This window comes from Xyrauchen texanus, chromosome 10 (assembly GCF_025860055.1).
Source record: "Xyrauchen texanus isolate HMW12.3.18 chromosome 10, RBS_HiC_50CHRs, whole genome shotgun sequence".
NCBI lineage: Eukaryota > Metazoa > Chordata > Actinopteri > Cypriniformes > Catostomidae > Xyrauchen > Xyrauchen texanus.
In genome coordinates, this window is record NC_068285.1 from 14227951 (window position 1) to 14300039 (window position 72089).

A 72089-nucleotide genomic window follows, 5' to 3' on the forward strand; every position below is an offset into this window, starting at 1 on the left:
AAGTGAAACCTGAATTGACCCTTCTAAGCAGTACATTTCCATGACTTGCTAAATCATATGTGATCAATGGATGAGGATTTAATAAGAGAATAAGAAGAGTTTTATTCATTTTTCGAGCTGAGTATTACCAGAAATATTTATGTTCACTATTTAAGATTTTCTAATTTTCATGACTTTTCCAGGCCTGGAATTCATTTTTTTTCAGGGAACTGAACCCTGGTCATCACACTAAAATATGAAATCTTACTGTGTTTGTTTGGAAAAGCACACATAGTAAAATCTGACACAAACAGGTTAAACAGTAAATCAGTGAACCTGATATTTATTCACAATCAAATATTACAACTTTGCCCAATTATGGTTATTTTTATGTACAGGTGTACCAGATCTCTAAAATATTTATTGTGTACTTAAAGAAAAGTATTTACAAAAATTGTTTGCTTATTATGCACTAGTACAACATTTTGGCACAGACTTTTAGACTTTCATCATGATCATTTTTGTTTTTTTTTGTTGACTGTGTTATCATCATTAAAGAGCCTCTCTCTCAGTTTATAGTAACTTCCCTTCCTATCCATTAGTTCATCATGAGTGCCCTGCTCCACAACCTGCCCGCTGTCAATCAACACTATCTGATCCGCCTTCTCAATGGTCTTCAGCCTATGAGCAATCACAAGCAGAGTCTGGGTGGGGCAACTGGCCAGGGCTTGCTGAACCTGTGGAAAAAATGATATATTTTGTAAGAAATCTTTTGATAGTTACACTTAAAATCTGAAGGCACATGTACATATGTACATTTTTGTGCCTGTATTTATACGAATAGTTATATTTTACCATTTGTTCACTTTCAGTGTCCAGGGAGCTGGTCACTTCATCCAGTATGAGGACCTGAGGTTGTCTTATCAGAGCTCTGGCGATGGCAATACGCTGTTTCTCACCCCTGACAGCAGATTACCACGCTCTCCCACATCTGACACATGAAACAGGATTTGGTGAATGTGTGTGTACTTGTTGGACTCGTGGGATTTTTTTCTTTGACTTTACATGCTTAAATCTAGATGCTTCCCTTCTACATTATATGGAGTAAATACATTTTTTTAAAGAAAACAGTAAAAATGGAAAATATCAGTAATGTTTAAATGACTTAAATTCTGTTTTTTTTACAAATCCATGCTGAAAAGTCCTGCTTAATTTTCAGAGAAGCTAAAAGCAGTTTATATACCTACCTGTATCATAGCCATTTTCCAGTTTGCTGATGAAGGCATGGGCGTTGGCTTTACTGGCAGCTTCCTTTACTCTCTCCATTGAACAGCCCACCAGACCATAGGTGATATTGTCCCGTACAGTACCAGAGAAAAGTACAGGCTCCTGACCCACCATTGCTATCTGAAACAGATATTATTCAGATGTTATTTTGTTCAGTCCTGGCTGGAATTTGTGGTGATGGGGTGTGGCCAAGTGACGTCTGTGGAGAGCAAGGCCAGTAGAGGTAGAGCGGTAAGGATTGACACCTGTGGGAAATTATCTCTAACAGCTATTTGTGTTTGCAGTGAGAGCTGGAGAGAGATTAAATGTTAGTCCAGGGGAGAGAGAGAGCGACGCACAAAGCTGTTTGTCTATGTGTTAATTGATGAAAAACATTATTTTTGTGTGTATATTGAAAAATGTGGAGAATAAACGACCCAAGAGTACTGTTAACCTGGCCCCCACTTCCTACAAGTGCAAGAGATTTATCACGGAAGTATTTTGTTCTATTTGTCAATAATATGTTATAAATGTAGTCACCTTGCTGTGTATGTAGTTGTGCTGATAGTTCTGTAGTGGTTGTCCGTCAAGCAGGATCTGTCCCTGCTGAGGCTGGTAGAATCTCTCCAGCAAACTCACACAGGTGCTCTTCCCCCCACCTGACATTCCCACCAGAGCAGTCATCTGACCTGGCTTCAACTCAAGAGAGAAGTTCTAAAAACAGAAGAAAAGGAAAGGTAAATTCAGTAAATTATTTAACTTCATAAATACCTTATTTATTAAAATTTGAGATATATGTCTGAGAGGCTTGTCAATGTTTACAAAGGTCAAGAGAGATAAAGTTAGTCGTGTCCCTCAGTCTAAGCTCTGTACCTTTAACACATTGTGGTTGGGTCTTCTGGGATAGGAGAAGGTGAGGTCCAGAAAGTTGATATGTCCCTTGAGATCATCGGGCTGCAGGTTGCCATCAGTACTGACTTCAGGCTTTCGGTCTAGGTACTCAAACACCTTACCAGCCGCACCCACTGAGTTCAGCATGTCTCCAAAGATATAGATCAAAGTCTGAATTGAGATAGAGATTTTGAAGCTATTAAAATATCACAGTGCAGCTTCTAATAAGTTAAGCAATTTTTTTTATTTAAATGTAGTTGTGAGGGCTGCGGCTTTATGTGATACATTTTTCCCAACCCTTTACAGTATATTACCAGTGAAATAATTTTTTTTAAAAGTAGATTTATGTATTTACGTATTTAAAAATTTGGTAGGTGGATAGTATGAGCATTGCCACAATTTTGGTTATGTTTTTACCATCTAAATTAATACCAAAAACATAAAACAAGTCCTGCATATTGTAGGGCCCTATGAGTGGAGTTTGCAGAATCCAGTTACAAAAATAGAATTAACTTTAAAACATGGAATGTTATGGAATATCACATAACTGGGATAAAAATATATTTTTACTTTCAAAACCATACAGAAACTGAAAGGGCTTCACTTAGGCTCTGTTCCAAAACTTTGTGAGCTGCCTCGCTGTCTTCTGCCTACAAAGGTTACATGGCAGCATCCTAACTGAAATGAAGATTTGGAACACTCTTCATAGGCAGCAAATCCATGCAATTCTGGCTATCGCAAATCATCTTTCCTACTTCTTGGATCACGTGCGACCACTCTCAAGCTAATACAATTATTTCAAATAAAACAATATGACAAAAATATATTAATACTATAGTTATTTAATTTGTATGTAATATTCAATGTAAATTTTTGACTGCATCTCCGCGGTAAAGTGCTCAACAAGCCACATGATAAGATGCACAGATTGACGGTCTCAGACGTGGCCGCAACTGAGATTCATCCTCCACCACCCGGATTGAGGCAAATCACTATGCCACCACGAGGACTTAGAGCCCATTGGGAACTGGGCATTCCAAATTGGAGAGAAAACTGAATTAAACAGTCAAATCTGGAATTTTGAAACATAAAATGGAAAACATGGAAACTGTGAAAATAAAATAGAATTTGAAAGAAAAAAGCATAACAAACACCATAACAATCTAAACCTAATGTTAATTTTCTCTACTCAAACAAGCCGAAACTCTTGTTGACTAATTGTTTTTATTTTATGCTTTATGTCATAGACACAAACATGTCATGATGTCAAAAATGTCATAGTCATAAACATAACACTTTTGTGTACTTTTGGTTAGAAAACATCTGCAGAAAGAGGAAAATAGGATTGGACATTTGTGGTCTCTCTCTGGCTCTTGCCGATATCAAAGCACAATAAGCCTACATATCATTTACTAACAAACAATATACAGTATAAGCTTTTTGAATCAAGTGGATAGACAGAAAATAAAAAATAAACAAAGTAATACCCTAATGTTCCTCCCAAGGTTTGACTGATAGAGAATGAAGGAGACAAGATTTCCTGTGCTCATCTGTCCATATTGGATAAAGAGCCTCCCATAGTACAACATGGCCACCTTCATCCCCAATTCTGTCATCTGCGAAACCAAACAAACACCAGCAATGAGAAAAGATCAATATCCATGCATATCCAGATCCACATCCATACACAACATGTAGAGATGTTTTTCTTAAAATGTACTTTGAAGAAAAAACATAAATATTTTGCACAATAACCCCATACTAACCCGTCTAACTAGCAGGTAAACTGCCCTGACTGTGTCCCGTCGGGACTTTAGATTATGAGTGTTCATCAAGCGGACATAATAGCGTCTGGCTTCCCCCGGTTCGGTCCTGAAGCTCTTTACAGTCCTGATGCCTGAAACGGCCTCCCCAGCAGTTTCATTAGCATGTGCCATGGAGTCCTGAACTTCTTTTGACAGCCTCTAAAAAGGTCATAAAAACATACACACTACTAAACAATGACAATATTGATTGACACCAATACCAATTATTATTTCAAAATCATTGTAGAGCGGAGGAGGGCAGGGCCGGAACAACGCATGCCCGGTCCCAAATCAGCATGATGGAGGCACATGAGCGAAAAAGGCGGCAGAGGCTTTTTATTTTATAAATTAAATGTATTTAATAAAAAGACACACAAACACATACAGGGCAGCTGCCTGTAATTCTCTCTCACTCGAACTGTCGCCCTCGGCCGCCTTTATCCCTCACGCACCCCCATCAGGCTGATTGGGGACTGAGCGTGAGTTGTTCCAGCCCGGCCCTGCCCTCCTCCGCTCTACACTCATATTTCTATTTCTTGCTTTCGTCAGAGAGTCTAGGGTTCCCCGTCTGTCGCTCACTTCAACGTTGTGTCAGAGAAGCGACATTAGGGGTCTCTCTTGAGGGCCGAATACACCTCTGATCTATGAAAAAAGGCCAATAAGAAATTGGCAGACAGAATTTGCATGTTCCGCCCCCAGACATACGGGTATAAAGGCGGGGAAATGCATCGTTTCATTAAGACATTTTCTTCGGCGCCAATGGTCGTGTATGCAGCAAGCTGCAAGTCACACACTGTTCCTCCCATCTCTGAGTGCGATTGCTGTTGGATCTACAGCGCATATCAGCGGATTTCTCCTTCTCTGCATGGCAGTGCAGTTTGCCCCTGGGCGCTTCGACAGCGCAGTTAAAAGAGATATTTTCTCTAAAAGAGTTATTTTCTCTAAAAGAGCAAATACACAGCTGGCGTTGAACGTCCTTTTCAGGACGCGTCTTTTTAAAAACGTCTTTCCGCCTCTGTGTAATTTCTGGATGCGGTTGATTTCTCTCAACTTCTGACGGTCATAAAAGCTGCCTCGCGTGTCTGGGCTGCGATCACACGCAGGCAGCATTTTATGAATGGTTCATGGTCTCAGTGCGAGAACATAGCCGTGGCGGCATTGCGGTCACTTTTCGAGAGAAAGCCACTTCAGCCACCCCCAGCACCTCGCCTCCTTCCTACGGGATTGGGGCAGGCGCCACGGGCGATGAAGGATATTTGGGGATAATGACGGGCTCAGTTTCGCCGGGTAAATCCCCGCAAATCACCCGCCTCCCCGGCACGCTTGCTTGTTTCCGTCCGAGCTCGGGATAAGTGCGGCTCGTTTCGCGGCCGTCCGGCATTCTCCCTCGGAATTGGATGACGACATCGCCTCTGCATCGGAGAGCGGCACAGCCGCGTCTGATACCGATGACTCGCCTGGGCCGCCAACTTTGGGTCTGCTCGCCCAGTCTGAGGCTGACGCGCAGAGGTCCGCTATGCTTTCCCGGGCCGCCATGAGCGCGAGGCTGGACCGGAGACCTTCGTCCCCCCCTCACAGCTACTCAATTGGTTCCTCGGGCATGTGCGCCGCTCACAGCCCACAGCTCACAGCTCACTCTGCTGCCACACCTCAACAGTCCCGGCCCACTGGATGCAGACCTCTCGTCTCCAGCCCCACGACTGGGTGTACGGAGCAAGGTAAGTGTAAGTGCTTCGAGTCTTCTCTCAGCACCAGAGCCTCGGGACGCACCTTTGCCTCCTGACGCCGCATTACCTGCTCCACCCTGCTGCGAAGCCCCGCCGGGTACGTCAAAAATAATCGTCCCCTTAGTGCCCCTAGCACGAAGCTTGGATGCGTGGCTTTCACTTCCCAATCATCACGCTGGCTGGCCAGGACCATCCGACTCAGTTACGCAATTCAGTTTGCCAGGCCTCCGCCTACAGCCCTTACTTCATCATACCCAAGAAAGGCGGCGGCTTACGACTGATCTTGGACTTGCGAGTTTTCAACCGGGCCTTGCACAAACTCCAATTCAAAATGCTCAAGCAAGACACATCCTAACTTACGTCTGGCATCTAGATTTGTTCGCAGTGGCAGACTTGAAGGACGCGTACTTCCACGTCTCTATTTGGCCTCGACCCTTTCTACGGCTCGTGTTCGACGGCCAGGCGTATCATTACAAGGTCCCCCCCTTCAGCATGTCCCTGTCCATGTCTTTACAAAGGTCATGGAGGCAGCCCTTGCCCCGCTTCGGGAAGCAGGCATTCGCATACTCAACTACCTCGATGATTAGCTCTTCCTGGCCCGCTCCCAAGAGTTACTATGTGCCCACAGGGACCAGGTGCTCAGGCACCTCAGCCGTTTAGGGCTTCAGGTCAACTGGGAAAAGAGCAAGCTCGCCCCGGTTCAAAGCATCTCTTCTCTCTGCATGGAGTTAGACTCAGTCTCAATGTCAGCGCGCCTCGCCAATGAGCGCACGCAGTGCTGAAATGCCAAACCGCCTTCAGGCTGGGCTCGGCGGTCCTTTTAAAACTTTTCCAGAAGCTCCTGGGGCATATGGCATCCTCACGCACCATGTGATCATCACCCCCGCCTGCCGCCTGCCGCCAAATGTTCAAACCCTGGACAGACCTCTGCTGAGGAGCCCCCTTGCAGCAGGTGTCCCGATGCGTTCTGGTCACAACCGACGCCTCCAAATTGGGTTGGGGCACCGGTGCGCTGGCTCATCAACTGCCTAGAGTTGCTGACTGTATTCTTTGCCCTGCTGAGGTTTCTCCCGCTAATTCAGGGCAAACACGTCTTAATCAGATCAGACAGCACCACTGCTGTAGCATACATAAATCGCCATGGCGGCGTACGCTCCCGCTACATGTCACAACTCGCCCGTCGTCTCCTCCTTTGGAGCCAGTCACATCCCGGGCAACCTCAATGCGGTGGCGGATGCGCTATCACGACAACGCTTGCCCAGTAGAGAGTGGAGGCTTCACCCCCAGTCGATCCAGCTGATTTGGGAACGGTTCGGGTAAGTTCCCAAATGCGTAAGTATTTGCGTAAGTACGCATTTCCCCCAGTGAGCCTTCTTGCACAGGTGCTGTGCAAGGTCAGGGAGGACGAGGAACAAGTCACTCTAGTGGCCCCCTATTGGCCCACTCGGACATGGTTCTCGGATCTCGTACTCCTCGCGACAGCCCCTCCCTGGCGAATTCCCCGGAGGAAAGACCTTCTTTCTCAGGGACGGGGCACGCTCTGGCATCCGCACCCAGACCTCTGGAACCTCCACGTCTGGCCCCTAGATGGGATGTGGAAGATCTAGTTGGTCTACCACCTGCCGTCGTAGACACGATCAACCAAGCCGGAGCCCCTTCTACCTGGCAACTTTACGCCCTTAAGTGGCGCTTGTTCGCGAATTGGTGCTCTTCCCGGGCTGAAGACACACAGAGGTGCACAGTTAGGTCAGTGCTCTCATCCCTGCAGGAGAGGTTGGAGGGGAGGCTGTCCCCCTCCACCTTGAAGGTGTATGTAGCCGCTATCGCGGCCCACCACAACGCAGTAGATGGCAAGCCTTTGGGTAAGCACGGCTTTGTTATCAGTTTCCGTAGGTTTCTTCAACACAACGTCTCGTTCCCTCCATCAGGGAACGGAGGTTACATCCGTAACCTAGACGTTCTCTGACCTCAAGCCCAGTCCTGTGCTTGAGCCTCTCAGTTATGGACAGCATGCCAAATCCGTTTACCTTGATGTACTCCAGGTCTATATGAACCAGTGAACTCGTGAACCCTAGATTAGGAACTATTGGTATACAACCAGGGTTGGGAAGTAATGGAAAATATATGTAACGGGATTACGTATTTCAAATACAAAATATAAGTAACTGTATTCCACTTCAGTTACAGTTTAAATAATTGGTAATTAGAATACAGTTACATTCAAAAAGTATTTTGATTATTGAAGAGATTACTTTGCATTTTAATGTCAGTTATTTAATTTAATATTTAGTCCTTTCAGATGGAAAACATTTATACATATAAATGATGTGATCCAAAGTGCATTTGAACAGCGGTGAAACACTTTATGATGTGTTCATACGAGCAGACAGAGAAGTAAGTTTTGAGCACAAGAAATAGAAATATTGTGTAAATTGTCAGTTTATGCTAAGCTAAAATGCTATTTCCAGCCATTTTACATGCACATGTTACCAGACACAATCGTCTTTTTTATTAAGAAAATTCACGTTAGATAATAATTTCTTTTTTCTAGTAAGACCTTTGATATTAGGGCAAAAATCATATTCTTGATAAAAATGTTTGATTTGTTTTCCTGAAAAAATATCTAAAAATCTTTAAAACAAGATCAATTTGATTTATCTTGTTTTAGAAACAACACTGCATAAGATATTTAGGTTTTTCAGAGAATGTATTTTTAACATGTGTATTTTGTCTTACTGTACTGGCAGAGTTTTTATAATCAAAACAAGTGATTTGTTTTTTACCAGTCCTGAAGTAATCCAAACTATTTAGAATATGTTACTGACCTTGAATAATCTAACGGAATACATTACAAATTACATTTTACAGCATGAATTCTGTAATCTGCAGTGGAATACATTTCAAAAGTAACCCTCCCAACCCTGTATACATCATGGTAGCATTTTATTGCTTCATACCTGATAATGTGTGTCATATATGTTCTGCAGTAAGCCCGTCAGTGGTGTTTCCATCAACATCAGAAGTGTAAGCTTCCAAGACAGGCTCACCATCAGATAAAGCATGCCCAGGGTCTTTATCGTGGTCCGCAGAAGAACATTAACATTCAGTGCCACAGCCCGGGCCATCAGAGTGGTGTCTGTGGACAGTCTAGATGTGATATCACCTGAAAGACAGAACATTAAAGACAATGGCATCTCATAGACAAAGACTGGCACACAAACATGAGGTCTGATGTTTGAATACACAGGACTACCTGTCTTGATGGTCTCAAAGAAGCAAATGTCCTGTCTGACAATGGACCCAAACAGTTGCAACTTGACTCTGCTAGTGAATCTATTGATGGCGCACATGAAGAGGCCTCCACGACAACCTGCGCTGAAAGAACTAGGCAAAAATAGCATACATTAGGATATTGAATGGACATTTTTGTAATATAGCACATGTGTTTTGCTGCACCAACCTTCCCAATGAGAATAATCCCATGAGAATGATAGCAAATCTAAAGTTATCCCACTGGTACTTGGAACCTAAAATGTCAATCACTTCTCCCGTGTACAGTGGGATGAACATCTCACCTGAAACACATAAGAAGGCAACATCTGACTTTACAATGCAGGTTTACAAACACTGTTGATTTTATAAGTAAATATAATGGACTACTCACAGAGCACAGCAAAGGCCAGAAAGACAAAAGCTCCACACAATAATATGTAGTCAGGTTTGTAGAAACGGATGACCCTCATGAAGAGAAGTCTAGCCTTCTGTTTGCTCTCTTTGCCGTTACCCTTTCCATTCGTGTCAGGCAAAGTGATTTCCCATAACAGACTAGCCAAAGCAGCAGCCACGGTACCGACAAGCCACATATTGAATTTATCTAGCCGATAGTTGCCAAATATTGTCGAGCGTCCGGTTTCGTACACCGAACCGATTACACAGTGGACTGCAATCCATCGCCTTATCAACGGATGTGCGGCATCTTTACAGTAAAGGGATCCAGTGTACAGCAGTGTGCATCGCAGTCCAGATTCAGCCCATTGGCGTAATAGATTAAGGTCAAAATGACTTGGACGAGACTTAAACAAAGTTCCCCCGAGGTCCAGAATGTAAACGATGATTATGTCCACACATAATATACACGCGAACGCCAAAACTTTCCGCATGTTGGATGTATAAATCAGTTACCGCCGTAATGCGAAATAACCCACACGCATATCCTATAGGCTGCTAATAAAAAAAGAAATCATATGATATTTTTGGTTGTTATTTTTATTATTACGCGTTCTCCCGTCTTTCGCCTTTTTTTAGACGAAATCCTCTTAAATCTCTCCTATTTTAGCGCAGGGTTAGTTAAGGACACTGACATTGTTTTTCTTTCGCTTTCGATTTCGCGGGATTAGGGGGTTTTCCTTCCAAAAATATAACAAATATAACTGCCGCGTTTTACAACATTGCCCTGTGCAACGTTCTAATCGGAACGTTCAATCAATCAATTCCAAATATTTTCAAATTTAGATGGTCACTCAGCCTGGTAGCTTGACTGGTTTTAAAGGGGTTTTTGACACTTAAGCTTGTCAGTGTGACCATCTTGGGCTGGTTTTAGATTTTCATTTTTTTTTTCTCTAGCAGGTCTATAGTTCCTATTTATTAATGGAATAATTATAATACTTATATAAAACGGAGGTTTCAGTGAGACTCACAATGGGAGTGAATGGGGCACATTTTTGGGCTGTCGCTGAGAAACACGGAGTTTGAGCTCCCTCCAAAGATTCTCTATTGGGTTTAGGTCTGGAGACTGGCTAGGCCACGCCAGAACCTTGATATGCTTCTTACAGAGCCACTCCTTGGTTATCCTGGCTGTGTGCTTGGTCATTGTCATGTTGGAAGACCCAGCCTCGACCCATCTTCAATGCTCTAACTGAGGGAAGGAGGTTGTTCCCCAAAATCTCGCAATACATGGCCCGGTCATCCTCTCCTTAATGCAGTGCAGTCGCCCTGTCCCATGTGCAGAAAAACACCCCCAAAGCATGATGCTACCACCCCCATGCTTCACAGTAGGGATGGTGTTCTTGGGATGGTATTCTTCTTCCTCCAAACACGGTTAGTGGAATTATGACCAAAAAGTTCTATTTTGGTCTCATCTGACCACATGACTTTCTCCCATGACTCCTCTGGATCATCCAAATGGTCATTGGCAAACTTAAGACGGGCCTTGACATGTGCTGGTTTAAGCAGGGGAACCTTCCGTGCCATGCATGATTTCAAACCATGGCGTCTTAGTGTATTACCAACAGTAACCTTGGAAGCGGTGGTCCCAGCTCTTTTCAGGTCATTGACCAGCTCCTCCCGTGTAGTTCGGGCTAATTTCTCACCTTTCTTAGGATCATTGAGACCCCACGAGGTGAGATCTTGCATGGAGCCCCAGTCCGAGGGAGATTGACAGTCATGTTTAGCTTCTTCCATTTTCTAATGATTGCTCCAACAGTGGACCTTTTTTACCAAGCTGCTTGGCAATTTCCCGTAGCCCTTTCCAGCCTTGTGGAGGTGTACAATTTTGTCTCTAGTGTCTTTGGACAGCTCTTTGGTCTTGGCCATGTTAGTAGTTGGATTCTTACTGATTGTATGGGGTGGACAGGTGTCTTTATGCAGCTAACGACCTCAAACAGGTGCATCTAATTTAGGATAATAAATGGAGTGGAGGTGGACATTTTAAAGGCAGACTAACAGGTCTTTGAGGGTCAGAATTCTAGCTGATAGACAGGTGTTCAAATACTTATTTGCAACTGTATCATACAAATAAATAGTTAAAAAATCATATATTGTGATTTCTGGATTTTTTTTAGATTATGTCTCTCACAGTGGACATGCACCTCACGATGACAATTTCAGACCCCTCCATGATTTCTAAGTGGGAGAACTTGCAAAATAGCAGGGTGTTCAAATACTTATTTTCCTCACTGTATATATATACATACACACACACACACACATTGGTGGCCAAAAGTTTGGAATAATGTACAGATTTTGCTGTTTCGGAGGGAAATTGGTACTTGAATTCACCAAAGTGGGATCACAAAGCACAATCACTATTTGAGAAAAAAAAAAAGTCATTTTTGATCAAATCTAGATAGGCCCCCATTTCCAGCAGCATCACTCCAACACCTCATCCTTGAGTAATCATGCTTAATTGCTAATTTGGTACTAGAAATTCACTTGCAATTATATCAAACACAGTTGAAAGCTATTTGATTCGTTAAATGAAGCTTAACATTGTCTTTGTGCTTGTTTTTGAGTTGCCACAGTATGCAATAGACTGGCATGTCTTAAGGTCAATATTAGGTCAAAAATGGCTAAAAAAGAAACAGCTCTCTAGAAACTCATCAGTCAATCATTGTTTTGAGGAATAAAGGCTATACAATGCTTGAAATAAGATTTCATACAAAGGTGAACACTACGGTCTTCAAAGACAAAGGACTCTAACAAGGACAGAAAGAGATGTGGAAGACCAGATGTACAACTAAAGAAGAGGATAAGTACATCAGAGTCTCTAGTTTGAGAAATAGACGCCTCACATGTCCTCCGCTGACAGCTTCATTGAATTCTACCCGCTCAACACCAGTTTCATGAACAACAGTAAAGAGAAGACTCAGGGCTGCAGGACTTATGGGAAGAATTGCAAAGGAAAAGCCACTTTTGAAACAGAAAAACAAAAAGAAAAGGTTAGAGTGGCAAAGAAACAGACATTGGACAACAGATAATTGGAAAAGAGTGTTATGGATCTGAACCCCATTGATCTTTTTTGGGATCAGCTAGACTGTAAGGTGTGTGAGAAGTGCCCGACAAGACAGACACATCTATGGCAAGTGCTACAGGAAGTGTGGGGTGATATGTCACCTGAGTATCTGGAAAACTGACCGCTAAAATTACAAGAATCTGTTAAGCTGTCATTGCTGCACGTGGAGGATTTTTTTTTTTTAATGATAAATCTTTGTAGTAAGAAGTTCTGAATTAAAAAAAAAAATTGTAATAGTAATTACAATGTATTAATGTCCTGACTATATATTGTGATCAGTTGAATGCCACTTTGGTGAAAAAAACTGCCAATTTCTTTCCATATGAGCAAAATCTGTACATTATTCCAAACTTTTGGCCACCAGTTTATGTACCGTATGTGTATATTCTGTATATATATTACAACCTTTTTTTATATTTTTAATCTAGGTAAATACCTCATAGCAAAAATGTATGCTTTGTTGTAATCTTTGTTTAATAGTATTTTGTGTGGCAATTAAACAACTCTAATAATTATATTATTTATTATAAAACTTTGTGAAATTGAATATAGCACTTCACATAGGGGTATTTGTGTGCACAACTGATACAATCAAATTTTCACAATTTTAATTGGTAAGTTAACATGCAACATATTTTATTTAACAACAATGTCCTTTGTTTTATTCGTCAAAAAATTTGGGCAGTTCATTTCATAAGACACATTTCTCTTCTGTTCCATCTTGGTCAATGGTGACAACATATGCAACACCTCCACTTGAGCCATCTCGACCCATTGCTAGAGTCAGTGCTAGAAAAGAGAGAGACAGGTTTAACATCTTACAGTTAGAGATTAAGAGAGTGGGCAAATAATCCTTTAGAGTTATCTGAAATCCTGTCAATCTGGTCGAAATTCAGTGTTGATCTTCATCCATTTTACAGTCATTTATTAAACAGTTTTAATCAATAATAAAATATGAGAAGCAACACTTCTATGGGTTGTCCAATTACATAATCTAATGGGTCCATCTCTTACCAAAGAAGAGATCCAAAATGAACAAGAAGACATTTTGCATTTTATAATGGTGAAGTCAAAGCTTTGACCTGAGCTGAAATGTTGAAATAGTATCAATCAGAATTATGACTATAAAAGTCTGAAAAAGTTTGATATTAAGCAACATTTGCCAAGTCACAGCTGTTAAATAAGGTGCCACCTTGTTTACTAAATGAGGATGCAAGATTATTAAAATAAAACTCATAAGGTGTCTCTTATGACAATGTATGCACTGTTATATTACATTGAAGACAACTCTTACCATTCAAGACAAACTCTTGGCTTTCTCTCTTTGTCATGTGTTTAAGGTACTCTGCATCCACAAAGCCATTAATGTAAAAACTCCCAGAGCCACCAATAGCAAAAGGCTGCCTCGAGAGCAAACCATTAAGTGTTGCATACACCTGTTTGGATATGGGAGAAATGGCCATGTATACAATATAATTATTATAATATTTTACATGTGTAGGACTTTTTTGACTATTGACTAAATTATTTTATACTATACAGTTTATTAACTAAATACTGTATCTGCACTCAAACAAAATACTATCACAATATATTTATTACCTGTCCTCCTCCTTTCCTGTCCCACCCTGCAACAATAAGATGTGCTGATAGTTCCTCTTTGTATTTGTATGAAATATTCTTCACCAGAGTAGCAGCAGAGCATACCAGAGGGTCATTTTCCACCTCAATACTGTACAGGTACATTATTTTGCTTTATTATACAACATATTTTTGCAATAATGGAAAATTATCTCCATATACAATATATATATATTGCCTTTTGACAATCAAATTGTCACATGGCCTAATAGACTCACAGGACTACTAGTGATACCTGTGCACATCCAGTTGGTAGTTGACAATCTCAGCAATGGTTTGAGCATCAGCTGCTGATCCAGACAAAGCACAGTAGATCTTATCATGGAGGGGAGAGAGTTTGTTCATCACCCGATTCACCACTGTCTCCCTGAGAACAATATTCCAGAGAAGCAGCATTTCAGCGTGTGTTTTGTAGAACAGTACAAAGTTGTCCTACTATTCGGGTGTTTTACATTTTCAGTGCATTTAACTGCTAATTGATCGAATCTGTTGCATCTGTATGTAAACTACAGCATTATTTTCTCTTACCCTGCAGACACACGCGAATCAGAGCCAAGAACAACTCCACCATCAAAAGTAACAGCGATGATGGTCGTCTAAAATGGCAAAAATATCCAAACTATTCATTGAAAAAAAAGGAGGTCTGGTTATATTCATAAAGGATTATTCCAGGTTCAATAGAAGTTAAGCTCAACCGACAGCATCCATCCATCCATCCATCCATCCATCCATCTTCAACCGCTTATCCGAAGTCGGGTCGCGGGGGCAGCTGCTCCAGCAGGGGGCCCCAAACTTCCCTATCCCGAGCCACATTAACCAGCTCTGACTGGGGGACCCGAGCGTTCCCAGGCCAGTGTGGAGATGTAATCTCTCCACCTAATCCTGGGTCTTCCCGAGGCCTCCTCCCAGCTGGACGTGCCTGAAACACCTCCCTAGGGAGGCGGCCAGGGGCATCCTTACCAGATGCCCAAACCACCTCAACTGACTCCTTTCGACGCTAAAGGAGCAGCGGCTCTACTCCGAGCTCCTCACGGATGACTGAGCTCCTCACCCTATCTCTAAGGGAGAAGCCCGCCACCCTTCTGAGGAAGCCCATTTCTGCCGCTTGTACTTTCAGCGACCTAGTTCTTTCGGTCATGACCCAACCTTCATGACCATAGGTGAGGGTAGGAACAAAAATTGACCGGTAGATCGAGAGCTTTGCCTTTTGGCTCAGCTCTCTTTTCGTGACAACGGTGCGATAGAGCGAGTGCAATACCGCCCCCGCTGCCCCGATTCTCCGGCCAATCTCCCGCTCCATTGTCCCCTCACTCGTGAACAAGACCCCGAGGTACTTGAACTCCTTCACTCTGCAAAAAGCAGCGATGAGATCCCCAGCCCACCGAACCGCACAGGACTACGCCTCGATATCCTGTCCATGAATATCACAAACAGGATTGGTGACAAAGCGCAGCCTTGGCGGAGACCAACCCCCACATGGAATGAACTTCGACTCGTGCGAGGACACGGACACAGCTCTCGCTTTGGACGTACAGGGATTGGATCAGCCCTAAGAAGGGACCCCCCACCCCGTACTCCGCAGCACCTCCCACAGTCTCTCCGGGGACCCGGTCATACGCCTTCTCCAGATCCACAAAACACATGTAGACCGGATGGGCATACTCCCAGGCCCCTCCAGGATCCTTGCAGAGTAAAGATCTGGTCCGTCGTTCCACGGCCAGGATGAAAACCGCATTGTTCCTCTTCAATCCGAGGTTCGACAATCGGCCGAACCCTCCTCTCCAGCACCTTGGAGTAAACTTTACCAGGGAGGCTGAGAAGTGTGTAACCGACAGCATATATAGTTATAATGTTGATTAACACAAAAATACATTTATCTTGTCCCTCCTTTTCTTTAAGAAAGAGCAAAAATTTAGGTTACAGTGAGGCACTTAAAATGTAAGTGAATGTGGACAATTTTTGGAGCGTTTAAAGGCAGAAATGTGAAGTTTATAATTTTTAAACCACTTACATCAATTCTTCAGGTTTTTTTTTACTATAAATGTTCACTTTCACATCCACATTCTTCTTCTTTTATTTTGGGAGATTCTCATTCTTCATGCATTTAACTGGGCAAGGAGGAGAATTTATGGTAAAAAATTAAAAAAGGACTTAAACATTGATCTGTTTCTCAACCACACATATATATCATCATATCGCTTCTGAAGTCATGGATATAACCACTGGAGTTGCATAGTTTACTTTTATGCTGCTTTTATGTGCCTTTTTGGAGCTTTAAAGTTCTGGGCACCCTTCACTTACATTAAATGAACCAACAGAGCTGAGATATTTTCCTAAAATTCTTCGTTTGTGTTCAGCACAAGAAAGTCATGCACATCTGAGTTGGCATGAGGGTGAGTAAATGATGAGAGAATTTTAATTTTTGTTACACTATTCCTTTAAGGGTTGGCCTCATACACTTTAATTGTAAGTGGCTCACTGTAACCTCGGTTTTCTTCTTCTTTATTAAGAAAATTATGGGCAAGTCGAAATGTATTTTTGTGGTGATTAACATTATGCAATAAATGCAGTGAACTGAGCTTAACTTGTATTGAACCTTCCTTCAGCAGCTAACACAATGTGCATCCTTGTTAAAGCTCTCTTGCAAGAGAAAGCTCCAATCAGAATCGCAGACACAGTCAAACAACATTACAGTTTAAACTTTGAAACTCGTTTGACAAACTAACCCTACGTTTAGATGCAGTGTGAAATAAATCAAGATCACGTTTAAATCTTTTGAGGTCATGAGATGATAACTCACCCCGGTTTTGACTTCCTCAGATAGCCATCCTGGTTCTGCAAACGCTTCCTCCAAGTTGAATAGATAGAATCGGATACCTGTGCAAACCTGTCTGTGCTTGATACCAAAAGAGACTCGATACTCGATAGCGCACCTCAAATGAAGCGCTTGCTAGTGTGTGCAATTTAATTAAATCGCTTACAAGAACAATTTGATTGTCCTCGTGCTGTCTGGTCTGCAGTATTTGAGGCCCCTATATTATTCCTCCATTTTCTGGGTATTGCAGAAAGTGAAACAAATGTAACATCCCATTGTACTCACTCTAAGCCTATATTAAAATGTTGCCATTTCAACTACCTTATCAAAACGTATGATACTTGGAAAAGGAGTTTATATATATTTAGACTACACATTTAAAAAATTCAGCTATCAAAATTTACTTTTAACCTAAAGTATCCTTCTTGACGTCACTTTATTGCACCGCTAATAACAGAGTCACTTCTAATCTATTATTGGTTTATGAAACTCACAAATAGTTCCAAGTTAAATGTGGCCATTTGACAGTAATGCCAATGCATGTGAAAAAATTGTTGTTTACTGTCGAGGTGAGGGCGTGGTCGAGCGCCTGTCTGGGGAGAGAGAGAGGTAAGGACATCCACCTGAGATAAAGTGTGACTAATTACCATCTCTAAGTTCACAGAGAGAGAGGGAGGAGACAGACAGACTAGAGTGTTCGTGTCTGACCCTTGAGAGAGTCTTATGTTTTGAGTGAAGCTGTACAGCGGTTGCTGGTTATTTGTGAATAAAACAGACTCATGTGAACTGTGAAAACCCGTTCCCGCTTCCTCTTTTACCTTTGTTACATTCACATATTCTTTAAATCCAAGATATAGATTTAAGCATGACCTTAAAGGTACACAAATATGTAGACAGGCAATGACCCTTAGTGTCAGTCAGACAATGAGGAAAGGACATCAAATCAGTTCATTGAAGACGTTGACTCTCTTATCTGAAACCACAATTTTTTCATAGTCTTTGGAAGTATGGAAAATCATTGCTGTAAATAATCTCAAACTGACAAAATATGCAAAATAAGTATGTAAGAGGGAAATTCACACTGTACAACATGACACTTTTGTATTTATTAGTGATAAAACAAATGTGTTGAAAGTAAGATTGTAATGTCTCAAAATAATTAAAACTGCACATATTTAAGCACAAATTAGTGATATTTGGAAAAGCTGTCCAGTTGGGTTATCCTATTCATCATGGAACTTGGGCAGTTTATTTCCAGGAACAACAATATGCTCGACTCCTGCTTCAGTTATCACAACCAGGTGAACCACGCCACCACTAACATTGTCCCGACCCATAGCCAGAGCCAAAGCTGTGGAGACAGAGACATAAAAAGCCCTTAATACATTTTTCATAAATTTCATGGACCCCCAAGCCCCCCAATTCTAATGTACCATTTTTGGCAAACTGTGTAGCCTCTTCTAAGCTCATGTCAGGTTTGAATTTGGCATCCGCATAACCGTAGATATACGTGCTGCCAGATCCACCAATGGCGAAAGGCAAATTTAGCAGCATTCCTCCCAAAGCCACTGTGTATATCTGTGCAAAGACAAAAGTTTGCAAAAGAGAGTGCCACTTAAATGCATGCTAGAGATTTGTATAACATTAGACTCAGTAGAGAATAAAACCATGCTGAGTTTCTTAAAAAAAAATCAAAAATTACAATTCTTTCATCATTTACTCACCTATAGGCCGTCTCAAACTCATCCTACTTTCTTCTACAGAACACAAAGATATTTCGATAAATGTTTGAGGGTTTGTTTGTCCATACAATACAAGTCTATAATGGGGATGTTTTTTAAATGTACTTTGTCGTTAACATGTACATGATAACAGCAAGTTGATGGTAAACACTAGTAAATGAAAATGCGATGTCTCGGTGTACAAAGATACCAGGATCGAGCACCTGGAAACCATGTGCATGAGCATCACCACTTTGAAGCCTGCATTGTGTTCCAATTGGGCCGTATTGCTCCAGAAGACATGGATTAAATACTTCAAGTAGTATGGATTACTTTTATGCTGCATTTATGTCCTTTTTGGACATAAATGAAATTGTTGTACCCCATTGACTACATTGTATGGAAACAAACACTTCATACGTTCTTCAAAATATCTTTGTTAGTGTTACGCAGAAGAAAGAATGTCACACAAGTCTGAGACGGCATGAATAATGATTATTTTTGGGTGATCCCTCTAAACATTTCTGTAACAACAATATTACAGAAAATTAAAGGATAATGATATTATATATTACATATTTAATTGGTTGGACTCCTACAGAACCATTGAGAGTATGTGAGAGTCACATGCGACTTTGATGCAGAACTGTACACATGCTTAAACCATTGCACTTTATTTGATCTGTGTGACCAGCAGCGCATTACCTGGGGTCCTTTTTTCCTATCCCAACCCGCTGTGATGAAGCCCGCCTGCAAGTCCTCCTTATTGCTATAGCAAAGTTCCCTCATAATTGATGCTGCAGCTTTCACCAACGGAGGAGACTCCATCTGAATACTACAGAAACGGAGAGACCAACAGATTGAGCCGATATTTTCCAGCCACAGACAAAGATTCAGCTACTGTAACTTAGATTTTCTTTTGCCCATTGTATCGGACACTAGAGAAATGCAACAGATGCTACAGAAATATAAAAGACCTGTGGAATGACAGCTGAAATTTGGCCATTTTGGTAACAGCTTGTGCATCTGCCAGTGATCCAGATATGCAGCAGAATATTCTATCATGCACCTGGATCAGCTTGTTGATCGTTTTTGATGAAACATAGGACCTGTAAGTAAAGGTTTAAGTGTTAGAAAATGTGCAAAAGTGTGTAGGAGAATAAACAATTGCATTGTAAAATACTCACTCTCCCATTGAAGCTCTGGAGTCAGACCCAATGATAACTCCTCCATTGAACTTAACAGCAAGAATGGTGGTCTAACCAATAAAGAATTGTAAAGAACATGTTTTTGCTAAGTAATGGGATCATTGTATCTAAACATATTGATCTAGTAGTGATATTGACTAGTTTAGCCTTTATGATGGTACCAACAAAAATACATTTTCTTCAGAATATAAGCATGCATTCACACTTATTAATATTTGTGCAAATAATGCGTGAGCTAAATAGGGATTTATGTGTCATAATAGATAGCCATGGTCTTAAGACTTCTAGTAACAGAAACAAGTATTCAGAAATCATACATTTAAATAACAAAATAAATCCACGTCATACTCGTCTGATGAAAGTGAAAGTAACTTTGCACATCGTGTTACTTAGAAAAACTGCAAATTCACTATCACACTTAGACATTCAGTAATGTATTGGAGCGAATTAATATAGTACATTTACAAAATTGACTCGAGACATAAAAAAGAAACATCACCTGCCTTCTCGCGGACGCGTTCGCGTCAGTTACCCAAACAAACGACACTCGACCGAAAGGTTGCCGTGAACATGTTCAGAGCATAATAAGCATAATAAATACTTACACCCGTGCTGACACCTTTTATTTGCGAGTGTGACTGATGCCTTTCCATCGTTAAATCTAAACATATAAATTTCGGATGAACGTCTCTCTACTATGGATTTGCGCGTTCACATGAAACTGGTCACGCGCATTTCAGTGAGAACAGTTCCTCGGCGGATGGCATTGGGTTTTGGACATGTCTCTTTCTTCCGTCTTCGAGCCTCCTCTGTCAGGATTTAACTTCGAATATTCCACAAGGTAAGTGAGAAAAGTATAAACGCAGTTATGTAATGATAATACTGTGCGTAAAATGTAGAAATGTATTCTTGCAAGCCATAAATATTGGCCCCAAGCTCAAAAGAACAAAAGTGAAAGTAAATACAGTTCAGACTTCATTCAGGTATTTAACAATAAAAAGTACAATACTGTTGTTGTATCAAATTCAAAGAACAACTTTTGTAAACCTTGGTGAAACTGTACTCTGTCATAACCTGCTAAATTCTTTATAAACTCTGTTCATAATCGCATGATCTCCTCTCAGGAATATTGTACTGGAGAATGGGTCAGAGGAGGGGAAAATCAAGGCACCAAAACCCATGAAAACAGGTACCACCATTGCTGGGGTGGTTTATAAGGTAACCAGAAAATACATGCAAAGCATAATAACTTGTCTTATATTGGATATTGCCTGTAACTCAAACAACTATTCAATGTGTGTGTGTGTGTGTGTGTGTGTGTGTGTGTGTGTGAGAGCGTGTATTTATCACTTTGTGGGTACCAAATGTCCCCATAAGGATAGTAAAACCCGAAATTTTTGACCTTGTGGGGACATTTTGTCGGTCCCCATGAGGAAAACAGCTTATAAATCACACTAAATTATGTTTTTTGAAAATGTAAAAATGCAGAAAGTTTTCTGTGAGGGTTAGGTTTAGGGGTAGGGTTAGGTTTAGGGGATAGAATATAAAGTATGTACAGTATAAAAACCATTATATCTATGGAAAGTCCCCATAAAACATGGAAACACAACATGTGTGTGTGTGTGTGTGTGTAGGATGGTGTAGTTTTGGGAGCAGACACAAGAGCCACCTCCGAAGAAGTTGTTGCAGACAAAAAGTGTGCCAAGATTCACTACATTGCTCCTAATATATAGTAAGTAACAGTATGGATTAAAGGGATTAAAAAATGAAATAATTTCATCATTTACTCATCCCAGATGTGCATGACTTTCTGTCTTCTACTGAACACAAACAAAGATTTTTAGAAGGATATTTCAGCTCTATAGGTCCATACATTGCAAGTGAAAGGTGACCAACATTTAAAAGCTCCAAAAAGCACATAAAAACATCATCCATGTCAGTCCAGTGTTTTAATCTTCTGTAGCAATCGAATCGCTTTTGGGTGAGAACAGACAAAAAATATAACTCCTTTTTCACCATTAATCTTGACAGCAGTAGTCTGCTTCAAGATTTCAAGCTCGATTACACTTCCCAACGCTATCTAGCAATCTGCGAATGCGGCAAACACTAGGAAGTGTAATCAAGCTTGAAATCATGATCGTGCCTAGAGACTGCAATGCCAAGATGTACAGAGATAAAGGAGGTTTGGTCTGTTTTCATCTAAAATTTTTGGGATTGCTTCAGAAGACATGTATTAAACCACTGGACTCACATGGATGCTGTTTTTATGTACTTTGTGGAACTTCAAACTACTGATGTCAAGATTAATAGTGAAAAATTTAGTTATGTTTGTTGTCTGTTTTCACCCAAAAGCGATTAGATTGCTACAGAAGACATTGATTAAACCAATGGAGTTGTATGGGGTCCTTTTAAGCTGTCTTTATGTGCTTTGTGGAGCTTTTACATTTTGGTCACCATTTACTTGCATTGTGAGGTTCTACAGAGCTGAAATATTCTTCTAAAATGCTTTGCGTTCTGCAGAAGACAGAAAGTCACACACATCTGGGATGGCATGAGGGTGTAAATGACGAGAGGATTTTTATTTTTGGGTGAACAAACCCTTTAAAGATCCTTTGTTTCAGTATAATAAAATGTGTTTTATTTTTTCTGTGAATTTTTTACTTTGAAGCAAATGTCATTTCAGAACTTAAGAAAATAAGCCAATAAATATGTTGTACTTTGTTTAAGTTGTTGTGGAGCCGGAACCGCAGCAGACACAGAGAAGACGACAGATTTGTTGTCATCAAACCTCACCATATTCTCCATGAACAGTGGCAGGAACCCAAGACTCATCATGGCAGTAAGCATTCTACAAGACATGCTCTTCAGGTGTGTTTGTGTGGGATGAGATGCATAAAGTCTGATATTTAGTTTGAATACGTAGAACGCAACCGTGACATCAGTTCTCAGGACCTCTACTTCCTACAAACTTTCTACTTTTCTATCTGTGCTGTATATATATCTTTATTTGTCATATTGTTTGAATGTGTATGTTTGTACCATGGAAGTTAGACAGAAATGTGTTTTGTCTATATGTTATGTGACTCTCTAAAAAATCAACATGTTCTTGTAATGATAATATTAAAATGTATTTGCTTGTGCTCTCATTTCTAAGGTATCGAGGTATGATCGGAGCTCATCTAATTTTAGGGGGTGTCGACTGCACTGGCAATCACCTGTACAAAGTTGGCTCTTATGGGAGCATGGACAAGGTGCCATATCTAGCCATGGGTATGTATGTGCCACCCAAATGATGATCTTGATAAAGCATATTGATGAGGATTGAGATAAGTATATGCATTTCACAACAGTTCACAATGTATTGTTGCTTATGTCAACAGTTCTTAAGTGAACACATGATACAACCATGTTTCTGTATTTTTACTTAGGATCTGGCAATCTAGCTGCTATGGGAATACTTGAGGACAGATTCAAAGTAAATATGGATGTAAGGTGCTCTTTTGTTGAATCTGGTTAATTTTAATATTTCTATTGTGAATATGACTGTACTATAGCATCTCTTCAGCATAAAAGTACATAGATATCTACAAAATTACTCAGTCACATGCAGCAGCATCCTTATCTGGACCTGAAACTTTCTATTACTATTATCCTTCATTATGCCTGTAGCTGGAGGAGGCCAAAGCACTGGTAAGTGATGCCATCCATGCAGGCATCATGAGTGACCTGGGTTCAGGCAACAACATCGACCTGTGTGTGATTACAAAAGAAGGAGTGGACTATATCAGGCCTCACAAAGTGTCTCCATATAATTATAAGAGGTAATACAACCATGCATGGTTAAAGCTACATAAAGCTATTTATTCACCCTTATGTTGTTCCAAACCCGTATAATTGTTTTTCTTCCATGGAACAGAAAAGGAGATTTTAGGCAGAATGTTAGCCTTATGTGTTTGGTAGTATCTTTATTTCCCCTCTCCATACAATGAAAGTTAAGGCAGCTGAGGATAACATTCTGTTTAACATCTTTGTCCAATGGAAAAAAGTAATTTGATTTGGAACATCATGAGGGTAAATGATGACAAAATCTTCATTTTTGATTGAACTATCACTTTAAATTTGCAGAATGCCTAATATAAGCAATATGTTGATATCTATGTCTTTATCTTGCAGACAAGCAAAGTATAAATATGAGACAGGCACAACCCCAATTTTATCTAAAACTGTGACTCAACTGGAGCTGGAGTTGGTGCATGAGACGGTTCAGATGATGGAAACAGCAGGATCCAGTTGAGCCATGAAATACATTGTGATGTCATAATGTTGTCTCAAAGAGTGATCTTTTCAACTAAATAATGTTTTGACAACAAATATGTCTGATTTTTCTGTAAGTTACTTTTTATGTCTCATGAAGGTCATAATCTATAATTTCATGACTGGTAGTTTTAGGTGCAGAGAGCATAAAGTTCAACATCAATAAAATACAATCAATAAAATCTTACCATTTCCAATACATGCAATGTACAGATTTTTTTTTACATTAACACAAAGAGGTCTTTAACTTAGATACAAGAACAGAACCCGGTAAAAATACACAAAATACAATTTAATGTTGAAACATTTTAGGCTATAAGCAAGTGGTATTATATTATTATTACATTTTAAAGACTTTCATATCAGTTGGATTTATTAATGATTTAAGCTTTTTTATTTATAGTGTAAGTACAAGTGCAGAAGACCAACATATATACTGTAGGATACATATGTACCGTATGTCTCATTTGTCTTTAAATTAATTCTTAAATGGGCCGAATCTCTTTACAAAACCACTAAAGCAGTCAAACAACTTTAACCCTTTAATCCCGGTGACATTTTGACCAGATTGTATCGGTTAAAATTTTGACCAGAATGGGTGTCGCAAATAGTCACATGACCAGAGTTCCATTGTGCCCCTCTGAAAGATGATGTCATAATACATATACAACTGCCATGTTTGCCACATATAATGTTTAAAGGGTCTATCATTGATTTATTAATAAGATAAATCATGCTCACAGGACAAATAGGCACGAGGTCATAATTGTGACAGGTGAGACAATTCAGAGCCTCATTTTTGAACAAGCAACTGATTGACTCCCAAATTATTTTCGAAGTATTGTTACAATAAATGAAAGAAGGTAAAATGGAAAATAATGCAATTATCCTTTTGTTTATTGTTTCATTTTTCACCACAATTGCAAGGCAAGAAATATAAAAGTAAATTATGTTACTTTATTGTTTGCAATTTCCTATAGGGTATTATTAAGAACAGTGCAAAATTTAAATAAATTACAAATAAAAAAGAGAAGTAGCTAAATGTCAAGTAGGAGACAATTATACAACAGATAGCTGGTTGTCACTGGACAATCAACAATAATAATAATAATAATACATAATACATAGATATTAATGTTCAGATCATTCAGCTGTCAGATACGAGACACTCCAAATAATTGTACAATATTTTGCTCAGCAGTTTAATGCATTAGCTCCCTAGTAGGCTAATACTTCTTTGCATAAGGGTGTGTCGTACAGTAGCCAACGCTTCCTTACAAACAGGACACCTGGCTGTAACCTGCATCGCATAAGTTTACCTGCACACTGATGACGCTGAGAGACGTGTGTTCCCATTGGTCCACCGCCAGTGTAGAGCGTTTTCCTCAAATAAACCTACAAAACTATCCGTTTAATCTCAAATAATCTCAAATAACATATGCAAAAGCCTTATAGAAGAAATTAATTTACAGATGTCATGATAAGTTAAATATTAATATTTTTAATGAATGCTTTCTTCACAGAGTGGTCGTAATCGAAACTATTTTAACAGCTTCTCTAAATCTTTCGGTTTCGAGATCATTGTCTTCCGTGGAGAGATCGGATTTCCTTCATGTAAAAAACGTACACATTTGTACTTTTACTGTTTTAATTATTTTCATTAATTGCGCTCGCTTGATAAAGAGAATGGCTCTGTTGGACGTCAGTAGATTTAAACATAATTCCGCGCCACAGTTTGGCTTTAAGCAAACGCACCTCCTCGGCCGGTCGAATCACTATAGTTTTGGGGCAAAATGTCAAGAATTCGCGGTACCAGTCGGAGTTGATGTAAGTAACTTAATTATCGATGTTAATAAGTAATCCTTAATCCAGTTGAGCAAAATAAGATATGCATTAGCATTGTATTTCCTACTTTTGCACATGTTAGATGTACTGAACATTGTTATGGTAAATGGATTTGCGATTCATGGGACAGAAACAATAGCAGGTGCATTTCATTATGGGACACTTGGTCATGTTATGTCAAACATATAGCTATGTTTTTTCACTCGTCCCCTATATATTAGCAGTCATAGAACACATAACAGATAACTGAAATGGCTTAATCGTTTCTAATAAAATTTACATGGGATGTATATGTGTCTTGCCCCAGATTGTTTCCCAAATAGCACATGTACCTATATGAGATGGCTGAAGATATTTTCATCTGTAAAGCATCATAATCTAATTAACATCTGCTAAACATCTTAAAAAGATCAGATTTACATAAACGTCTCAAAGACATCTGCTGAATGTCCTCTTGACATCCGAGATGAAACATTGTTTAGACGTATTGCAGATGAGCAAACAACCTAAAAAATATGTCTTCCAGATGTAAACACACACACACACACACATCAAATAGACATCTGGGAGATGTAGCTTTGCTATCAGGGTTAGCTTATTGAGACATGGGAGGAAAGGTCACAACAATGCATAGTAACAAGCAAACATTCAATCAAACTATATATAAGATGCCCTGTAATATACATATTCTGTGCTCCCATCAGCCCTCTAAGTTTCTGAAATCAAGTAGCTGTGAGGATGGCGTTTCCATAGATCTGAATCATGGCACCACAACACTGGCATTTAAGTTCCGCCATGGAGTCATTGTGGCCGTTGACTCCAGAGCATCAGCTGGCAAATACATTGGTAAATACAACCTACAGTTTTCAATGTGCAATCTTTTGCCTAATTCAAAGGAATACTGATCTTATAGCAATATTGTATACATGGCATGTATTTCAAATTGATGGGATTCTGTTGTGCTAAAACGACATTCAGGTTAAAAGACAATAAAGACCATTTCAATCTGAATTTGTGCGATATATCCTAATTGTTTTCTCTCTCAATGTGTTGTAGCATCAAAGGAGGCCAACAAAGTGATTGAGATCAACCCTTACCTGCTGGGCACCATGTCGGGCAGTGCTGCAGACTGTCAGTACTGGGAGAGACTGCTGGCTAAAGAGTGCAGGTCTGTCTCAACATGTATCTGAAAGGGATGCACATCTGCTCACAGTATGAAGTTACAACCTCATGCTTGTGTTTAGATGTGTCAGGAAATGTATTCAGTCGAGTACCATTAGAAGAACTGCCTTAAAAATTCTTATTCACATCTTGTGAATATAATCTATTAGGAGCATTGGTGAAAATGTAGGAAGAAGGGATGTTATACTATATGTTTTTTTCTTATCCTTGCAATTTGAAAGAGTTATGCATGTATACAAAAAATATATTTCTTACACAAGTAATGACACAGTGGCACAAGGATATTTCCACCATCACTATGTGATTTTATCTCTGCAATTTCAGGTGTGCAGAAGCCAATTCTGTTCTTCTGATCATTAACATTTGTTTTGGTTTGTCAATGCCAAACAGTATGAAATGTTTCTGGCTACCATGTCACTGTTTGAACCCCCAATATCCTCTTTTAATGTGTTAATATGTACCTATGTGTGTGTTTTTACAAACAGACTTTACAAACTACGTAACAAGCAGAGGATCTCAGTGTCTGCAGCCTCTAAGCTGCTGTGCAACATGATGCTGGGATACAGGGGCATGGGCCTCTCAATGGGGAGCATGATCTGTGGCTGGGACAAACAGGTAAAGTTTGTGTGCATTTTTTCTTTTTGTGTCTAATTTTCATGATTTCAGTGTACTCTTAACCAATATTTATTTTGTAATATTTGTTATATATATAATATATAATGATTATGCAATCTTCTTTCACATACCTTACACTATATACTTTTGTACAAACCATACATGTAATTTTTATTCAAACCCTTTTTTCCCACATCAGGGTCCAGGCCTGTACTATGTCGATGACAATGGCACCCGTCTCTCTGGGCAGATGTTTTCCACTGGCTGTGGGAACAGTTATGCATATGGTGTGGTGGATAGCGGTTACCGTGAGGATATGTCTGTGGAGGAGGCATATGAGCTGGGCCGTCGTGGCATTGCACATGCCACACACAGAGATGCCTACTCTGGTGGCGTGGTCAACCGTAAGTACCAGCAGTACCAGATTTTTTTGAATTCTATAAATCACATTTTATAAGTCTAAAAACCTTAATACAATTTTTAGTATCAGACAATATCCTTCTCAAAACTGAAGTAATGGAACGGTTTGTCACTCTTTTGAAAATCTGTCCCAAAAAGTGTATTTTCTTAATTGTTAATGTACAAGTTGTTGTATGTGTGTGAATGTGCTAATCAGATTATGTTTTTTATTATTCTTTTAGTTTATCACATGCAGGAGGATGGCTGGATTAAGGTGTGTAAGGAGGATGTGTCAGAGTTAATCCACCAGTATAAGAAGGGAATGTTCTAGTCATTCTGTGCACATTCTCCCAAATAGTGCAAACTCACTGTTTTATTACTGTATCTGATATAGTAAAACAATAAACTGTTCAAAAAACAAAGACTATTTTGGCACATACTTTGTTATATATTTAAATCATGTTTTCTGTAACTTTATTCATTTAAGAAAGAACATATGGACTCTTATTCCAACGTTTATTTCCCAGGACAAATGAAGCTTCTGTATTTGTGTTGATTGTTTTTGTCCTCAATCCACCCAATTTAGTACCGATTTGGTCATTTTCGGTAGAAAGCAAAAAGTGCCTTTTGTGCCAATTTTTTTTAGGAAATTTCATTTTTATCATTTAAAATGTCCTAAAATTGTATGGCACAAAAGCACTTTATATATATATTTATAGTATAATTTTATTTGAAATGTTTACCGCTAAACTTTCAAGAAATCAAATTTTCTCATCATATGACCATAGTACCAGGGCCATAATCACCTTAAATCTGCAGTTTGCAGTTTTCTAACAGTCCTAACCCACTGACTATATACAATGAGTAGATGTGGATGGAAGCGCATAAACCATGGAACAACTAATGAATGTCCAGTTTTAAATAACTGATAAAAGACATTATAAAGACATGATATTCTTATCTACACAATTATTAGGGCCCAAGCACAAAGTGCGTAGGACCCTATTGTTTTCGTTAGGATTATTAGGGCCCAAGCACAAAGTGTGTAGGACCCTATTGTTTTCGTTAGGATTATTATTAGGGCCCAAGCCTTGAAAAGGCAAGGCCCTATTGTTTTCGTTAGGATTAATTAGGGCCCAAGCACAAAGTGCGTAGGACCCTATTGTTTTCGTTAGGATTATTATTAGGGCCCAAGCACAAAGTGCGTAGGGACCCTATTGTTTTCAGTTAGGATTATTATTATTATTATTAGGGCCCAAGCACAAAGTCGTGAGGACCCTATTGTTTTCAGTTAGGATTATTATTATTATTAGGGCCCAAGCACAAAGTGCGTAGGACCCTATTGTTTTCGTTAGGATTATTATTAGGGCCCAAGCACAAAGTGCGTGGGACCCTATTGTTTTCGTTAGGATTATTAGGGCCCAAGCACAAAGTGCGTAGGACCCTATTGTTTTCAAGTAGGATTATTATTATTATTATTATTATTATTATTATTATTATTTTTATTTTTTACGACTTACGGGGCACTTTTGGGGCTCTTAACATGCTCAAAAACTCTTGAAACTTTGCACACGGGTCAGAACCTGCGGTCATTAGGGCCGGGCTGAAGCTGGTACCCGAGCGTGGCAGGGGTTCGACAGCGCCCCTGGAACAGGGGCAGAAAACTTGGTCTATAACTCAAACACGCTTGCATGTAATAATATGAAACTCGCTACACATATAGATCTCATCGTTTCATATATCCTTCATACTTTTACTTTTTACCACAGACCAACAGGAAACCGTCTATTTAGGGTTGTTTGAAAACGCACGCTAATGGAATTTGGAATACTCCTCCCAGAGAACTCCACCAATCGCCACCAAACTCGGTCAGCATGATGTCAAGACATTGAGCATGAAAAATTGCCGGCAGATTTTTGATATCTCTAACGGTTTGGCCGTGGCGAGGAAACGAAATGATGGCGGAAACGAGAAACAGTCTGAGTGCTATAACTTCTGCATACATTAATTGATCTCGATGAAACTTCAGCGGTGTGTTCGCTGTAAGAGGCAGATCGTATGGATGTGACTATTGTGAGTCAAAGTTATAGCGCCACCAACTGGCAGAAGGAAGTGTGTCACTTTCAAAATGCTTTAAAATCACCCACTTATTGTTACACGATTTACTTCAAACTTTAGGTGTATAATGTAAACACACGGCAGATGTAGACGTGTGAAAGGATTATTGATATCTTAAATACTGTTGTCGTGGCAGCTCTTCAAACTTCAATTTTCTTTTTGATGCCTGGTGCAGGGGCTCAGTAGTGCCACCTTCAGACAAAAGTGGGGTATTGGTTTCATACTTTGACCTAAAGTCAGATATTTTGGTTTGAATGTGGAACACATTGCACAAGAACTTTGAAGCTCAAAAAAGCACATAAATGCAGCTTAAACAGCAAGGAAGTGTGTTATAACTTCAGCATACATTACTTGATCTCGATGAAACTTCAGCAGTTTCTTCACTGGAAGAGGCCGGTTGCGTGGATGTGACTATTGTGAGTCAAAGTTATAGCGCCACCAACTGGCAGAAGGAAGTGTATCACTTTCAAAATGCTTTGAAATCACCCCTTATGTCTCAATTGAACAAACAGTTGATAAAGAAATCGGTATCAATATATTGAATTATGAATTATTTCAGTAATCAACTGTGATGTCCGGTTAAGATGAAAATAAACTATTACTCTGTCTAAGCGATTATCTTTCTGAAACACGTCACAAAATCTTACAGAAACGGATAACACAAACATGATGTTGGAAATATACACTTATCAGAATAGTTATATTAAACTTGTCTATTTCAGTTATAAAGCTGTCTCATATGTAATTTCTCCTTTAATTCTATAATATAACCACTAGATGGAGGTCTAAGCACATTTTCTGTATTCTCGTTGTTTTAACGTAAGAAGAAGACTTGTACGTGTTGACTGTTGAGAACGGTGTTTGGAGATTTTAAAAGACGCTGACCAGACGGAAAAACAAGACATACTGCATCATTGCGTTCAATATTTTAACGAGGGCCACTCGTGACGCTGTACACGGTGTAAACATCAGCTTGAGGACTCTTCAAAATGTATATAGGTCTCAGTTCTGGATGGACTTATTTGCAGACCTTACAGATGCTGGATACTTCAACGGGAGTCGTGAGCGTCATTGCTTTGGTGATACAATAAAAAAATACTCTACAAAAAAAAAAAACAAAAAAAAAACAGGGTTTCCATGGGGTCTTAAAAAGTCTTAAAAGTCTAAAATTTCAAAATCAAAATTTAAGGCCTTAAAAAGTCTTAAATTTGCTGAAGTATTGTGTTCTAGGTCTTAAATAATTTTTAACAGGTCTTAATTTTCCTACGTCCATGTAAATCTCATTTAAATGCTCCCATAGCGATTTGGAATGTTTCTTTTTTACTTCCGTGGTGTTGTAGTTTCTTATTTCAGCTAGTCCAAATATAATTCAGCTGTATTATGACTACAAAATAGACCAACATGCAACAGCCACCTTTGAGCTTTCGTGTTATTGGCGCGAGTCTCTCGGATACAACAGAAAGACGTTAAACGGATTTTATTCAGCTATGAGGAAGTGCAAGTTTAGCGATACTTGCCTTGAAAAATCTGAATTTCGTGCTTGGTTAAAGCCAGTTGCAAATAACGCATTTGAAGCCTACTGCTTATGCAAGAAAGCTATTAAATTGGGAATGTTGGGTGTACGGGCGCTGGAGTCTCATTCAAAAAGTGAAAAATATCTAACTGCTGTGAAGGGTCTCCAGCAAACGACAGCCATCAGCCATTACGCTTTGGAATAGCGGATGATGACTAATTTCCAAAATCACGGGACCGTTACGTGCTGATGTTCGACGAAAGTCTTCATCGCACCACCAAAACGAAACAGCTGGACCTGCACGTACGTTTTTGGTCTGCTGCGAATGGGTCGAGACTGCAATACATAAAAATAAAAAGGAATAGGCTACAATAAATGATCTATGGCAGGGCTAGTATAATGGTGGCCCCCAGATCATCTTTATCTGGCCCTCCAACAGTTTTTTTATTTTTAAAAACCCTCACAATCTGATATCAAAGTGCCCTCTCAGCAAAGGTTTAGGCTGCTTCATAGGCAACCGCATTCATCGGTGAGTTTAACAACGCTCATTGTGGCGTACAACCCCATTCATCGGTGAGTTTAACAACGCTCAACTGCAGGTAAAGCGGCACTCAGAGGTGAGTTTAACCAAAACAACGCTAAACTGCATGTGGCTAATGTTTACACTCAGGGTACATTATGGCATGTTTTCCATAACGCTACGACGTTCTCAATATAATTCATAATCACACGTTTATAATGAACAACGCGTTATGGTTATTGTGTTATTAAAAACTGTGTACGCAGGTGTTACAGTTAACATGGTAACACTAAGTTACACCTGGTTTACTTGTATGTTACTGATTAAGAAGTAATGTAAAAAAAACAGTTATAACTGCATGAAGATGAATGGTAACACAATACTGGCAAAATACTGTTTACATCTTGCAAATGCATATGATTCAAGACTAGAATTCCCCAGAACGGAGGGAGGGGCGGGGTGACCAAACCTCATTATCATTTAAAGTCATATGCACTGAAACGGCAGTGCTGAAAACGGAGCTGTTTTTGAGCAGTTAAAATTAGTGTTTTCTTAAAATACTAATGAGAATTTTTAATAAAAGTATATTACAAAGTTTTCATTTAGACCCTAAAGATTCATATTAACTTGTACAAAAATGGCATTATATGACCCCTTTAAGGTTACAAATACACACACACACACTCCATCATTGCAATCTTGACATTGCAGCCTGTTCATTATAGCCACAATAAAATATAATAATAAAATAGTAAACCTACCATATAAAAATTACTCTGTTTAAATAGTCAGTAGTACAATTCGTATCATTCACAGTAAGCACCGCTCCACTGTGATGTTTCCAAGCATATTTTTGCGCATGTAAAGAGGATGATTTTCTACGTCGGTATTGGAGCGTGAGTAAAGTACAAAGCCTATAATAACTGGCAGAAGGCAGTAAGAGAAACAGGAAGTCTGTTATAACTTCTGCATACATTAATTGATCTCGACGAAACTTCAGCAGTGTGTTCGATGTAAGTGGCCGATCACATGGATGTTGCTATTGTGAGTCAGTTATAGCGCCACCAACTGGCAGAAGGAAGTGTGTCACTTTCAAAATGCTTTTAAATCACCCCCTTATGTCTCAAGTGAACAAACAGACCAACAGAAAGTCAGATATTTTGGTTTGAATGTGGATTTCTTGGAATTTGCACACATCTTCTCGACGGTCGAAGCGAGCTTACGTTATTGCCCGTCGTCTGTGGCGACCCTAAAGGCCCAGGGGTGGCGGTGCCACCGGCTTGGGCTCGTCATCGCTGCTCGCAGCTTTAATTATTATTATTATTATTATTATTATTATTATTATTTTTTTTTACGACTTACGGGGCACTTTTTGGGGCTCTTAACATGCTCAAAAACTCTTGAAACTTTGCACACGGGTCAGAACCTGCGGTCATTAGGGCCGGGCTGAAGCTGGTACCGGGCGTGGCAGGGGCTCGACAGCGCCCCTGGAACAGGGTCCGAAAACTTGGTCTATAACTCAAACACGCTTGCATGTAATAATATGAAACTCAGCTACACATATAGATCTCATCGTTTCATATATCCTTCATACTTTTACTTTTTACCACAGACCAACAGGAAACCGTCTATTTAGGGTTGTTTGAAAAACGCACGCAATGGAATTTGGAATACTCCTCCCAGAGAACTCCACCAATCGCCACCAAACTCGGTCAGCATGATGTCAAGACATTGAGCATGAACAATTGCCGGCAGATTTTTGATATCTCTAACGGTTTGGCCGTGGCGAGGAAACGAAATGCTGGCGAGAACGAGAAACAGTCAGAGTGTTATAACTTCTGCATACATTAATTGATCTCGATGAAACTTCAGCGGTGTGTTCAGCTGTAAGAGGCCGATCGCATGGATGTGACTATTGTGAGTCAAAGTTATAGCGCCACCAACTGGCAGAAGGAAGTGTGTCACTTTCAAAATGCTTTAAAATCACCCACTTATTGTTACACGATTTACTTCAAACTTTAGGTGTATAATGTAAACACACGGCAGATGTAGGCGTGTGAAAGGATTATTGATATCTTAAATACTGTTGTCGTGGCAGCTCTTCAAACTTGAATTTTCTTTTTTGATGCCTGGTGCAGGGGCTCAGTAGCGCCACCTTCAGACAAAAGTGGGGTATTGGTTTCATACTTTGACCTAGAGTCAGATATTTTGGTTTGAATGTGGAACACATTGCACAAGAACTTTGAAGCTCAAAAAGCACATAAATGCAGCTTAAACAGCAAGGAAGTGTGTTATAACTTCAGCATACATTACTTGATCTCGATGAAACTTCAGCAGTTTCTTCACTGGAAGAGGCGGTTACGTGGATGTGACTATTGTGAGTCAAAGTTATAGCGCCACCAACTGGCAGAAGGAAGTGTGTTTCAAAATGCTTTGAAATCACCCCTTATGTCTCAATTGAACAAACAGTTGATAAAGAAATGCGGTATCAATATATTGAATTATGAATTATTTCAGTGATCAACTGTGATGTCCGGTTAAGATGAAAATAAACTATTACTCTGTCTAAGCGATTATCTTTCTGAAACACGTCACAAAAACTTACAGAAACGGATAACACAAACATGATGTTGGAAATATACACTTATCAGAATAGTTATATTAAACTTGTCTATTTCAGTTATAAAGCTGTCTCATATGTAATTTCTCCTTTAATTCTATAATATAACCACTAGATGGAGGTCTAAGCACATTTTCTGTATTCTCGTTGTTTTAACGTAAGAAGAAGACTTGTACGTGTTGACTGTTGAGAACGGTGTTTGGAGATTTTAAAAGACGCGGACCAGGCGGAAAAACAAGACATACTGCATCATTACGTTCAATATTTTAACGAGGGCCACTCATGACAGCTGTACACGTGTAAACATCAGCTTGAGGACTCTTCAAAATGTATATAGGTCTCAGTTCTGGATGGACTTATTTGCAGACCTTACAGATGCTGGATACTTCAACGGAGTCGTGGAGCGTCATTGCTTTGGTGATACAATAAAAAATACTCTACAAAAAAAAAAAAAAAAAAACAGGGTTTCCGGGGTCTTAAAAAGTCTTAAAAAGTCTAAAATTTCAAAATCAAAATTTAAGGCCTTAAAAAGTCTTAAATTTGCTGAAGTATTGTGTTCTAGGTCTTAAATAATTTTTAACAGGTCTTAATTTTCCTACGTCCATGTAAATCTCATTTAAATGCTCCACAGCGCTTTGGAATGTTTCTTTTTTTACTTCCGTGGTGTTGTAGTTTCTTATTTCGCTAGTCCAAATATAATTCGCTGTATTATGACTACAAAATAGACCAACATGCAACAGCCAGCTTTCAGCTTTGTGATATTGGCGCTGAGTCTCTCGGATACAACAGAAAGACGTTAAACGGATTTTATTCAGCTATGAGGAAGTGCAAGTTTAGCGATACTTGGCTTGAAAAATCTGAATTTCGTGCTTGGTTAAAGCCCGTTGCAAATAACGCATTTGAAGCCTACTGCTTATGCAAGAAAGCTATTACATTGGGAATGTTGGGTGTACGGGCGCTGGAGTCTCATTCAAAAAGTGAAAAACATCTAACTGCTGTGAAGGGTCTCCAGCAAACGACAGCCATCAGCCATTACGCGCTTTGGAATAGCGGATGATGACTAATTTCCAAAATCACGGGACCGTTCGTGCTGATGTTCGACGAAAGTCTTCATCGCACCACCAAAACGAAACAGCTGGACCTGCACGTACGCTTTTGGTCTGCTGCGAATGGGTCGAGACTGCAATACATAAAAATAAAAAGGAATAGGCTACAATAAATGATCTATGGCAGGGCTAGTATAATGGTGGCCCCCAGATCATCTTTATCTGGCCCTCCAACAGTTTTTTTATTTTTAAAAACCCTCACAATCTGATATCAAAGTGCCCTCTCAGCAAAGGTTTAGCGCGTTCATAGGCAACCGCATTCATCGGTGAGTTTAACAACGCTCATTGTGGCGTACAACCCCATTCATCGGTGAGTTTAACAACGCTCAACTGCAGGTAAAGCGGCACTCAGAGGTGAGTTTAACCAAAACAACGCTAAACTGCATGTGGCTAATGTTTACACTCAGGGTACATTATGGCATGTTTTCCATAACGTTACGACGTTCTCAATATAATTCATAATCACACGTTTATAATGAACAACGCGTTATGGTTATTGTGTTATTAAAAACTGTGTACGCAGGTGTTACAGTTAACATGGTAACACTAAGTTACACCTGGTTTACTTGTATGTTACTGATTAAGAAGTAATGTAAAAAAAACAGTTATAACTGCATGAAGATGAATGGTAACACAATACTGGCAAAATACTGTTTACATCTTGCAAATGCATATGATTCAAGACTAGAATTCCCCCAGAACGGAGGGAGGGGCGGGGTGACCAAACCTCATTATCATTTAAAGTCATATGCACTGAAACGGCGTGCTGAAAACGGAGCTGTTTTTGAGCAGTTAAAATTAGTGTTTTCTTAAAATACTAATGAGAATTTTTAATAAAAGTATATTACAAAGTTTTCATTTAGACCCTAAAGATTCATATTAACTTGTACAAAAATGGCATTATATGACCCCTTTAAGGTTACAAATACACACACACACACACACACTCCATCATTGCAATCTTGACATTGCAGCCTGTTCATTATAGCCGCAATAAAATATAATAATAAAATAGTAAACCTACCATATAAAAATTACTCTGTTTAAATAGTCAGTAGTACAATTCAGTATCATTCACAGTAAGCACCGCTCCACTGTGATGTTTCCAAGCATATTTTTTAGCATGTAAAGAGGATGATTTTCTACGTCGGTATTGGAGCGTGAGTAAAGTACAAAGCCTATAATAACTGGCAGAAGGCAGTAAGAGAAACAGGAAGTCTGTTATAACTTCTGCATACATTAATTGATCTCGACTGAAACTTCAGCAGTGTGTTCGATGTAAGTGGCCGATCACATGGATGTTGCTATTGTGAGTCAGTTATAGCGCCACCAACTGGCAGAAGGAAGTGTGTCACTTTCAAAATGCTTTTAAATCACCCCTTATGTCTCAAGTGAACAAACAGACCAACAGAAAGTCAGATATTTTGGTTTGAATGTGGATTTCTTGGAATTTGCACACATCTTCTCGACGGTCGAGCGAAGCTTACGTTATTGCCCGTCGTGCGCTGGCGACCCTAAAGGCCCAGGGTGGCGGTGCCACCGGCTTGGGCCGTCATCGCTGCTCGCAGCTTTAATTATTATTATTATTATTATTATTATTATTAGGGCCCAAGCACAAAGTCGCGAGGACCCTATTGTTTTCGTTAGGATTATTATTATTATTAGGGCCCAAGCACAAAGTCGCGAGGACCCTATTGTTTTCGTTAGGATTATTATTATTAGGCCCAAGCACAAAGTCGTGAGGACCCTATTGTTTTCAAGTTAGGATTATTATTATTATTATTATTATTATTATTATTATTATTATTATTAGGGCCCAAGCACAAAGTCGTAGGACCCTATTGTTTTCAAGTTAGGATTATTATTATTATTATTATTATTATTATTATTATTATTTTTTTTTCTACGACTTCACGGGGCACTTTTGGGGCTCTTAACATGCTCAAAAACTCTTGAAACTTTGCACACGGGTCAGAACCTGCGGTCATTAGGGCCGGGCTGAAGCTGGTACCGAGCGTGGCAGGGGGCTCGACAGCGCCCTCTGGAACAGGGGCCGAAAACTTGGTCTATAACTCAAACACGCTTGCATGTAATAATATGAAACTCGCTACACATATAGATCTCATCGTTTCATATATCCTTCATACTTTTACTTTTTACCACAGACCAACAGGAAACCGTCTATTTAGGGTTGTTTGAAAAACGCACGCAATGGAATTTGGAATACTCCTCCCAGAGAACTCCACCAATCGCCACCAAACTCGGTCAGCATGATGTCAAGACATTGAGCATGAACAATTGCCGGCAGATTTTTGATATCTCTAACGGTTTGGCCGTGGCGAGAAGCGAAATGCTGGCGAGAAACGAAACAGTCAGAGTGTTATAACTTCTGCATACATTAATTGATCTCGATGAAACTTCAGCGGTGTGTTCGCTGTAAGAGGCCGATCGCATGGATGTGACTATTGTGAGTCAAAGTTATAGCGCCACCAACTGGCAGAAGGAAGTGTGTCACTTTCAAAATGCTTTAAAATCACCCACTTATTGTTACACGATTTACTTCAAACTTTAGGTGTATAATGTAAACACACGGCAGATGTAGACGTGTGAAAGGATTATTGATATCTTAAATACTGTTGTCGTGGCAGCTCTTCAAACTTGAATTTTCTTTTTTGATGCCTGGTGCAGGGGCTCAGTAGCGCCACCTTCAGACAAAAGTGGGGTATTGGTTTCATACTTTGACCTAGAGTCAGATATTTTGGTTTGAATGTGGAACACATTGCACAAGAACTTTGAAGCTCAAAAAAGCACATAAATGCAGCTTAAACAGCAAGGAAGTGTGTTATAACTTCAGCATACATTACTTGATCTCGATGAAACTTCAGCAGTTTCTTCACTGGAAGAGGCGGTTCGCGTGGATGTGACTATTGTGAGTCAAAGTTATAGCGCCACCAACTGGCAGAAGGAAGTGTGTCACTTTCAAAATGCTTTGAAATCACCCCTTATGTCTCAATTGAACAAACAGTTGATAAAGAAATCGGTATCAATATATTGAATTATGAATTATTTCAGTGATCAACTGTGATGTCCGGTTAAGATGAAAATAAACTATTACTCTGTCTAAGCGATTATCTTTCTGAAACACGCCACAAAAACTTACAGAAACGGATAACACAAACATGATGTTGGAAATATACACTTATCAGAATAGTTATATTAAACTTGTCTATTTCAGTTATAAAGCTGTCTCATATGTAATTTCTCCTTTAATTCTATAATATAACCACTAGATGGAGGTCTAAGCACATTTTCTGTATTCTCGTTGTTTTAACGTAAGAAGAAGACTTGTATGCGTGTTGACTGTTGAGAAGCGGTGTTTGGAGATTTTAAAAGACGCGGACCAGACGGAAAAACAAGACATACTGCATCATTGCGTTCAATATTTTAACGAGGGCCACTCGTACGCTCTACACAGTGTAAACATCAGCTTGAGGACTCTTCAAAATGTATATAGGTCTCAGTTCTGGATGGACTTATTTGCAGACCTTACAGATGCTGGATACTTCAACGGGAGTCGTGAGCGTCATTGCTTTGGTGATACAATAAAAAATACTCTACAAAAAAAAAAAAAAACAGGGTTTCCAGGGGTCTTAAAAAGTCTTAAAAGTCTAAAATTTCAAAATCAAAATTTAAGGCCTTAAAAAGTCTTAAATTTGCTGAAGTATTGTGTTCTAGGTCTTAAATAATTTTTAACAGGTCTTAATTTTCCTACGTCCATGTAAATCTCATTTAAATGCTCCATAGCGCTTTGGAATGTTTCTTTTTTACTTCCGTGGTGTTGTAGTTTCTTATTTCAGCTAGTCCAAATATAATTCGCTGTATTATGACTACAAAATAGACCAACATGCAACAGCCAGCTTTGAGCTTCGTGTTATTGGCGCGAGTCTCTGGATACAACAGAAAGGCGTTAAGCAGATTTTATTCAGCTATGAGGAAGTGCAAGTTTAGCGATACTTGGCTTGAAAAATCTGAATTTCGTGCTTGGTTAAAGCCAGTTGCAAATAACGCATTTGAAGCCTACTGCTTATGCAAGAAAGCTATTACATTGGGAATGTTGGGTGTACGGGCTGGAGTCTCATTCAAAAGTGAAAAATATCTAACTGCTGTCAAGGGTCTCCAGCAAACGACAGCCATCAGCCATTACGGCTTTGGAATAGCGGATGATGACTAATTTCCAAAATCACGGGACCGTTACGTGCTGATGTTCGACGAAAGTCTTCATCGCACCACCAAAAGCGAAACAGCTGGACCTGCACGTACGTTTTTGGTCTGCTGCGAATGGGTCGAGACTGCAATACATAAAAATAAAAAGGAATAGGCTACAATAAATGATCTATGGCAGGGCTAGTATAATGGTGGCCCCCAGATCATCTTTATCTGGCCCTCCAACAGTTTTTTTATTTTTAAAAACCCTCACAATCTGATATCAAAGTGCCCTCTCAGCAAAGGTTTAGCGTGTTCATAGGCAACCGCATTCATCGGTGAGTTTAACAACGCTCATTGTGGCGTACAACCCCATTCATCGGTGAGTTTAACAGCGCTCAACTGCAGGTAAAGCAGCACTCAGAGGTTAGTTTAACCAAAACAACGCTAAACTGCATGTGGCTAATGTTTACACTCAGGGTACATTACGGCATGTTTTCCATAACGTTACGACGTTCTCAATATAATTCATAATCACACGTTTATAATGAACAACGCGTTATGGTTATTGTGTTATTAAAACTGTGTACGCAGGTGTTACAGTTAACATGGTAACACTAAGTTACACCTGGTTTACTTGTATGTTACTGATTAAGAAGTAATGTAAAAAAAACAGTTATAACTGCATGAAGATGAATGGTAACACAATACTGGCAAAATACTGTTTACATCTTGCAAATGCATATGATTCAAGACTAGAATTCCCCCAGAACGGAGGGAGGGGCGGGTGACCAAACCTCATTATCATTTAAAGTCATATGCACTGAAACGGCGTGCTGAAAACGGAGCTGTTTTTGAGCAGTTAAAATTAGTGTTTTCTTAAAATACTAATGAGAATTTTTAATAAAAGTATATTACAAAGTTTTCATTTAGACCCTAAAGATTCATATTAACTTGTACAAAAATGGCATTATATGACCCCTTTAAGGTTACAAATACACACACACACACACACACTCCATCATTGCAATCTTGACATTGCAGCCTGTTCATTATAGCCGCAATAAAATATAATAATAAAATAGTAAACCTACCATATAAAAATTACTCTGTTTAAATAGTCAGTAGTACAATTCAGTATCATTCACAGTAAGCACCGCTCCACTGTGATGTTTCCAAGCATATTTTTTAGCATGTAAAGAGGATGATTTTCTACGTCGGTATTGCAGCGTGAGTAAAGTACAAAGCCTATAATAACTGGCAGAAGGCAGTAAGAGAAACAGGAAGTCTGTTATAACTTCTGCATACATTAATTGATCTCGACGAAACTTCAGCAGTGTGTTCGCTGTAAGAGGCCGATCGCATGGATGTTGCTATTGTGAGTCAGTTATAGCGCCACCAACTGGCAGAAGGAAGTGTGTCACTTTCAAAATGCTTTTAAATCACCCCTTATGTCTCAAGTGAACAAACAGACCAACAGAAAGTCAGATATTTTGGTTTGAATGTGGATTTCTTGGAATTTGCACACATCTTCTCGACGGTCGAGCGAGCTTACGTTATTGCCCGTCGTCGTTGGCGACCCTAAAGGCCCAGGGGTGGCGGTGCCACCGGCTTGGGCCCGTCATCGCTGCTTCGCAGCTTTAATTATTATTATTATTATTATTATTATTTTTTACGACTTCACGGGGCACTTTTGGGGCTCTTAACATGCTCAAAAACTCTTGAAACTTTGCACACGGGTCAGAACCTCGCGGTCATTAGGGCCGGGCTGAAGCTGGTACCGGGCGTGGCAGGGGGCTCGACAGCGCCCCTGGAACAGGGTCCGAAAACTTGGTCTATAACTCAAACACGCTTGCATGTAATAATATGAAACTCGGTACACATATAGATCTCATCGTTTCATATATCCTTCATACTTTTACTTTTACCCCAGACCAACAGGAAACCGTCTATTTAGGGTTGTTTGAAAACATACGCAATGGAATTTGGAATACTCCTCCCAGAGAATTCCACCAATCGCCACCAAACTCGGTCAGCATGATGTCAAGACATTGAGCATGAAAAATTGCCGGCAGATTTTTGATATCTCCTAACGGTTTGGCCGTGGCGAGGAAGCGAAATGATGGCGAGACGAGAAACAGTCAGAGTGTTATAACTTCTGCATACATTAATTGATCTCGATGAAACTTCAGCGGTGTGTTCGCTGTAAGAGGCCGATCGCATGGATGTGACTATTGTGAGTCAAAGTTATAGCGCCACCAACTGGCAGAAGGAAGTGTGTCACTTTCAAAATGCTTTAAAATCACCCACTTATTGTTACACGATTTACTTCAAACTTTAGGTGTATAATGTAAACACACGGCAGATGTAGGCGTGTGAAAGGATTATTGATATCTTAAATACTGTTGTCGTGGCAGCTCTTCAAACTTGAATTTTCTTTTTTGATGCCTGGTGCAGGGGCTCAGTAGCGCCACCTTCAGACAAAAGTGGGGTATTGGTTTCATACTTTGACCTAGAGTCAGATATTTTGGTTTGAATGTGGAACACATTGCACAAGAACTTTGAAGCTCAAAAAGCACATAAATGCAGCTTAAACAGCAAGGAAGTGTGTTATAACTTCTGCATACATTACTTGATCTCGATGAAACTTCAGCAGTTTCTTCACTGGAAGAGGCGGTCGGCGTGGATGTGACTATTGTGAGTCAAAGTTATAGCGCCACCAACTGGCAGAAGGAAGTGTGTCACTTTCAAAATGCTTTGAAATCATCCTCTTATGTCTCAAGTGAACAAACAGACCAACAGAAAGTCAGATATTTTGGTTTGAATGTGGAACACATTGCAAATGAACTTTGAAGCTCCAAAAAGCACACAAAGGAAGCATAAAAGCAAGGAAGTGTGTTATAACTTTTGCATACATTAACTGATCTCGATGAAACTTCAGCAGTGTGTTTGCGGGAAGAGGCCGGTCGCATGGATGTGACTACTGTGAGTCAAAGTTATAAGCGCCACCAACTGGCAGAAGGAAGTGTGTCACTTTCAAAATGCTTTGAAATCACCCCTTATGTCTCAATTGAACAAACAGTTGATAAAGAAATCGGGTATCAATATATTGAATTATGAATTATTGCAGTGATCAACTGTGATGTCGGTTAAGATGAAAATAAACTATCAGCTCTGTCTAAGCGATTATCTTTCTGAAACACGTCACAAAAACTTACAGAAACAGATAACACAAACATGATGTTGGAAATATACACTTATCAGAATAGTTATATTAAACTTGTCTATTTCAGTTAAAGCCATTTCAGTTATAAAGCTGTCTCATATGTAATTTCTCCTTTAATTCTATAATATAACCACTAGGTGGAGGTCTAAGCACATTTTCTGTATTCTCGTTGTTTTAGCGTAAGAAGAAGACTTATGCGTGTTGACTGTTGAGAGCGGTGTTTGGAGTTTTTAAAAGAAGCGGACCAGGCGGAAAAACAAGACATACTGCATCATTGCGTTCAATATTTTAACGAGGGCCACTTCGTGCAGCTGTACCGCAGTGTAAACATCAGCTTGAGGACTCTTAAAAATGTATATAGGTCTCAGTTCTGGATGGAGTTATTTGCAGACCTTAGAGATGCTGGATACTTCAGCGGGAGTCAGTGGCGTCATTGCTTTGGTGATACAATAAAAAATACTCTACAAAAAAAAAAAAAAAAAAAACAGGGTTTCATGGGGTCTTAAAAGTCTTAAAAGTCTAAAATTTCAAAATGACAATTTAAGGCCTTAAAAAGTCTTAAATTTGCTGAAGTATTGTGTTCTAGGTCTTAAATAATTTTTAACAGGTCTTAATTTTCCTACGTCCATGTAAATCTCATTTAAATGCTCCATAGCGCTTTGGAATGTTTTTTTTTAATTCCGTGGTGTTGTAGTTTCTTATTTCAGCTAGTCCAAATGTAATTCAGCTGTATTATGACTACAAAATAGACCAACATGCAACAGCCAATCAGCTTTGAGCTTTAGTGTTATTGGCGTGAGTCTCTCGGATACCACAGAAAGGCGTTAAGCGGTTTTATTCAGCTATGAGGAAGTGCAAGTTTAGCGATACTTGGCTTGAAAAATCTGAATTTACGTGCTTGGTTAAAGCCAGTTGCAAATAACGCATTTGAAGCCTACTGCTTATGCAAGAAAGCTATTAAATTGGGAATGTTGGGTGTGCGGGCTGGAGTCTCATTCAAAAAGTGAAAAACATCTAACTGCTGTGAAGGGTCTCCAGCAAGCGACAGCCATCAGCCATTACGGCTTTGGAATAGCGGATGATGACTAATTTCCAAAATCACGGGACCGTTAGTGCTGATGTTCGACGAAAGTCTTAATCGCACCACCAAAGCGAAACAGCTGGACCTGCACGTACGTTTTTGGTCTGCTGCGAATGGGTCGAGACTGCAATAAATAAAAATAAAAAGGAATAGGCTACAATAAATGATCTATGGCAGGGCTAGTATAATGGTGGCCCCAGATCATCTTTATCTGGCCCTCCAACAGTTTTTTATGTTTAAAAACCCTCACAATCTGATATCAAAGTGCCCTCTCAGCAAAGGTTTAGCGCGTTCATAGGCAACCGCATTCATCGGTGAGTTTAACAACGCTCATTGTGGTGTACAACCCCATTCATCGGTGAGTTTAACAACGCTCAACTGCAGGTAAAGCAGCATTCAGAGGTGAGTTTAACCAAAACAACGCTAAACTGCATGTGGCTAATGTTTACACTCAGGGTACATTACGGCATGTTTTCCATAACGTTACGACGTTCTCAATATAATTCATAATCCCACGTTTATAATGAACAAGCGTTATGGTTATTGTGTTATTAAAAACTGTATGCGCAGGTGTTACAGTTAACATGGTAACACTAAGTTACACCTGGTTTACTTGTATGTTACTGATTAAGAAGTAATGTCAAAAAACAGTTATAACTGCATGAAGATGAATGGTAACACAATACTGGCAAAATACTGTTTACATCTTGCAAATGCATATGATTCAAGACTAGAATTCCCCCAGAACGGAGGGAGGCGGGGTGACCAAACCTCATTATCATTTAAAGTCATATGCACTGAAGCAGTGCTGAAAGCGGAGCTGTTTTTGAGCAGTTAAAATTAGTGTTTTCTTAAAATACTAATGAGAATTTTTAATAAAAGTATATTACAAAGTTTTCATTTAGACCCTAAAGACTCATATTAACTTGTACAATAATGGCATTATATGACCCCTTTAAGGTTACAAATACACACACACACACACTCCATCATTGCAATCTTGACATTGCAGCCTGTTCATTATAGCACTAATAAAATATAATAATAAAATAGTAAACCTACCATATAAAAATTACTCTGTTTAAATAGTCAGTAGTACAATTAGTATCATTCACAGTAAGCACCGCTCACTGTGATGTTTCCAAGCATATTTTTAGCATGTAAAGAGGATGATTTTCTCATGTCGGTATTGGGCGTGAGTAAAGTACAAAGCCTATAATAACTGGCAGAAGGCAGTAAGAGAAACAGGAAGTCTGTTATAACTTCTGCATACATTAATTGATCTCGTGAAACTTCAGCAGTGTGTTAGCTGTAAGAGGCCGATCGCATGGATGTTGCTATTGTGGAGTCAGTTATAAGCGCCACCAACTGGCAGAAGGAAGTGTGTCACTTTCAAAATGCTTTTAAATCACCCCTTATGTCTCAAGTGAACAAACAGACCAACAGAAAGTCAGATATTTTGGTTTGAATGTGGATTTCTTGGAATTTGCACACATCTTCTCGGCGGTCGAGGCGAGCTACGTTATTGCCCGTCGTGCTTGGCGACCCTAAAGGCCCAGGGGTGGCGGTGCCACCGGCTTGGGCCCGTCATCGCTGCTTCGCAGCTTTAATTATTATTATTATTATTTTTTACGACTATTGGGGCACTTTTGGGGCTCTTAGCGTGCTCAAAACTCTTGAAACTTTGCTACGGGTCAGAACCCGCGGCTGTCAGGGCGGGCTGAAGCTGGTACCGAGGCGTGGCAGGGGGCTCGACAGCGCCCCTGGAACAGGGTCCGAAAGCTTGGTCTATAACTCAAACACGCTTGCATGTAATAATATGAAACTTCGATGCACGTATAGATCTCATCGTTTCATATATCCTTCATACTTTTACTTTTTACCCCAGACCAACAGGAAACCGTCTATTTAGGGTTGTTTGAAGCATACGCAATGGAATTTGGAATACTCCTCCCAGAGAATTCCACCAATCGCCACCAAACTCGGTCAGCATGATGTCAAGACATTGAGCATGAAAAATTGCCGGCAGATTTTTGATATCTCTAACGGTTTGGCGTGGCGAGAAGCGAAATGATGGCGCGAAAGAGAAACAGGAAGTGTGTTATAACTTCTGCATACATTAATTGATCTCCATGAAACCGCAGCAGCGTGATCGCTGGAAGAAGCCGATCGCATGGATGTGACTATTGTCAGTCAAAGTTATAAGCGCCACCAACTGGCAGAAGGAAGTGTGTCACTTTTAAAATGCTTTGAAATCACCCACTTATTTTTACCCGATTTACTTAAAACTTTAGGTGTATAATGTAAACACACGGCAGATGTAGACATGTGAAAGGATTATTGATATCTTCGATACTGTACGCGTGACAGCGCTTCAAACTCGAATATTCTTTTTGATGCTTTTGAGACTCTTAGCATACTTGAAATTGCATGAAATTCGACAGACTCATCACATTTATTAGCCAGTACACATGTGCAAAGTTTCAGAAACGGGCGTGGTGCAGGGGCTCAGTAGCGCCACCTTTTGACAAAAGTGGGGGTTGCTTTACACTTTGACCCACAGTCACAAAACTCAGGAATTATATTGTTCTCATCGAGGCAGGACAACTTTCTAATTTACAGTCATTAGCTCAGACCAACAGAAAGTCAGATATCGTGGTTTGAATGTGGATGTTTTGGAGAATTTTCTCTCCCTCTCTCACTGACCCTACGTCTCTCTGTGTCTGGGGGAGGGTGCTGATTTTGCTGAGGAGTGAAAATGCTTTTATTTTTGTTTTTCAAGGTTTTGGGGCCCTTAACGTGCTCGAAAACTCTTGAAACTTTGCACTGCAGGTGGAACCAGCGGCCATCAGGGTCGGACCGAAGATGGTACCGAGCGTGGCAGGGGGCTCGACAGCGCCCCTGGAATGGGATTCGAACACTTGTCCATGTATCAAACATGCTTGCATGTAATGATATGAAACTTCGGTACACTTGTAGGTCTCGTCGGGCGAACAACTTTCGTGCTCTAAGTTTTACGCCAGCACAACAGGAAGTCGGCTATTATGGGTTGTTTGGAAACACGTGCTCTGGAATTATATATATTCCTCCTAGAGAATGAATCAATACGCCACCAAACTCGGTCGGCATGAAGTCAAGACATTGAGGATGCTACGTTCGGACGGATTTTGATATCTCGAGCGGTTTGGCGTGGCGAGAAGTGATTTAGGACTAAAAATGGACACATGAAGTGTGTTATAACTTAGATTAGTTCTATCTACAGTTACAAAACTCGGCGTGTATATTGTTCTCGTCGAGCCGAACAACTTTCTAATTTACAGTCATTAGCTCCGACCAACAGAAAGTCAGATATTGTGGTTTGAATGTGGATTTCTTAAAATTTTTCTCTTTCTGAGTGACCCCTCCTCCTCCCTTTCTGTGTTTTTTCTCTCAGTGTCTCTCTGTCTGACAGACAGAATGGGCCTGCCAAATTTTTTTGTGTGTGTGTGTGTGTGTGTGTGGGGGAGGGAGGGGGGTTCTCTGTTGGGTTTACATTTGCTTTTTGATTGTTTGATTGTTTTTCAAGGTTTCTGGGACTTTTGGGGCCCTTAACATGCTCGAAAACTCTTGAAACTTTGCACACAGGTCAGAACCCGCGGCCATCAGGGCCGGGCTGAATCTAGTACCGAGGCGTGGCAGGGGGCTCGACAGCGACACCTGGAATGGGATTCAAACACTTGTCCATATATCAAACATGCTTGCATGTAATAATATGAAACTTCGGAACACTTCTAGATCTCGTCGGGCGAACAACTTTCTAATTTACAGTCATTAGCTCAGACCAACAGAAAGTCAGATATTTTTGGTTTGAATGTGGAACACATTTCAAATTAACTTTGAAGCTCAAAAAGCACATCAAAAGTAACATAAAAGAAGGGAGTGTGTTATAACTTCTGCATACATTAACTGATCTCGATGAAACTTCAGCAGTGTGTTTGCGGGGAAGAGGCGATTGCATGGATGTGACTACTGTGAGTCAAAGTTATAGCGCCACCAACTGGCAGAAGGAAGTGTGTCACTTTCAAAATGCTTTGAAATCACCCTCTTATGTCTCAAGTGAACAAACAGACCAACAGAAAATCAGATATTTTGGTTTGAATGTGGAACACATTTCAAATTAACTTTGAAGCTCAAAAAGCACATCAAAAGTAACATAAAAAGAAGGGAGTGTGTTATAACTTCTGCATACATTAACTGATCTCGATGAAACTTCAGCAGTGTGTTTTGCGGGAAGAGGCGGTCGCATGGATGTGACTACTGTGAGTCAAAGTTATAAGCGCCACCAACTGGCAGAAGGAAGTGTGTCACTTTCAAAATGCTTTGAAATCACCCTCTTATGTCTCAAGTGAACAAACAGACCAACAGAAAATCAGATATTTTGGTTTGAATGTGGAACACATTGCAAATGAACTTTGAAGCTCCAAAAAGCACATAAAGGCAGCATAAAAGCAAGGAAGTGTGTTATAACTTCTGCATACATTAACTGATCTCGATGAAACTTCAGCAGTGTGTCACATGGATGTGACTATTGTGAGACAAAGTTATAGTGCCACCAACTGGCAGAAGGGAGTGTGTCACTTTCAAAATGCATTTAAATCACCCTCTTATGTCTCAAGTGAACAAACAGACCAACAGAAAGTCAGATATTTTGGTTTGAATGTGGAACACATTGCAAATGAACTTTGAAGCTCCAAAAAGCACATAAAGGCAGCTTAAAAGCAAGGAAGTGTGTTATAACTTCTGCATACATTAACTGATCTCGATGAAACTTCAGCAGTCGCGTAAATTATAATTACATTAATAAACCTGAACAGAGACCTCCGGATAAATACTGGCCTTCTGGATTAACACGTTTAAGTGCTGCAAAAGATATTGACCTATGACATCAAAAATTAATCTACATTTGAATTACCTCATAGATGTGACTATTGTGGTTCACGGTCCTAGGCACTGTCCCTGTCTCAAATGGCACACTTCATATGAATTTTCAGTCTTGTGTACTTATTTAGGTGTGTCCATTAACTCCATGAGACCGTAGGGTGTCTCATTTTTCATTTTAGGTATTGGAAGGGTGCTCACGCATACTTTGTGGTTGATATGTGCCCTCCATGCGAACTTTGCAGAGCCCAGCTGATCACGAGCTCTACAGCACCACGTCTTCTCGGCGGTCAAAGCGAGGTTACGTTATTGCCCATCGTGCTGGCGACCCTAAAGACGCGGGGTGGCGGTGCCACCGGCTGGGCCCGCCATCAGCTGCTTCGCAGCTATATTTATTATTATTTTTACGACTTCACGGGGCACTTTTGGGGCTCTTAACATGCTCAAAAACTCTTGAAACTTTGCTACGGGTCAGAACCTGCGGTCATTAGGGCGGGCTGAAGCTGGTACCGAGCGTGGCAGGGGGCTCGACAGCGCCCCTGGAACAGGGTCTGAAAACTTGGTCTATAACTCAAACACGCTTGCATGTAATAATATGAAACTGGGTACACATATAGATCTCATCGTTTCATATATCCTTCATACTTTTACTTTTTACCCCAGACCAACAGGAAACCGTCTATTTAGGGTTGTTTGAAAAGCATACGCCAATGGAATTTGGAATACTCCTCCCAGAGAATTCCACCAATCATCACCAAACTCGGTCAGCATGATGTCAAGACATTGAGCATGAAAAATTGCCGGCAGATTTTTGATATCTCTAACGGTTTGGCGTGGCGAGAAGCGAAATGATGGCGAAGCGAGAAACAGTCAGAGTGTTATAACTTCTGCATACATTAATTGATCTCGATGAAACTTCAGCGGTGTGTTAAGCTGTAAGAGGCCGATCGCATGGATGTGACTATTGTGAGTCAAAGTTATAGCGCCACCAACTGGCAGAAGGAAGTGTGTCACTTTCAAAATGCTTTAAAATCACCCACTTATTGTTACGATTTACTTCAAACTTTATGTGTATTATGTAAACACCCGGCAGATGTAGGCGTGTGAAAGGATTATTGATATCTTAAATACTGTTGTTGTGGCAGCTCTTCAAACTTGAATTTTCTTTTTTGATGCCTGGTGCAGGGGCTCAGTAAGCGCCACCTTCAGACAAAAGTGGGGTATTGGTTTCATACTTTGACCTAGAGTCAGATATTTTGGTTTGAATGTGGAACACATTGTAAATGAACTTTGAAGCTCAAAAAGCACACAAAGGAAGCATAAAAGCAAGGAAGTGTGTTATAACTTTTGCATACATTAACTGATCTCGATGAAACTTCAGCAGTGTGTCACATGGATGTGACTACTGTGAGTCAAAGTTATAAGCGCCACCAACTGGCAGAAGGAAGTGTGTCACTTTCAAAATGCTTTGAAATCACCCCTTATGTCTCAATTGAACAAACAGTTGATAAAGAAATCGGGTATCAATATATTGAATTATGAATTATTGCAGTGATCAACTTTAATGTCGGTTAAGATGAAAATAAACTATTGCTCTGTCTAAGCCATTATCTTTCTGAAACACGTCACAAAAACTTACAGAAACTGATAACAGAAACATGATGTTGGAAATATACACTTATCAGAATAGTTATATTAAACTTTAGTCTATTTCAGTTAAAGCCATTTCAGTTATAAAGCTGTCTCATGTAATTTCTCCTTTAATTCTATAATATAACCACTAGGTGGAGTTCTAAGCCTATTTTCTGTATTCTCGTTGTTTTAGCGTATGAAGAAGACTTGTACATGTTGTTGAGACGCAGTAAAGTGTGGCGCATATTTAGTTCTGTGAGTTTTATGAGTACTCCGAGTCTTTATTAAAACCAACACATGAAACATATGTCTAAAGAAAGTAGGGATGGGCTGATCGATCGAGCGTATCAAAGCGTCCGAGAATGATGATCAAATTTCAAAATGCTTTGAAATCACACTCTTATTTTTATTGTAAACCTGTGATAAAACATATATGCTTGTGTTTTACATTTTAAGAAAACAAAAAAATGGCAGCAAACAACCACTTTTATAATTATTGTTTTGCGATCTTTGCGATTGATTTTCTTTCTGATTAATTTTCTGATAAATCTACCATTTGTTGTTGAAATGGCGTAGTTCCAACGGGAGTCGCGAAGTGGAGCGGGTCCACCTTCTTCATGTAGCCAATCAGATGAGCTAATCGCTAACTCTCGATTTACTCTTATCTGATTGGTTTAAAAACTACGCCAGTCACCAGAACACATCTTTAACATAATTTGGCTCAGACCCGTTCTCGTTGCTGCAATGGTACTTTTAATAATGCACACATGCATGTTAAATAATAAATTAATAAAAGAACAAATGAATAAATAAACCATGATTACTTAAGGTTACAAATACACACACACACACACACACTCCATCATTGCAATCTTGACATACGTAGCCTGTTCATTATATCCGCAATAAAATATAATAATAAAATAGTAAACCTAACATATAAAAATTACTCTGTTTAAATTAGGGCTGAGGCGATAAAGCGATCTCGATATGGCATCGCGATAATATTTATTTAGACTACGATGATAAACTTTTGACATGTTTACTCGATATGGATAGACCTAACAGCCTATTACAAAGCAGAAATAAGCGGACAACAGCCAGTCAGAACGCAGATTTTGGCTTGTGCGTCTAAGTACACGCCCATTTGCTAGCAGAGCACTGTTTGAGCTACTGGCAGTGAAGAAAGTGAGTGTAAAGAAAAAATGAGTGGAAGCGATGAACTCGAACTATCTTCCAAAGCTGAGGAAATTGTTGACAAAAAAGGTAACAAGGCGTCAATTATATGGAAGTGGTTTGGATATCTGAAAAGCGACGACAGCGCAAATAAAGGCGGTCTCGCGAAATATGCCGTCGATCGGTGATAACCAAGGCGGGAAACACAACAAATAAAACCTTTTAGGTCACCTGAAAGGTACCATCCTAGCGACCACACCAGAGTATGAAAATCGCGGGCCCATGTTAATGTTACTCCGTCCAAAAGTTTTGCAGACTAGTCTTTCTGGCAAAAAACCTATAATAGGGTAATTAGGGTTACATATGACGAGCACTACCTAAAAGGTGTAGCATAGTGACTGGTTTACAATGTTTACATTTTGCACTTTTTACTCAGATTGCTACCTCTAAAACATTTGAGATATTTAAAACCAGTACACAATTAATATTTTATTTATCTGACAGTTAAGTACTTAAATCTGCCAGGGACTTTGTGGTTCACTTGTTTACATTTGTTGTCTTGGTTGTACCTCTGCAAACATTTTGAAATGTTTGCTGCCCTGCTAAAGAAATTTGATGTGATAGTACTGTAGTCACAGCTTTTAGTTTGATATTTTATAATCAGTTACAAGGCAAGCTAACTTGCATTGTTTTGTCAAAAGCAGATAAAGCATGTTTGCTAAAAGTAAAATGTTAACATTTAGATTTAAAGTTTATCAATATTCTTTTATAACAAAATATATTCTCAACCAATCCATGTTTGCACAGTTAAATGTTTGCATTGTTATTTATTTATGTTAATAAACTATATAGTTCAACTATTGAACCTTCTGGTTTCTTCAGGCATCATTATCAGTATACTTTTCAAGCGGGCAGCATTATTAAATTATATATACGTAACAAATATCGATATCGATCAATATGGAAAAAAATATACGTGATAATATATTTTGCCATATCGCCCAGCCCTAGTTTAAATAGTCAGTAGTACAATTCAGTATCATTCACAGTAAGCACCGCTCCATTGTGATGTTTCCAAGCATATTTTTAGCATGTAAAGCGGATGATTTTCTCACGTCGGTATTGGAGCGTGAGTAAAGTACAAAGCCTATAATAAAGAATAGTTTAGCATCCAAATACATCGCAAATGTAAAAACATTTTGATTGTAAAGAAGCGTTTTTTTTATTAGTGTTCTGTTCTGAATATCATTCAATTTCAAGGATTTGTTGTGGAATGTTTTGAGAGTATCATCAAATAAGAATAATTCTCTCGTTTTAGTGATTCCCTAGTTATTTTTTTAATAATTCTAATCCGGTAAGGCAAGTAATATTCTCTGTGTCTTTATATAAATAAACCAAAACAAAAAGTTTGAGAACCGCTGCTTTATAGCACGTTTTGGATTGTGGTCAGCACAGAAAACAGCGTCACGATTCTTAAATGGTTTGAAAGTTATATTGAAATGCTTACAAAGGAATGGATAAGAGGAATCGACATTTTTATTTAAAAACAAGTCATCTGAAACCTGACATCAAGTAAGGTGAGGAACAACAATTTCACACACTTGGAAAATGCTTTTTATTTGAATGAGTGAATGTGGCTCTTAAAAGAGCCATTGTTGCTGCCCTTAAAAGGACATTTGTTGCTTCATCTTCTGAGTTCCACCTGCAGAGCTTCTGGGAGGTTGCTCGGCAGAAGCTGGTTTCCCTCTGGTCTCAGGTGGACTCCGTCTCTGCACAGATGGAACAAGCCGATGTTTCTGTGGTGAATGCAGCGCATCTGCCTCTCTGCCAAGAAGCCAGACATGGCGCCGTTGATCCACCGCCCGGCCGTTCAATGCCATAGCCAGTCCTGCCAGTCTGTCCTCTCCAATTTAGGCGAGGGTAAAATGCCAGAAAACACCAGCCTGGTTCTGGGAAACATTTGTAAGACTTCGGTCAGGTCACTCTTTATTTCCGAAGAAAATCGAGGTGGTTGCGACCCACCCGACACAAACTGTTCCCTCCCAGGTGAATAATGAGAATATCTGGAGCTGGAGCTTTGGCCCTGAGAGAGCGCAGAGCTGGAAACAGCTGCTCCCAGAGTCTGCCTCCTCTGCCGTCCCAGGTGATCTCACACTGAAGACCGAGGTTTCCGTCCAGAGCTGCTCACAGAAGCGAGTATGCAGTGTCGCGGATGATGGAACTGCCGGCGATCCAAACACGTGAAGCCATCTCAAAGGCGAGTGAGGAATGTGATTTACAACCGGTATTTATGAGTGTTGCACGTTTGGTTCCTAAAGGTGTTACAGGCCCCACCCATTTCCAGATTCAATAATCGGCTCGTTCTTACATAGTAGAGCACGTTACGCACATCGCAGTCTTCAAAAGCGGTTGCTTTATTTATTTATGTACCGTACAAAAACTGTACATAAATAACATTTGTATGTGTTCTAAACAAAAGACACAGGTTGTACTGAATGTCAGCTTGTTTATTTGGCTCAAGATAAGGATTTATTAAGTCCACATGTCATGCAAACAAGAAATGCTTCTAACTAGGTCGAGAGCTGTGGATTGCTGAATGTTTGTTGGAGCTCTACAGCACACATCTTCTTCTCGACAGTCAAAGCGAGGTTACGTTATTGCCCATCGTGCACAGCAACCCTAAAGGCACGGGGGTGGCGGTGCCACCGGCTTGGGCCCCTCATCGCTGCTCGCAGCTTTAATTATTATTATTATTATTATTATTATTATTAGGGTCCAAGCACAAAGTGCGTAGGACCCTATTGTTTTCGTTAGGATTATTATTATTATTATTAGGGCCCAAGCCTTGAAAAGGCAAGGCCCTATTGTTTTCGTTAGAATTATTAGGGCCCAAGCCTTGAAAAGGCAAGGCCCTATTGTTTTCGTTAGGATTAATATTATTATTTTTTTTACGACTATTGGGGCACTTTTGGGGCTCTTAACGTGCTCGAAAACTCTTGAAACTTTGCACACAGGTCAGAACCCGCGGCCATCAGGGCCGGGCTGAATCTGGTACCCGGGCGTGGCAGGGGGGCTCGACAGCGCCCCCTTGAACGGGGTCCGAACACTTGTCCATATATCAAACATGCTTGCATGTAATAATATGAAACTCGGTACACTTGTAGATCTCATCGGGCCGAACAACTTTCGTGCTCTTAAGTTTTACGCCAGCCCAACAGGAAGTCGGCTATTATGGGTTGTTTGGAAACACATGCTCTGGAATTATATATATTCCTCCTAGAGAATGAATCCAATCGCCACCAAACTCGGTCGGCATGAAGTCAAGACATTGAGGATGCTACATACCGGACGGATTTTTGATATCTCGAACGGTTTGGCCGTGGCGAGGAAATTGATTTATGACTAAAAAAGGACACATGAAGTGTGTTATAACTTAGTTAGTTCTATCTACAGTTACAAAACTCGGTGTGTATATTGTTCTCGTCAAGCCGAACAACTTTCTAATTTACAGTCATTAGCTCCGACCAACAGAAAGTCAGATATTGTGGTTTGAATGTGGATTTCTTGGAATTTTTCTCTCTCTGACAGACAGAGTGGTGACTCCTCCTGCTCTGTGTTTTTTCTCTCTCTCTGTCTCTCTCTGACAACCTGCCCCCTGCCAATTCTGTGTGTCTGGGGAGTGGAGTGGAGGGGAGGGGGAGGGAGAGGGGATTTCTCTGTTGGGTGAGATTTGCATTAAGATATTGTTTTTCAAGGTTTCCGGGACTTTTGGGGCCCTTAACGTACTCAAAAACTCTTGAAACTTTGCACACAGGTCAGAACCCGCGGCCATCAGGGCCGGGCTGAATCTGGTACCCGGGCGTGGCAGGGGGGCTCGACAGCGCCCCCTTGAACGGGGTCCGAACACTTGTCCATATATCAAACATGCTTGCATGTAATAATATGAAACTCGGTACACTTATAGATCTCATCAGGCCGAACAACATTCGTGCTCTAAGTTTTACGCCAGCCCAACAGGAAGTCGGCTATTATGGGTTGTTTGGAAACACATGCTCTGGAATTATATATATTCCTCCTAGAGAATTAATCCAATCACCACCAAACTCAGTCAGCATGAAGTCAAGACATTGAGGATGCTACATTACATTATTTTGAAATTCTGTAGGAAAATGTGTAATGCTCAGCTAGTCATGATGGTAATTGATGCACCACAGGTTGATAGATAGTGTAGCAGGTGATGTATCACATTTGTTTTATGTTGTGACTAGGTAAAATACAGCTCAACAGATCAAATAATTTACATAAAGTACTGTAATTTATTTAGTAAAGGTCAATAGGAGTCACCTAATATATTTTTAAGGTTGAATAATTTGTTTTATTGCCAGAATATCATGCACATCTATTCATATTGTTAAATCTTATTTTAACTGATTTGCTAAACTTAACTAGGCACCATATAATGAATATGAGCACAACTATTGTGTTCTTTTCCCCTTTCAAAATGGGAAACCTAAAGACCAACCAATGTTATCGCTATAGCTATTTGGGTTCTTTTGGGGATTTTGTAATTGCAAAATATAAATTTAATCAGTTAAATCAACGATTCTTTTTTAATAGGGGTCAAATTCTATTACACACATTAACCAAGAGGTAAAGGGAGGCCCTTAAATGTTCTTTGAAGTTATAAATTCCCTGTTCATACTTCACATGATCCACACACATACAACAATCACAAAGTACTACATACATTCATTTGGGGATCCTATATATGAGTAGCAATAATAATCTTTTCTGTTTTATGGTCAGTGTGAGTATGCTTTAGCCTGTCATATTTCATATGCCTTCATATCAACTTTCATAGTGGGTAGAATGGAATCATGCAGTTGAAAATTATAGTGCTGTAATTCTATAAATTCAACTACATTTGAAGCCTAAATGAAATAATGGATTGTGAAATGAAACATGAAAGCAAAACATAAAAAGCAAAATTCAATTCTGCTTTGAGTGAACACTGTAGGCTAAAGAGGGTGTTCAAATGTGAAAACATTCATTTATACATCAAAATAAAAATGCAAACATGCTTGTGATTCTGTGTGAGGTTGCCATTCTCTTGTATGTACTGTTACTGATAATGTTTATAATTGTGAAAAATAAATCATACAGCGATAATGTATTTTGCACAAAATGAAGCTTGAACTGATCTATCATGTGTGAAGATTTTCTCATTAGATTAAAGCCTTCATAATCTCTAGACCTGTGTTTGGAGAGCAAGACATACATTCACCACTTGCTCCTTTCTGTAAAGTTGTTTATTTTCAAATAATCAAACATGACAACCTATGCAAAAACATTCATGTTACTGAATTTAGATTTGGTAACCTCAAATAAAGGAAAATATTTTCTAATGTTCAGGTACTCATGTAAATTTAATACAACAGCATATTTAGGGATACATTTTTATTCTGCAGGAGCCTACAGCTTTCTATCCAAATTATTTAAAAACAAAAAGGAATTTTACCAAAAGAAAAGTCCATGAATCCCATAAAAGGAATAAAATGCAAAGCCTAAATTGAAAAGTTTACTGTACAGTATTGTCCAATTTAATTACCCAATGTGCTCTATGTTCTCGTGGTGACTCGCCTCAATCCGGGTGGCAGAGAACGAATCTAAGTTGCCTCTGCATCAGAGACAGTAAATTCGCGCATCTTATCATGTGGCTTGTTGAGCGCATTACCGCGGAGACATAATACATGGATGCTTCACGCTATTCTCTGTGGCATCCACGAACAAATCACCACATGCCCCACTGAGAGCGAGAATCACATTATAGGGACCATGAGGAGGCTACCCCATGTGACTATACCATCCTTGGCAACGGGGCCAATTTGGTTGCTGTGGAGACTGGCTGGAGTCACTAAGAACACCCTGGATTCGAACTCGTGACTCCAGGGGTGGTAGTCAGCGTCTTTACTCACTGAGCTACCCAGGCCCTGAGGATTTTTAATTCTTTGACAAATTGTCTTCCTAGAACAGTTATGGATCAGGGTGTATCAAATTTCAGCGATTTAGGACACAAAAAGCAAAGTTTACTAGCAAAAACTAGCTAAGTTTGCAGAGCTCGCTGTTCACACGTCCGAACCTTGCATGGCGTTCTGTCACTTCAAGACCATTCAATGTCTGTTGGAGGGTAGTTGAGAATTCCACCTCTGAGCCATGGTAATATCATCCACATATTTCCAATGGTCTATTTCATCCTAGAGAGCAGATGAGTATTTAACATTTTTGAAAGCTGAGATGTTAGTGAAATTGGCCTCAATTCCTCAACATTTGAGGTGGAAGATTTTGGTATGGGAATGACAGTAGCCTCTTTACATTGTCTAGGAACAACCCATTCTACAAAAGAGCCGTTGATGATGTCATAAATAAAATTGCTGATTTCAGATGTAAACTCATTCAATATTATATTGTGATAGTGATAGTAGGATTCTGCAGGGTGCCAGCACATTCAGGGTTCAATGGAAATGAAAAGGCTGATGAACTAGCAAAAAATGCTATTAAAAGGAAAGAAGTGGATCCGTGGTGTAAGAAAGTAGTTCCATGCACAAATGCGTTTTTTATGACCGTACTAATTTTTTCATTTTTCATTTTTTCATTGAACTGTTGTATATAAGCATTATCACACTCGCAATTGTATATGGCCCTGAAATCAGCACTTCTGTGAAATCTCGATCATGTGATATTGCTTAAATATAGATACAGTACTGTGCAAGGATCTTAGGCACATAAGTGTCACAGTTCCTCCTGACACTCCCAGCACTTACACTCCACGATCTCTCTCTCCCGAATACTAATCACCTGCACCTGAAACTCGTTCCCACACCACAGCATATAAGCTCTACTCTCCCGTCAGTCTTTGTCTGGTCTCCACGTTGATCACAGACTCACTTACCTGTTTCCTCTCCTAGACGTTTCGTGGTCTTCATCCCGAGCTCCTAGCTCCTACGTCCTAGCAACGTTCTACGTAGTTCTCCTCACTCCATCACTCCATCGTCAAGTTCCCGTGATCTCCTCTCCATTGCACTGCGGTTACCAGCTCCCCTTTATCCCTCAATAAACTACACCTCCGGGTTTAACACTACCATCGAGTCTGATTATCTGTTACAGAAGACCAGACCTACAATATAATCATGAACCCGGCAGGACCCGATCCCATTCAAACCCTCCTAAATACTTTCCGGCAAGCACTTACTCACAGCTTGGATCCCTCCGCACCTCCATTAACCACCAGCGCTTACGCGAATTCCAGAGTACTGGCGGAGTACTGCAGTGGTTTTCTAACCCAGTGTTCGTTAGCAATTGAGATGCAACCACATTATTTCTCTACCGAACTTTCTAAGGTAGCCTTTGTTGTCTCATTGTTAACAGTACAAGCACTGCAATGGGCCCAACCTCTCTGGGATTCCAATAACCCCGTAACCCAATCCTTTGACAGTTTTACCCAACACTTCCGGGAGGTTTTTGTATTTCCTGCAGGAGATACATCGCAAGGTGAACAACTGTTTAATCTCCGTCAGGGAAAAAGTTCTATCAACGAGTATGCCCTGAAATTTCGCACACTAGCAGCCTCCAGTGGATGGAATGAGTCATTACTCCTCACTGTTTACCGCCTGGGGTTGGAACCACGGCTGCGATTACACCTCTCCTCCTTTGATGACGCAATGGGTCTTGAGCGTTTCATACAACTTTCTATCCGGGTGGCTAATCGAATGAGGTCATGTCTCGCTGAGCTGCCCGCTTCACCACATCCGCCAGCTGCCGCTAAACCACCCTCAACATATTAATTTGAACCTGACAGTGATATCATGCAGCTGGACTCCTACCGCCTGTCCCCAGCAGAGCGCCAACGCCGGTTGACCCAGAAGTTGTGCCTGTACTGTGGTAAAGAGGGACACGTGATCTCTTCGTGTCCCATTCAACCTCCTCGCCCTTTGGTGAGTTATTAACATGCTCCGAGAATCTGTTCCTCCCCACTCTTAACTAATGTTTCACTTACTGCCTCTGACTCTTCTCTCTCAGTATCAGCACTCCTCGACACTGGGTCAGCCAGCAACTTCATTTCCGACACCCTCTGCCAACGGCTCCATCTCCAAAAGAAGCCCTGCGAGCCCTACCTCCAGATCCAAACCATAAATGGTAAACCCTTAGGTAGGGGGTATATCCGTCACTGGGTCGGTCCCATTAAGCTGCAAGTGGGATACCTGCACTCGGAGGATATCACCTTATTGGTACTCGATAACTCCACTACCGACATTATCCTAGGCCGTCCCTGGCTCGTCCATCATTCTCCTGTCATCTGCTGGTCATCTGTTGAGGTTCTGAAGTGGGGAGCCAAATGCTTCCCCACCTGTTTTCCTAACCTTCCCGCTCCTAATCTTCCTCCTATTTCCAAGGAACCCATTGTTAATTTGAACACCACTACAATCGAAAGCCCGACCAGCTCACAGTCCATAGAGTTTCCCTCCTGCTACTCCCACTTCCAGGACGTTTTCTGTCCCCTTTAGGCCTCACGATTACCACCTCACCGACCATGGGACTGCGCTATCAACCTCCTTCCGGGCGAACCTGTGCCCAGAGGTAAGATCTACCCCCTCTCCATTCCAGAACAGACCGCCATGGAGGAGTACATCAAGGAGGCTCTCTCTCCCAGGGTTACATCCGTCCTTCCACTTCCCCTGCTGCCTCTAGCTTCTTCTTTGTGGCCATGAAGGATGGAGGTCATTGATTATCGCTCCCTCAACAAAATAACTATAAATTTCCGGTACCCTCTTCCCCTAGTTCCTGCTGCCCTGGAATTGCTGAGAGGAGCGACAATCTTCACTAAGCTTGACCTACGCAGTGCCTATAATCTCATTCGCATCCGGAGGGGAGACGAATGGAAGACGGCATTCGTTACCCCAACTGGCCACTACGAGTACCGGGTGATGCCGTATGGCCTGGTCAATGCCCCATCAGTGTTCCAAGGCTTTATGAATGAGGTTTTCCGGGAATACCTCAACCAGTTTGTCATTGTTTACATTGATGATATTCTTGTTTACTCCACAAATGAAACAGACCATCGTCAGCACGTCGAGCTTGTGTTGGGAAAACTGAGGGATTACCATCTATACCTCAAAGCCAAAAAATGTTCCTTTCATCTGCGGACCCTCCAATTCCTCGGTTACAACATCAGTCCTGAAGGTATCCAGATGGATGAGGGTAAGGTAGAAGCTGTGCGAGCCTGGCCCACTCCTACAACTATTAAGGAGCTCCAACGCTTTCTGGGTTTCTACAACTTCTACCGCCGGTTCATTAAGAACTTCAGCTCCCTCTCTTCTCCGCTGACATCACTCCTGAAGTCCAAGCCCAAGTCTCTTGCCTGGTCCCCCTCGGCCTCCTTTGCCTTCCAACAACTCAAGGTAGCTTTTACCACGGCACCCCTTCTCTACCATCCGGACCCTAACAAACCATTCCTAGTTGAAGTAGATGCCTCCACCACTGGCGTGGGAGCTGTCCTCTCCCAGCAGCAGGGGAAACCGTCCAGACTCCATCCTTGTGCCTACTTTTCCAAGAAACTCAACCCAACGGAACTTAATTATGATATCGGTAACCGGGAGCTTCTGGCAATCAAGTTGGCCTTAGAGGAGTGGCGGCATTGGCTTGAAGGAGCCAAATACCCCTTTCTAGTGCTAACAGACCATAAGAACCTGGAATGTCTCCGTGAGGCTCGCCGCCTAAACCCTCGACAAGCACGATGGGCACTTGGGACTTGGGCACTTCTCCCGTTTCGACTTCTCTATCACCTATCGCCCAGGAAACAAGTATATTAAAGCAGTTGCGCTGTCTCGTCTCTATGCTCCAGAGGAAGTCCAGGAGGTCCCAGATACCATTCTTTCTCCCAACATAGTGGTTAGGCCCATTCAATGGTACCTGGACGATGACATCGCCGAAGCAACTGTTACCGACCCAGCTCCTCCTAACTGTCCTGCAGATAAGACCTATGTTCCCTTTTCCCTACGTTTAATCCTCAACGATTCTCTTCACTCCTCCTTGGGCACTGGTCATCTGGGGAGTAATAGAAACCTCTCCCTTCTCCAGGACAGATTCTGGTGGCCCCGCATGGAACAAGACGTTCGAAGGTTTCTCCAAGGATGTGTTGAATGTGCCATCTCCCGAACCCCGAACCGACTTCCTGCGGGCAAACTCCTCCCTCTGCCCGTTCCTCGTCGTCCCTGGTCACATCTAGGAGTAGATTTCATCACTGATCTACCCTCTTCTGAGGGTTATAACTGCGTCCTGGTCGCAGTGGATTGTTTCTCCAAGGCTTGCAAACTACTCCCTCTCAAGGGACTTCCCACCGCCCTAGAAACTGCTGAGGCTCTTTTCAATCATGTATTCCGCAACTACGGAATCCCTGAAGACATTGTTTCCAACCGCGGACCTCAGTTTATCTCCCGAGTCTGGAAGGCCTTCTTTTCTCTCCTAGGTGTAACTGTCAGTCTCACCACAGGTTATCATCCCCAGAGTAATGGGCAGGCTGAAAGGAAGATTCAGGAGGTCGGTCGCTTCCTCAGAACCTTCTGTCTTCACCGTCAAAATCGCTGAAGTCGTTTTCTACCATGGGCAGAGTACGCTCAAAATTCCCTACGTCAATTCTCCACCAAGCTTACCCCTTTCCAGTGTGTTTTAGGCTACCAACCTCCCTTATTCCCATGGTCCGGTGAACCTTCTGAGCTGCCAGCAGTCGATCACTGGTTCAAGGAGAGGGAAAGGGTCTGGGACTTGGCTCACCACCACCTACTACGGGCAGTACACTACCAGAAAGGTTCTGCTGACACCCACAGAGCCCCCACTCCGACCTACCATCCTGGGCAAAAGGTGTGGCTGTCCACGAGAGACATCAGATTGCGCCTCCCTTGCAAGAAGCTAAGTCCCCGTTTCATTGGTCCCTTCACGATTTCTAATCAAATTAACCCTGTCACCTTCCAACTCCAACTCCCACCAGAATTCCGTATCCATCCTGCCTTTCATGTCTCTCTTTTGAAGCCTCACCACCCGCCCCTCTCTCTTCGCTCCTTGGAACCGGACCATGCTGATGCTCCTCCCCAACCATTACTCCTGGAAGACGGTCCGGCCTACGCAGTCCGAGACATCCTGGACTCCCGTTGCCACAGAGGTCGCCTTGAATACCTCATTGATTGGGATGGATATGGCCCAGAGGAGAGATCATGGGTCCCTCGTGACGACATCCTGGATCCCACCCCTCTTTCCCACTTCCACGATACCCACCCAGATCGTCCAGCTCCTTGTGGTCGTGGGCTTCCTCGACGCCAGATTGCACGCCCCTCGGGAGCGGCCCCTGGAGTGGGGGTAATGTCACATGTTCCTCCTGACACTCCCAGCACTTACAGTCCACGATCTCTCTCTCCCGAATACTAATCACCTGCACCTGAAACTCGTTCCCACATCAATCAGCTTCACAGCATATAAGCTCTACTCTCCCGTCACTCTTTGTCTGGTCTCCACGTTGATCACAGACTCACTTACCTGCTTCCTCTCCTAGACGTTTCGTGGTCTTCATCCCGAGCTCCTCGCTCCTACGTCCTAGCAACGTTCTACGTAGTTCTCCTCTCCAACGCTCCAGCATGTTCAAGCTCCTCACTCCATCATCAAGTTCCCGTGATCTCCTCTCCATTGCACTGCTTTTTGCACTCAGGTTTACCAGCTCCCCTTTATCCCTCAATAAACTACACCTTAGGTTTAACACTACCATCGAGTCTGAGTTACAATAAGATTTACATTTATGCATTTGGAAGATGCTTTTATCCAAAGTGACTTACAGTGCACTTATTACAGGGACAATCCCCCCAGAGCAACCTGGAGTTAAGTGCCTTGCTCAAGGACACAATGGTGGTGGCTGTGGGGATCGAACCAGTGACCTTCTGATTAACAGTTATGCGCTTTAGCTTTACTACGCTACCACCACCCAGAACGGTGTCCAGGTGTTCCTAGGAGAATTAGTGCTGTTTTAAAGGCAAAGGTGCCACACCAAATATTGATTTAGCAGTATTAATAATTGATTTTTTATGTTTACTGGTCTTTGTATGACATTAAGTGATAAATGAAAACTATTTATGGTCTTATTTTTGAAGACATTCTCACTATGCACCATTTTTCACAAGTGTCTAAAACATTTGCACAGTACTGTGTATATATATATATATATATATATATATATATATATATATATATACACACACACACACATACTTATTCACACATTCCTGCGATGACTGGGCTACGTAAACCGGTTAGCGTCATTGTATATTCATCCATCCATCATTCTACTTCTCACTTTTTATTGCGATGCGAAGAGGAGACTGTGCTGATGGTTTTTACTCCCACATTGGCTAGTAAGCATCGTTACGCATGTGAATCAGTAGCATGGCGTGATTGTATACATTCCCCATAGTGTCAGCTATGAGGCAGCGTAAGCTCGAGGGTTGAATATTCTGAAGAGATAGCACTGTGCACCACTGTTATATAGGCTCGCTGACGTGCATGAGTGAGGCAAAGCCTGTGGGGATAACCCCATATTGTCAGCTATAAGCAGCATTCATTCCCTTATTTCAGGGCACCATGGTTACAGTTGTAACCTTATAGTTTCTATATTACTCAAACTGTATCAAAATACAAATGCAAACCAGTCAATGGAAATATGAAATAAAGAAAGAAAACTCTTACATTTATGTAATGCAGTTTTTCTTGGCCACACGATTGGTTGATTAGATAATCGCATGGATGATTGTTGGTGCCAGACGGGCTAATTTGAGTATTTCTGTAACTGCTGTTCTCCTGGGATTTTTACACACAACAATCTCTAGATTCTAAATTTACTCAGAATGGTGGCAAAAACAAAAAACATCCAGTGAGCGGCAGTTCTGTGGATGAAAATGCCTTGTTGATGAGAGAGATCAACAGAGAATGAACAGACTGGTTTGAACAGACAAATTTTACGGTAACTCAGATAACTGCTCTGTACAATTGTGGTGAGAAGAATAGTATCTCTGAATGCTATTCTGAGATGCGTGTAGGCGCTGTTTTGGCATCATGTGGAGGACTTACACAATTTTAGGCAGGTGGCTTTAATGTTGTGGCTGATCGGTGTATTTTGTGTAGATTGTACACGTGCAATCTTCGGATGGAGACAGAACTCGTAGGGGGGGTGCCACACTATTGGGGGTGTTGATCAATCATTCTTGGGGTCAATTTGTGGTTAGCTGGGCCCTTAAAGCAGTCCCCCTTTTCCCCCCTTATGGGCAGCCCTGCTCACAGTCATGCTGTTTTTCCGTATATCAGCACACATGTGATATTACTTTAATATACTCTATATACAATATTTTATGGACTAGTCCCGTACATTTCCAAAAAGATTTTGAAACAGGTTGCTGCACACAGAATCTTAACTCTGGTTTCTTTTTTTTTAACTATATTTTTATATTACTTTTTTAACTGATCATGTCCATTCATTATAGCAAATCCCAAATGGAGTTTGAGTGATGCTTATTGTCTGACTGTCAACAGGGATGACAACATGGGAATGTTGTCCCAGGTCCTGGGGAAATAAGGACCACCACTATATGTCTGGCATTTATTTGGCTTCAGGATAGCTGTTGATGCAACTATAAAACTTTGTCCCAGTTCCTGTGATTTCAAGTGACACAGGCCAGTTTATGCAAATGTTTGATGCAGTTGAGGTTTACCTTTACTCTGTACACCAAACTCTGGTGTTACTTTTTGTTGCAGTATTTACTGGAATATTTATAAAATTGAATATTATTTTGCATGTTCCTTAATTTCCTAATTATTTTGTAATAATGCTACAAAACCACATCACTGGATTTTTGTTTGTACCTCTCATAACCTCTCAGACCTCACACCACATGGGCTGGGAAAATGAAGGTCAAATTAACTGTTTGAGAAATGCAATAGGAGAATCATGGAAAGTACTGATAACAAATAGAAACATCAGTAAATATATTACACAATGTTCACTAAGCAATTTATATGATTATATGATTGATCTTCAACAGGGTTTTTTTTACAACAAAAAAATTCAAAACACTATGATCTGTTCACAAGATTGCGCCAATGTGTCCCAATGCTAGTTGGGTAAAATGGCTGATTTTTGGAGCCTTGTGGGTTGCTGAATCATTTTGATTGGGTTGGTGATTCGTAAGATGTTGTCAGGTGAGCATGGAAGGATTAGGTTTGTGATATCAGGACACAATGTGTGAAGCATTTTTAAATGATTAATGAAAGGATCATGTTTGAGTGACACTAATATTTTTGGACAAACATTACCATTACTATGTACATTAAATAAAAATAATAATAATAAAAAATTAAGTAGCCACAGAATATATCTGCCCTCAACTATTGACGGAAGCTGTCCGAGATTCAGACAGAGTGTTGTGTGTGTAATAGTCTATTGGGGGCGCTCTTTGCCAGTTAAGTTCATAAACAACTGAAGGGACTTACCAGCCTGAAAGGAGCTGATCTATGAATGCTGACACATTTATGTTGATGTAACCAGAAAGCTACACACCCCTCAAATTTCCCCATGCAATGCAGGAAACCCATGGGAACTTTAGGGGATTATCAGTCCAATAACCAAACCTAACTGGCACACTGCCCTGTATGGCATGCTCTTTAAAACAAATGTTTTAATACATAGCCAATATTTTACCTTCAAGGTAAAATGTATATATACAAAAAGAAAGGTAGATGATGTGATCAAATTTGAGTATTTTATTGTATGTGCTAATATATAATACATTTGGTGAAAATAAACAACATGAATGTGCACTGGATACACCACCCCTAGTGAATGTATGTCATGTTTAACACATTGTGGTTGAACTGGACTCCATTCAGTACACTGAATAAATTAGTTGCATTTTTTTCTTATAGTTGTACTGCATAAAATGCTGTTGTGTCTAACATAATTCTAAGAATAGGCCAATTAAAAATATTTGTTATGTGCTCAGATCAACCGTCCACAGTTATTTATTTTAATTTAATTAAAAATGTTATGTAGGTTGGAAGTTCTCTGTTGTGTTGAAACCGGTCAGGAATGTTGTCACAATCCCAGTGGTTTTCTTAGTTTCAGTTTCACAGATAATTTTAGAAATGAACCATCCTTTATTTTCAATCAGACATTTGTGATGACTCATTGAAGTAGGTTCTTTCAAATAGGTGTAAAACTTCCATTTTGAAGAGAATCTCTCAAAATTTTCAAGTCCTGCTAAATTATCATGCTGTTCTAGGCTTGTTTAAGCTGGTCTAGCTGGTGGACCAGCATATCCATACTTTTCACCAGGAAAACCTATAACTGGTGAAGCTGGTTGACCAGCATGGTCTTGCTTATGACGCCGATTAAGCAAGTTTAAAAGCCTGGTGGGAACACCAGCACCCATAACACAACATAATCTGATGACGAGCAATGCTGGTCTTTTCAGCAGGGATCACTACATTTACATTTATTATTTAGCAGATGCTTTTAACCAAAGCAACTTACAAATGAGAAATACAGCAAAGCACTGACATACACCATAAAATTCCATAATTTTGAGAATATGAATGTTGGGGATAAATACTAATATAGTGACAGTAAAGCTTTATAATTATTGATTTAATGTAAAATATAGTTTCCAAAGGAGCAACTGTAGTTTACAGTTGATCCATCTATCATTTGCTCCCCACCCCCACCATTCAAGTCACAGGACTGTATGTTTGGCTTTGGCTAGGCATCACCAATAAACTGTAGAAAAGAAAGTGAAAGAGCGCCGGCTCGGGACTTTCCAGGGTGTGTTTTCATGTGATATTTAACCATCCACTAGTGGCGTGGTTATACAATCAATCCAAAAGAAGAACAACCATGCACATGCTGCATGCCAAACTAAAAAGGATGCCCTGGTTTTCTTTAATTAGAGTGATATTGCTTCTATGTTGTCTCTTTCTCTCTATTTGTTGCATGTTTATGACAAAAACAAAAGTACCTGAATACCTGTCTGCCATTTTATGTTATCCACCTGTCAAGCAAGAATATGGCTGCTGTTGCACTTTTTGCTTTGTGTTGAGTAACCCCTGTGTGCCTGCAATTGGTCGTTTAACATTAGACATAATTTCAGCCAGTGTTAAAATAACTAAATATTGCAGAAGATGTTTAAAAAGCAAATCACTTGATTTAACTCATTTTAGCCTCCAATTTGACATTATACAATCTAATTATAGTTCAAAACCACTTTGGAACTATTAAGTTCATATTCAGAGACATAACTCTGTACCTAAAGAGAAGTGTCTCATAATGGAGGCCGATCTTCACTCTACACTTCATTTCTGGCATTATATTCTCCGATACGGGGTGATAAGATCAACATTGTAGTGTGCACCATCAACCAGGTGCAGCCAGGCACATCCGGCACCATGACAACAAGACATTTGCTGTCACAACAACAAGGAACAATAGGGACTTTCTGACAAAGTCAAGGCCACCTCATTTGGTTTTAACACTGTGGAAAATGTGTGTCAATAATAGGATTAATCAAAACTAGTATTTCATAGTACGTGAGACTTTCCTTAATTTATTAGTGTACAAAGCCACTAGCAAACACCAAAATGACCCCTGCAAAGTATTACAGAACATAACATACAAGGGCCATAACATTTTCAACCAGTGGACATAGGTTCAATATACGAATTAATTTGAAATTATGTTTGAAAGTTCATAAAGGGCTCAAGGGAGAAGTTAGTTTGCCTTGGAACTGTTATCCATATCCCTTCATACCCTACCTACTAATGGTGTGTTTGCTTTAACTTCATTTACTTAACAGTATATAAAAAGTAGTATTTAAAAACTAGCACTTGACTGACTTACTAGCTTTTTACTTATTGGCACAAAATAAACATTGCACTTATACTTCTGCTCTAGTGTTATGCAACTCTGGTACTTATAGAACTTTGGTATGTTCTGTAGCACCCCTGGCAGCACACGTACATCATCCAGATGTCTATTTGATGTGTGTTTACATCTGATGATTTTTTTAGATAAGACATTCAGCTGATCTCTTTGAGATATTTATGATGAATGTTGGCAAATCTGATCTTCTGAGGATGTTTAGCAGATGCTAAATAGATTGTGATGCTTTCCAGATGAAAAGATCTTAAACAGACATCTCAGAGATGTACATGTGCTTTATGAGACTGTTTGTATTGTGTTCTCCCTTTGAATAATTGTTCCTGATTGGAATATTCTCATTTGTTAGTCACTTTGGATAAAAGTGTGCTGAATGAATAAATGCAAGTAATTGTTTTCAATAAGTAAGGGAATGGAAAAACAAGGGTCCCACTCTTAATAACATGCTTTACATAACGAGAAAGTATGTTTTTAATAAATGACATGTGATCAGAATTCACTTTCATTATTTGTGGCATGACTAGGGAAATAAAAAAAACGCCTGTCGACCATTTTATTGTAGCTCTGTGTTAAGTAAGAAAATGGCTGCTTTTATTTTTCCGCCCTCCTGGGTGTGGCCTGTCCCTGTCGGTCAATGCAAAACAGTACGGGACAAAAAACAATTGAATTTAATTTAGTGATAGAGATACCTTTATGTTTCCTTAGCTTTTATTCAATGCTATCCCAGCCTCTAGTTCAACTTAAAAGCCTGTTTTCTTTTTTCGGTACTGCAAACTGCATTTGAAGGTGTTGGAACAGCAAGCAAAATAACGCATCAACACAGGAATATGTTTTCATTTTATACTGCTGGTGTAAGGGGGTAGTGAACAACACCAAACGTGTGGCATGAGCCAGGTAAAGCGGGCACCAAGCCAAACATTCAAATGTAGAATCAGGTCAAACATCGACAGGGACTTTCCAGCAAGACAGGGCTAGCTTGTTTGTTACTGATACAAACACATATGAACAAATTAAAATGTGTGTTTGTTTTATTTTAGGACAGTTGTAGACTGTTCAATATAGAGTGGTGGCAATGATGTTAATATTTTACAATGATCCTTGAGATAAGAGACAAAACATGTGTAAAATCTTTAAAAAGTTTTTATTTTTTTATACTAAATTAATTTGAATTGGATATATAAGTTAATAAAATTCATTTTTTTCTTACATCTTATTGTAATTAGTATCAGACTCACTAAAAATGCTATTTTAATTTGATCCATGCAAACGAGAGTGTAAAGTCTTTAATTTTCGAATTATAGTGCTAAATAAAGTAATCAAGTGAAAATTTATTTTTTCTGATTTCACACTATTCTGAAAATTATGAGGGAGTTGACAAAATGTTATGTTTTTCCACCTTAGCTAAGTGTTGTAAACTGGAGACATTTAGTTCCCCATCTGTCGCTCACTTCGATGTTGTGTCGAAGAAGTGACACTAGGGGTCTCTCTTGAGCACCTTTTGCATCTCTGATCTATGAGAAAAGGCCAATGAGAAATTGGCAGACAGAATTTGCGTTTTTTGCAGAGTTCCATTCAGAAATTTTCTTCGGAGCCGATGGTTGTGTTTTCAGCGAGCTGCGAGTCACACACTGTTCCTCCCATCTCTGAGTGCAATTGCTGTTGGCTCTACGGCGCATATAAGCGGCTTTCTCCCTTCTCTGCACGGCATTGCAGCTTGCCCCGGGGTGCTTCGACAGTGCAATTAAAAGAGTTGATTTTCTCTAAAAGAGTTATTTTCGCTAAAAAAGAGCAATACACAGCTGGCGTTGAACGTCCTTTTCAGGAGGCATCTTTATAAAGATGCCCTTCTGCCCCTGTGTAGTTCCAGGATGCGGTAGAGAGCTCTCCGCTTCTGATGGCCACAGGCGCTGTCTCGTGTGTCTGGGCTGCGATCACACCGAGGCAGCATTTGTGGATGGCTCATGTTCTCACTCCGAGAACATGACCATAGCAACGTTGCATTCGCAGCTTTCCTTCAACAGAAGGAACGCCACTCCAGCCACCCCCTGCGTCACTCCTTCTTCCCACGGGATTGAGAACGACCCAGCCAGTGATGAAGGTGATCTGGGGATGGCAGAGGGCTCGGTTCCGCCGGGTACGCCCCCGCGAAGGGCTCGAGGCAACAGCGGGTCACCTCACGGCCAGCCTGTCTATCCTCTTGAGCCCCTCGAGCTGGATGAGCTCGCCGCTGCATCGGAGAGTGGTCCGGTGTCTGACGCAGATGACTCGACTGGGCTGCCGCCTTCAGGCCAGCACACCCAGTCTCAGGCTGACGCCCAGATGTTCAACATGCTTGCCCTGGAATCCTCCGTCCTCCCCACAGCCTTCGTGGCTGGAGGATTGGTTCCTTGGATCTGCATGCCGCTCACAGTCGAGATGCACGAAGTGGACAAGACACGCTTCCTCGACGCGCCTGTCTCCCAGTTCTGTCTTTTTCGGTGACACCGTCGAGGACTTCGCCCAGCAGTTGCACTCTGCGGTGAAGGAGCAGATGGAGGCCATATAAACATTCTGCCCCACCACAGACCTGCCGCCACGGGCCACGCTCCACCTGCTCGCCGAGGGCCACCTCCTGCGGCTAAGAAACGTGCAGCTCCACCTCAACCCAGGCCTAGCTCTCAGCCCCTGCGTCGAGCACCCCGCAGGAAGCGCACGCCCCCCGTCTCCCGGACCCCTTGGAGGACCCAGAAGGCTCCCAAGCGGTCCTGAGATGCCCGACTCCTCAG

The 72089-nt window shown here is 40.6% G+C and overlaps 5 protein-coding genes across 5 annotated transcripts; 2 read left to right on the forward strand and 3 right to left on the reverse strand.

Moving 5' to 3' along the window:
- Positions 1–332: 332 nt before the first annotated feature.
- Positions 333–10077, reverse strand: tap2a (transporter associated with antigen processing, subunit type a). The gene is given in 12 exon segments (XM_052135672.1): positions 333–716; positions 835–944; positions 947–970; positions 1227–1386; positions 1786–1959; positions 2119–2307; positions 3624–3752; positions 3903–4100; positions 8626–8831; positions 8922–9052; positions 9129–9243; positions 9333–10077. Coding segments are annotated over 12 exon segments (2154 nt in total). The 5' UTR covers positions 9829–10077; the 3' UTR covers positions 333–494.
- A 3017-nt stretch (positions 10078–13094) lies between these two features.
- Positions 13095–17141, reverse strand: psmb9a (proteasome 20S subunit beta 9a). The gene is made up of 6 exons (XM_052135675.1): positions 16900–17141; positions 14628–14695; positions 14335–14466; positions 14061–14190; positions 13753–13894; positions 13095–13247 (listed from the first exon to the last, which is right to left on the reverse strand). Exons 3-6 carry the CDS (start codon positions 14442–14444, stop codon positions 13150–13152), a joined length of 480 nt encoding a protein of 159 aa, XP_051991635.1. The 5' UTR covers positions 14445–14466; positions 14628–14695; positions 16900–17141; the 3' UTR covers positions 13095–13149.
- An 846-nt stretch (positions 17142–17987) lies between these two features.
- On the reverse strand, positions 17988–20589 carry psmb12 (proteasome 20S subunit beta 12). Its single transcript, XM_052135674.1, has 6 exons — positions 20449–20589; positions 19823–19893; positions 19613–19744; positions 19341–19470; positions 18348–18492; positions 17988–18265 (listed from the first exon to the last, which is right to left on the reverse strand). Exons 1-6 carry the CDS (start codon positions 20494–20496, stop codon positions 18138–18140), a joined length of 654 nt encoding a protein of 217 aa, XP_051991634.1. The 5' UTR covers positions 20497–20589; the 3' UTR covers positions 17988–18137.
- Positions 20572–24350, forward strand: psmb13a (proteasome 20S subunit beta 13a). Its single transcript, XM_052135673.1, has 8 exons — positions 20572–20684; positions 20968–21061; positions 21478–21575; positions 22571–22711; positions 22998–23113; positions 23272–23330; positions 23513–23664; positions 24017–24350. Exons 1-8 carry the CDS (start codon positions 20623–20625, stop codon positions 24135–24137), a joined length of 843 nt encoding a protein of 280 aa, XP_051991633.1. The 5' UTR covers positions 20572–20622; the 3' UTR covers positions 24138–24350.
- Positions 24351–25527: 1177 nt separating this feature from the next.
- psmb8a (proteasome 20S subunit beta 8A) lies at positions 25528–28620 on the forward strand. Its single transcript, XM_052136064.1, has 6 exons — positions 25528–25984; positions 26707–26848; positions 27059–27170; positions 27670–27799; positions 27999–28203; positions 28441–28620. The coding sequence occupies exons 1-6, from the start codon at positions 25844–25846 to the stop codon at positions 28527–28529; spliced, it is 819 nt and encodes a 272-aa protein (XP_051992024.1). The 5' UTR covers positions 25528–25843; the 3' UTR covers positions 28530–28620.
- Positions 28621–72089: the final 43469 nt, after the last annotated feature.

What these genes read in the sequence shown, in the direction of transcription:
- psmb12 (XM_052135674.1), bottom strand. Translation starts at nt 20,496, where the DNA reads ATGGAAAGGCATCAGTCACACTCGCAAATAAAAGGTGTCAGCACGGGT. An exon ending in TTTCAGCTGTCATTCCACAG is followed by an intron (nt 19,471 to 19,612) that starts GTCTTTTATATT and finishes CCGTTTCTGTAG; the next exon opens with TATTCAGATGGAGTCTCCTC. An exon ending in ATAGGAAAAAAGGACCCCAG is followed by an intron (nt 18,493 to 19,340) that starts GTAATGCGCTGC and finishes GTCTTTGCACAG; the next exon opens with ATATACACAGTGGCTTTGGG.
- psmb13a (XM_052135673.1), top strand. Translation starts at nt 20,623, where the DNA reads ATGTCTCTTTCTTCCGTCTTCGAGCCTCCTCTGTCAGGATTTAACTTC. An exon ending in GGTGCCATATCTAGCCATGG is followed by an intron (nt 23,114 to 23,271) that starts GTATGTATGTGC and finishes ATTTTTACTTAG; the next exon opens with GATCTGGCAATCTAGCTGCT. An exon ending in TCTCCATATAATTATAAGAG is followed by an intron (nt 23,665 to 24,016) that starts GTAATACAACCA and finishes TTTATCTTGCAG; the next exon opens with ACAAGCAAAGTATAAATATG.
- psmb8a (XM_052136064.1), top strand. Translation starts at nt 25,844, where the DNA reads ATGGCTCTGTTGGACGTCAGTAGATTTAAACATAATTCCGCGCCACAG. An exon ending in CGGTACCAGTCGGAGTTGAT is followed by an intron (nt 25,985 to 26,706) that starts GTAAGTAACTTA and finishes TGCTCCCATCAG; the next exon opens with CCCTCTAAGTTTCTGAAATC. An exon ending in ATCAGCTGGCAAATACATTG is followed by an intron (nt 26,849 to 27,058) that starts GTAAATACAACC and finishes AATGTGTTGTAG; the next exon opens with CATCAAAGGAGGCCAACAAA.
- psmb9a (XM_052135675.1), bottom strand. Translation starts at nt 14,444, where the DNA reads ATGAACAAACTCTCTCCCCTCCATGATAAGATCTACTGTGCTTTGTCT. An exon ending in TACCAACTGGATGTGCACAG is followed by an intron (nt 14,191 to 14,334) that starts GTATCACTAGTA and finishes GTACCTGTACAG; the next exon opens with TATTGAGGTGGAAAATGACC. An exon ending in CCAAGAGTTTGTCTTGAATG is followed by an intron (nt 13,248 to 13,752) that starts GTAAGAGTTGTC and finishes TCTCTTTTCTAG; the next exon opens with CACTGACTCTAGCAATGGGT.